Here is a 71,763-nt window from a genome sequence, read left to right as displayed (position 1 = left end):
AGTTATCTTATCGGATTGAGTCTTTAAGGATTTGAGAACACTTGATGTATGTCTTGCATGTGCTTATCTGTGGTGACAATGGGATATCACGTGATTCACTTGATGTATGTTTTAGTGATCAACTTGCGAGTTCTGCAACCTCGTGAACTTATGCATAGGGGTTGGCACACGTTTTCGTCTTGACTCTCCGGTAGAAACTTTGGGGCACTCTTTGAAGTACTTTGTGTTGGTTTGAATAGATGAATCTGAGATTGTGTGATGCACATCGTATAATCATACCCACGGATACTTGAGGTGACATTGGAGTATCTAGGTGACATTAGGGTTTTGGTTGATTTGTGTCTTACGGTGTTATTCTAGTACGAACTCTATGATAGATCGAACGGAAAGAATAGCTTCATGTTATTTTACTACGGACTCTTGAATAGATCGATCAGAAAGGATAACTTTGAGGTGGTTTCGTACCCTACCATAATCTCTTCGTTTGTTCTCCGCTATTAGTGACTTTGGAGTGACTCTTTGTTGCATGTTGAGGGATAGTTATATGATCCAATTATGTTATTATTGTTGAGAGAACTTGCACTAGTGAAAGTATGAACCCTAGGCCTTGTTTCCTAGCATTGCAATACCGTTTACGTTACCTTGCTGTTTTTATATTTTTAGATTACAAAAACCTATATCTACCATCCATATTGCACTTGTATCACCATCTCTTCGCCGAAATACTGCACCTATACAATTTACGATTGTATTGGGTGTGTTGGGGACACAAGAGACTCTTTGTTATTTGGTTGCAGGGTTGTTTGAGGGAGACCATCTTAAATCTACGCCTCCCACAGATTGATAAACCTTAGGTCATCCACTTGAGGGAAATTTGCTACTGTCCTACAAACCTCTGCACTTGGAGGCCCAACAAAGTCTACAAGAAGAAGGTTGCGTAGTAGACATCAAGCTCTTTTCTGGCGCCGTTGCCGGGGAGGTGAGTGCTTGAAGGTATATCTTTAGATCTTGCAATCGAATCTTTTTGTTTCTTGTTTTATCACTAGTTTAGTTTATAAAATAAAACTAAAAAAATGGAATTGAGGGTACCTCATATGCTTCATGTTTTTAATGTCTTTCATGAAAATAAGGATTCCGATAATTGTGCCCAAGTGCTAGAAGAAGAATGCATTAGAATGTTTGGCACTAAATATTTGAATGATGAGCATGATTGCAATGTTGTTAGTATGAATTCTTTGAATATCCAGGATGCTAATGATATGCAAAGCCACAAGCTTGGGGATGCTATGTTTGATGAAGATGATATGTTTAGTCCCCCAAGTTTTGATGAGAATATTTATTATGATGAAAGCATGCCTCCTATTTATGATGATTATATTGATGAAAGTGGGTTTGGAAGAGTGTCAAATTTAGGAAGTAATGATCCCACTATTTTGGAGGATGTTGAATCTTATTGTGATAATTATGAACGTGGATTTGGAGAGGTCATGACTTTATTTAGTGATGAATCCACTATTTCGGAAGAGGTTCCAATTGATTATGAAAATAAAGCTGCTATCTATGATGATTATTGTGATGGCATGTATGCTATAAAGAATAATTATAACCATGAAACTTGTCATCATGATGTTAGTTTTCAATTGGATTATGCCTCACATGATAATTATTCTGTCGAGTTTGCTCCCACTACTATTCATGAGAAGAATTTTGCTTATGTGGAGAGTAGTAAAATTTCTATGCTTGTAGATCATGAAAAGAATGCTTTAGGTGATGGTTAAATTGTTGAAATTATTGATGATGCTACTGAAAATTATTATGAGGGAGGAATATATGCTTGTAAGAATTGCAATAATATCAAGTTTCCTCTCTATGTGCTTAAAGTTTTAAAGTTATGCTTGTTTTGCCTTCCTATGCTAGTTGATTATTGTTCCCGTAAGTTTTTTGCTCACAAAATCCCTATGCATAGGAAGTGGGTTAGACTTAAATGTGCTAGTCATATTCTTCATGATGCTCTCTTTATGTTTCAGTTCTTATCTTTTACGTGAGCATCATTGAAATCATCATGCCTAGCTAGAGGTGTTAAACGTTAGCGCTTGTTGGGAGGCAACCCAATCTTATTTTTGTTCCTTGATTTTTGCTCATGTTTAGCAATAAATAATCTATCTAGACTCTTGTTAGATGTGGTTTTATGTTTTAATTAGTGTTTGTGCCAAGTAGAACCTTTAGGAAGACTTGGGTGAAGTCTTTATGATCATGCTGTAAAAAACAGAAACTTTAGCGCTCACGAGATGTGCTGCAATTTTTTACTGGAGAGTGATTTTAAGTTGATTCTTTTTGCAGATGATTAATAGACAAATTCCTCAGGTACACCAATTTATTTCAGAATTTTTGGAGTTCCATAAGTATACGTTTGATACAGATTTACAGACTGTTCTGTTTTTGACAGATTCTGTTTTCATTGTGTTGTTTGCTTATTTTGAGGAATCTATGAATAGTATCGGAGGGTATGAACCATAGATAAGTTGGAATACAGTAGATATTACACCAATATGAATTTAGAATGAGTTCACAACAGTACCTAAGTGGTGATTTATTTTCTTATACTAACGGAGCTTACGAGTTTTCTGTTGAGTTTTGTGTTGTGAAGTTTTCAAGTTTTGGGTAAAGATTCGATGGACTATGGAGGAGCCTAAGCTTGGGGATGCCCGAGGCACCCCAAGGTAATATTCAAGGACAACCAAGAGCCTAAGCTTGGGGATGCCCCGGATGGCATCCCCTCTTTCGTCTTCGTTCATCGGTAACTTTACTTGGAGCTATATTTTTATTCACCACATGATATGTGTTTTGCTTGGAGCGTCATTTTTTTTCTTTTGTTTTGCTTGCTGTTTGAATAAAATACCAAGATCTGAAATTCTTAAATGTTAGATAGTCTTCACATAATTATATAATTATTCGACTACTTATTGATCTTCACTTATATCTTTCGGAGTAGTTTGTCATTTGCTCTAGTGCTTTACTTATATCTTTTTAGAGCACGGTGGTTGTTTTATTTTGAAGAAATTGATGAACTATCATGCTTCACTTATATTATTTTGAGAGTCTTTAGAACAGCATGGTAATTTGCTTTGGTTATAAAATTAGTCCTAATATGATGGGCATCCAAGATGGGTATAATAAAAACTTCCATATAGAGTGCATTGAATACTATGAGAAGTTTGATACTTGATGATTGTTTTGAGATATGAAGATGGTAATATTAGAGTCATGCTAGTTGAGTAATTGTGAATTTGAGAAATACTTGTGTTGGAGTTTGCAAGTCCCGTAGCATGCACGTATGGTAAACGTTGGGTGACAAATTTGAAGCATGAGGTGTTTCTTTGATTGTCCTCCTTATGAGTGGCGGTCGGGGACGAGCGATGGTCTTTTCCTACCAATCTATCCCCCTAGGAGCATGCGCGTAATGCTTGGTTTTTGATGACTTGTAGATTTTTGCAATAAGTATGTGAGTTCTTTATGACTAATGTTGAGTCCATGGATTATACACACTCTCACCTTTCCATCATTGCTAGCCTCTTCGGTACCGTGCATTGCCCTTTCTCACCTCGAGAGTTGGTGCAAACTTCACCGGTGCATCCAAACCCCGTGATACGATACGCTCTATCACACATAAACCTCCTTATATCTTCCTCAAAACAGCCACCATACCTACCTATTATGGCATTTCCATAGTCATTCCGAGATATGTTGCCATGCAACTTTCCACCATTCCGTTTATTGACGCGCTTCATCATTGTCATATTGCCTTGCATGATCATGTAGTTCACATCGTATTTGTGGCAAAGCCACCATGCATATTATTTCATACATGTCACTCTTGATTCATTGCCCATCCCGGTACACCGCCGGAGGCATTCATACAGAGGCATACTTTGTTCTAGTATCGAGTTGTAAATATATAGAAGTGTGATGATCATCATTAATAGAGCATTGTCCCGAAAAAAAGAGAAATGCCAAAAAAAGAAAGGCCAATTAAAAAAGAAAGGCCAAAAAAAAAGAGAAATAAAAGGGACAATACTACTATCCTTTTTCCACACTTGTGCTTCAAAGTAGCACCATGATCTTCATGATAGAGAGTCTCTTATATTGTCACTTTCATATACTAGTGGGAATTTTTCATTATAGAACTTGGCTTGTATATTCCAACGATGGGCTTCCTCAAATGCCCTAGGTCTTCGTGAGCAAGCAAGTTGGATGCACACCCACTTAGTTTCTTTTGTTGATCTTTCATACATTTATAGCTCTAGTGCATCTGTTGCATGGCAATCCCTACTCCTCGCATTGACATCAATTGATGGGCATCTCCCTAGCCCGTTGATTAGCCGCGTCAATGTGAGACTTTCTCCTTTTTTGTCTTCTCCACACAACCCCCATCATTATACTCTATTCCACCCATAGTGCTATGTCCATGGCTCACGCTCATGTATTGCGTGAAAGTTGAAAAAGTTTGAGATTACTAAAGTATGAAACAATTGCTTGGCTTGTCATCGGGGTTGTGCATGATGAGAGCATTCTTGTGTGACGAAAATGGAGCATGACCAAACTATATGATTTTGTAGGGATGAACTTTCTTTGGCCATGTTATTTTGAGAAGACATGATTGCTTAGTTAGTATGCTTGAAGTATTATTATTTTTATGTCAATATTAAACTTTTATCTTGAATCTTTCGGATCTGAACATTCATGCCACAATAAAGAGAATTACTTAGAAAATTATGTTAGGTAGCATTCCACATCAAAAATTCTGTTTTTATCATTTACCTACTCGAGGACGAGCAGGAATTAAGCTTGGGGATGCTTGATACGTCTCCAACGTATCTATAATTTTGATTGTTCCATGCTATTATATTATCCATCTAGGATGTTTTATATGCATTTATATGCTATTTTATAAGATTTTTGGGACTAACCTATTAACCTAAAGCCCAGTGCCAGTTTCTGTTTTTTCCTTGTTTTTGAGTATCGCAGAAAAGAATACCAAACGGAGTCCAATTGACGTGCCAATTTTTGATGATTTTTTATGGACCAAAAGAAGCCCCCGGAGTAAAAGAGTTGGGCCAGAAGAGTCCCAGGCTGTCCACGAGGGTGGGGGGCGCGCCCTACCCCCCTGGGCGTGGGCCCCTATCTCGTGGACGACTCGGAGACCCCCCTGACGTGAGACCGACGCCAAAAATTCCTATAAATACAGAAACCTCCAGAACATAACCTAGATCGGGAGTTCTGCCGCCGCAAGCCTCTGTAGCCACCAAAAACCAATCGGAACCCAGTTCCGGCACCCTGCCGGAGGGGGGATCCCTCATCGGTGGCCATCTTCATCATCCCGGCGTTCTCCATGACGAGGAGGGAGTAGTTCACCCTCGGGGTTGAGGGTATGTACCCGTAGCTATGTGTTTGATCTCTCTCTCTCTCTCTCTCTCGTGTTCTTGATTTGGCACGATCTTGATGTATCACGAGCTTTGCTATTATAGTTGGATCTTATGATGTTTCTCCCCCTCTACTCTCTTGTAATGGATTGAGTTTTACCTTTGAAGTTATCTTATCGGATTGAGTCTTTAAGGATTTGAGAACACTTGATGTATGTCTTGCATGTGCTTATCTGTGGTGACAATGGGATATCACGTGATTCACTTGATGTATGTTTTGGTGATCAACTTGCGAGTTCCGTAACCTCGTGAACTTATGCATAGGGGTTGGCACACGTTTTCGTCTTGAATCTCTGGTAGAAACTTTGGGGCACTCTTTGAAGTACTTTGTGTTGGTTTGAATAGATGAATCTGAGATTGTGTGATGCACATCGTATAATCATACCCACGGATACTTGAGGTGACATTGGAGTATCTAGGTGACATTAGGGTTTTGGTTGATTTGTGTCTTAAGGTGTTATTCTAGTACGAACTCTATGATAGATCGAATGGAAAGAATAGCTTCGTGTTATTTTACTACGGACTCTTGAATAGATCGATCAGAAAGGATAACTTTGAGGTGGTTTCGTACCCTACCATAATCTCTTCGTTTGTTCTCCGCTATTAGTGACTTTGGAGTGACTCTTTGTTGCATGCTGAGGGATAGTTATATGATCCAATTATGTTATTATTGTTGAGAGAACTTGCACTAGTGAAAGTATGAACCCTAGGCCTTGTTTCCTAGCATTGCAATACCGTTTACGCTCACTTTTATCATTAGTTACCTTGCTGTTTTTATATTTTTAGATTACAAAAACCTATATCTACCATCCATATTGCACTTGTATCACCATATCTTCGCCAAACTACTGCACCTATACAATTTACCATTGTATTGGGTGTGTTGGGGACACAAGAGACTCTTTGTTATTTGGTTGCAGGGTTGTTTGAGAGAGACCATCTTCAACCTACGCCTCCCACGGATTGATAAACCTTAGGTCATCCACTTGAGGGAAATTTGCTACTGTCCTACAAACCTCTGCACTTGGAGGCCCAACAATGTCTACAAGAAGAAGGTTGCATAGTAGACATCAGTAGGTAAGAACGGTTCTTGCTCAGCCCGTAGCAGCCACGTAAAACTTGCAACAACAAAGTAGAGAACGTCTAACTTGTTTTTGCATGGCATGTTGTGATGTGATATGGTCAAGACATGATGCTAAATTTTATTGTATGAGATGATCATGTTTTTTAACGAAGTTATCGGCAACTGGCAGGAGCCATATGGTTGTCGCTTTATTGTATGAAATGCAATCGCCATGTAATTGCTTTACTTTATCACTAAGCGATAGCGATAGTCATAGAAGCAATAGTTGGCGAGACGACAACGATGCTACGATGGAGATCAAGGTGTCGCGCCGGTGACGATGGTGATCATGACAGTGCTTTGGAGATGGAGATCAATGGAACAAGATGATGATGGCCATATCATATCACTTATATTGATTGCATGTGATGTTTATCCTTTATGCATCTTGTTTTGCTTAGTTCGACGGTAGCATTATAAGATGATCTCTCACTAAATTTCAAGGTACAAGTGTTCTCCCTGAGTATGCACCGTTGTGAAAGTTCGTCGTGCCGAGACACCACGTGATGATCGGGTCTGATAAGCTCTACGTTCACATACAACGGGTGCAAGCCAGTTTTGCACACGCAGAATACTCGGGTTAAACTTGACGAGCCTAGCATATGCAGATATGGCCTCGGAACACTGAGACCGTGTTGGAAATATGCCCTAGAGGCAATAATAAATGGTTATTATTATATTTCTTTGTTCATGGTAATTGTCTATTGTTCATGCTATAACTGTGTTATCCGGAAATCGTAATACACGTGTGAATACATAGACCACAACGTGTCCCTAGTAAGCCTCTAGTTGACTAGCTCGTTGATCAACAGATAGTCATGGTTTCCTGACTATGGACATTGGATGTCATTGATAACGGGATCGCATCATTAGGAGAATGATGTGATGGACAAGACCCAATCATAAGCATAGCTCAAAGATCGTGTAGTTCGTTTGCTAGAGCTTTTCCAATGTCAAGTATCTTTTCCTTAGACCATGAGATCGTGCAACTCCCGGATACCGTAGGAGTACTTTGGGTGTGCCAAACGTCACAACATAACTGGGTGACTATAAAGGTACACTACGGGTATCTCCGAAAGTGTCTGTTGGGTTGGCACGGATCGAGACTGGGATTTGTCACTCCGTATGACGGAGAGGTATCTCTGGGCCCACTCGGTAATGCATCATCATAATGAGCTCAATGTGACTAAGGAGTTAGTCACGGGATCATGCATTGCGATACGAGTAAAGAGACTTGCCGGTAACGAGATTGAACAAGGTATTGGGATACCGACGATCGAATCTCGGGCAAGTAACATACCGCTTGACAAAGGGAATTGCATACGGGATTGATTGAATCCTCGACATCGTGGTTCATCCGATGAGATCATCGTGGAACATGTGGGAGCCAACATGGGTATCCAGATCCCGCTGTTGGTTATTGACCGGAGAGGCGTCTCGGTCATGTCTGCATGTCTCCCGAACCCGTAGGGTCTACACACTTAAGGTTCGGTGACGCTAGGGTTGTAGAGATATGAATATGCGGAAACCCGAAAGTTGTTCGGAGTCCCGGATGAGATCCCGGATGTCACAAGGAGTTCCGGAATGGTCCGGAGGTGAAGAATTATATATAGGAAGTCAAGTTTCGGCCACCGGGAAAGTTTCGGGGGTTATCGGTATTGTACCGGGACCACCGGAAGGGTCCCGGGGGTCCACCGGGTGGGGCCACCTATCCCGGAGGGCCCCATGGGCTGAAGTGGGAAGGGAACCAGCCCTTAGTGGGCTGGGGCGCCCCCCATGGGCCTCCCCCTGCGCCTAGGGTTGGAAACCCTAGGGTGGGGGGCGCCCCACTTGCCTTGGGGGGCAAGTCTCCCCCCTGGCCGCCGTCCCCCATGTAGATGGGTTCCTGGCCGGCGCCCCCCTCCCAGGGGGCCTATATAAAGGGGGGGAGGGAGGGCAGTAGTATTACAGCCTTGGGCGCCTCCCCTCTCCCCTGCTACACCTCTCCCTCTCGCAAAAGCTCGGCGAAGCCCTGCCGAGATCCCGCTACATCCACCACCACGCCGTCGTGCTGCTGGATCTCCATCAACCTCTCCTTCCCCCTTGCTGGATCAAGAAGGAGGAGACGTCGCTGCACCGTACGTGTGTTGAACGCGGAGGTGCCGTCCGTTGGGCACTCGGTCATCGGTGATTTGGATCACGGCGAGTACGACTCCATCAACCTCGTTCATTGGAACGCTTCCGCTCGCGATCTACAAGGGTATGTAGATGCACTCCTTTCCCTCGTTGCTAGTATACTCCATAGATGGATCTTGGTGATGCGTAGGAAATTTTAAAATTCTGCTACGATCCCCAACAGACCGAAAGGTCGAGCGTGAATCATATAGTAGATATGATCAACATAGTGATGTTCACCATTGAAAACTACTCCATCTCATGTGATGATCGGACATGGCTTAGTTGATATGGATCACGTGATCACTTAGATGATTAGAGGGATGTCTATCTAAGTGGGAGTTCTTTAGTAATATGATTAATTGAAATTTAATTTATCATGAACTTAGTACCTGATAGTATTTTGCATGTCTATGTTGTTGTAGATAGATGGCCCGTGTTGTTGTTCCGCTGAATTTTAATGCGTTCCTAGAGAAAGCTAAGTTGAAAGATGATGGTAGCAACTACACGGACTGGGTCCGTAACTTGAGGATTATCCTCATTGCTGCACAGAAGAATTACGTCCTGGAAGCACCGCTAGGTGCCAAACCCGCTGCAGGAGCAATGCCAGATGTTATGAACATTTGGCAGAGCAAAGCTGATGACTACTCGATAGTTCAGTGTGCCATGCTTTACGGCTTAGAACCGGGACTTCAACGACATTTTGAACGTCATGGAGCATATGAGATGTTCCAGGAGTTGAAGTTAATATTTCAAAAAAATGCCCGGATTGAGAGATATGAAGTCTCCAGTAAGTTCTATAGCTGCAAGATGGAGGAGAATAGTTCTGTCAGTGAGCATATACTCAAAATGTCTGGGTATAACAATCACTTGATTCAACTGGGAGTTAATCTTCCTGATGATAGTGTCATTGACAGAATTCTTCAATCACTTCCACCAAGCTACAAGAGCTTCATGATGAACTATAACATGCAAGGGATGGATAAGACAATTCTCGAGCTCTTCGCAATGCTAAAGGCTGCGGAGGTAGAAATCAAGAAGGAGCATCAAGTGTTGATGGTCAACAAGACCACCAGTTTCAAGAAAAAAGGGTAAAGGGAAGAAGAGGAACTTCAAGAAGAACGACAAGCAAGTTGCTGCTCAAGTGAAGAAGCCCAAGTCTGGACCTAAGCCTGAGACTTAGTGCTTCTACTGCAAAGGGACTCGTCACTGTAAGCGGAACTGCCCCAAGTATTTGGCGGATAAGAAGGATGGCAAGGTGAACAAAGGTATATGTGATATACATGTTATTGATGTGTACCCTACTAATGCTCGCAGTAGCACTTGGGTATTTGATACTGGTTCTGTTGCTAATATTTGCAACTCGAAACAGGGACTACAGATTAAGCGAAGATTGGCTAAGGACGAGGTGACGATGCGCGTTGGAAATGGTTCCAAAGTCGATGTGATCGCGGTCGGCATGCTACCTCTACATCTACCTTCGGAATTAGTTTTAGACCTGAATAATTGTTATCTGGTGCCAGCGTTAAGCATGAACATTATATCTGGATCTTGTTTGATGCGAGACGGTTATTCATTTAAATCAGAGAATAATGGTTGTACTCTTTATATGAGTAATATCTTTTATGGTCATGCACCCTTGAAGAGTGGTCTATTCTTGTTGAATCTCGATAGTAGTGACACACATATTCATAATATTGAAGCCAAAAGATGCAGAGTTGATAATGATAGTGCAACATATTTGTGGCACTGCCGTTTGGGTCATATTGGTGTAAAGCGCATGAAGAAACTCCATTCTGATGGACTTTTGCAATCACTTGATTATGAATCACTTGGTACTTGCAAACCATACCTCATGGGCAAGATGACTAAAACTCCGTTCTCCGGAACAATGGAGCGAGCAACAGATTTGTTGGAAATCATACATACTGATGTATGTGGTCCGATGAATGTTGAGGCTCGCGGCGGGTATCGTTATTTTCTCACCTTCACAGATGATTTGAACAGATATGGGTATATCTACTTGATGAAACATAAGTCTGAAACGTTTGAGAAGTTCAAAGAATTTCAGAGTGAAGTGGAAAATCATCGTAACAAGAAAATAAAGTTTCTACGATCTGATCGTGGAGGAGAATATTTGAGTTACGAGTTTGGTCTTCATTTGAAACAATGCGGAATAGTTTCGCAACTCACGCCACCCGAAACACCACAGCGTATTGGTGTGTCCGAACGTCGTAATCGTACTTTACTAGATATGGTGCGATCTATGATGTCTCTTACTGATTTACCGCTATTGTTTTGGGGTTATGCTTTAGAGACGGCTGCATTCACGTTAAATAGGGCACCATCTAAATCCGTTGAGACAACATCTTATGAACTGTGGTTTGGTAAGAAACCAAAGTTGTCGTTTCTTAAAGTTTGGGGATGCGATGCTTATGTGAAAAAGCTTCAACCTAATAAGCTCGAACCCAAATCGGAGAAATGTGTCTTCATAGGATACGCAAAGGAGACTGTTAGGTACACCTTCTATCACAGATACGAAGGCAAGACATTCGTTGCTAAGAATGGATCCTTTCTAGAGAAGGAGTTTCTCTCGAAAGAAGTGAGTGGGAGGAAAGTAGAACTTGATGAGGTAACTGTACCTACTCCCTTATTGGAAAGTAGTTCATCACAGAAATCAGTTCCTGTGACTCCTACACCAATTAGTGAGGAAGCTAATGATGATGATCATGTAACTTCAGATCAAGTTACTACCGAACCTCGTAGGTCAACCAGAGTAAGATCCACACCAGAGTGGTACGGTAATCCTGTTCTGGAGGTCATGTTACTTGACCATGACGAACCTACGAACTATGAGGAAGCGATGATGAGCCCAGATTCCACGAAATGGCTTGAGGCCATGAAATATGATATGGGATCCATGTATGAGAACAAAGTGTGGACTTTGCTTGACTTGCCCGATGATCGGCAAGCCATCGAGAATAAATGGATCTTCAAGAAGAAGACTGACGCTGACGGTAATGTTACTGTCTACAAAGCTCGACTTGTTGCGAAAGGTTTTCCACAAGTTCAAGGAGTTGACTACGATGAGACCTTCTCACCCATAGCGATGCTTAAGTCCGTCCGAATCATGTTAGCAATTGCTGCATTTTATGATTATGAAATTTGGCAAATGGATGTAAAGACTGCATTTCTGAATGGATTTCTGGAAGAAGAGTTGTATATGATGCAACCTGAAGGTTTTATGGATCCAAAGGATGCTAACAAAGTGTGCAAGCTCCAGCGATCCATTTATGGACTGGTGCAAGCATCTCGGAGTTGGAATAAACATTTTGATAATGTGATCAAAGCATATGGTTTTATACAGACTTTTGGAGAAGCCTGTATTTACAAGAAAGTGAGTGGGAGCTCTGTAGCATTTCTAATATTATATGTGGATGACATATTGTTGATTGGAAATGATATAGAATTTTTGGATAGCATAAAAGGATACTTGAACAAGAGTTTTTCAATGAAAGACCTTGGTGAAGCTGCTTATATATTGGGCATCAAGATCTATAGAGATAGATCAAGACGCTTAATTGGACTTTCACAAAGCACATACCTTGACAAAGTTTTGAAGAAGTTCAAAATGGATCAAGCAAAGAAAGGGTTCTTGCCTGTGTTACAAGGTGTGAAGTTGAGTCAGACTCAATGCCCGACCACTGCAAAAGATAGAGAGAAAATGAAAGGTGTTCCCTATGCTTCAGCCATAGGCTCTATCATGTATGCAATGCTGTGTACCAGACCTGATGTGTGCCTTGCTATTAGTTTAGCAGGGAGGTACCAAAGTAATCCAGGAGTGGATCACTGGACAACGGTCAAGAACATCCTGAAATACCTGAAAAGGACTAAGGATATGTTCCTCGTTTATGGAAGTGACAAAGAGCTCGTCGTAAATGGTTACGTCGATGCAAGCTTTGACACTGATCTGGATGACTCTAAGTCACAAACCGGATACGTGTTTATATTGAACGGTGGAGCTGTCAGTTGGTGCAGTTCTAAGCAAAGTGCCGTGGCAGGATCTACGTGTGAAGTGGAGTACATAGCTGCTTTGGAAGCAGCAAATGAAGGAATCTGGATGAAGGAGTTCATATCCTATCTAGGTGTCATACCTAGTGCATCGGGTCCAATGAAAATCTTTTGTGACAATACTGGTGCAATTGCCTTGGCAAAGGAATCCATATTTCACAAGAGAACCAAGCACATCAAGAGACGCTTCAATTCCATCCGCGATCAAGTCAAGGAGGGAGACATAGAGATTTCCAAGATACATACGGATCTGAATGTTGCAGACCCATTGACTAAGCCTCTCTCACGAGCAAAACATGATCAGCACCAAGACTCCATGGGTGTAAGAATCATTATTGTGTAATCTAGATTATTGACTCTAGTGCAAGTGGGAGACTGAAGGAAATATGCCCTAGAGGCAATAATAAAGTTGTTATTTATATTCCTTATATCATGATAAATGTTTATTATTCATGCTAGAATTGTATTAACCGGAAACTTAGTACATGTGTGAATACGTAGACAAACAGAGTGTCACTAGTATGCCTCTACTTGACTAGCTCATGGAATCAAAGATGGTTAAGTTTCCTAGCCATAGACATGAGTTGTCACTTGATTAACGGGATCACATCATTAGAGAATGATGCGATTGACTTGACCCATTCCGTTATCTTAGCACTTGATCGTTTAGTATATTGCTATTGCTTTCTTCATGACTTATACATGTTCCTATGACTATAAGATTATGCAACTCCCGAATACCGGAGGAACACTTTGTGTGCTACCAAACGCCACAACGTAACTGGGTGATTATAAAGGTGCTCTACAGGTGTCTCCGATGGTACTTGTTGAGTTGGCATAGATCGAGATTAGGATTTGTCACTCCGATTGTCGGAGAGGTATCTCTGGGCCCTCTCGGTAATGCACATCACTATAAGCCTTGCAAGCAATGTGACTAATGAGTTAGTTGCGGGATGATGCATTACGGAACGAGTAAAGAGACTTGCCGGTAACGAGATTGAACCAGATATTGAGATACCGACGATCGAATCTCGGGCAAATAACATACCGATGACAAAGGGAACAACGTATGTTGTTATGCGGTTTGACCGATAAAGATCTTCGTAGAATATGTAGGAGCCAATATGAACATCCAGGTTCCGCTATTGGTTATTGACCGGAGACGTGTCTCGGTCATGTCTACATAGTTCTCGAACCCGTAGGGTCCGCACGCTTAACGATCGGTGACGATCGGTATTATGAGTTTATGTGTTTTGATGTACCAAAGATAGTTTGGAGTCCCGGATGTGATCACGGACATGACGAGGAGTCTCAAAATGGTCGAGACATAAAGATTGATATATTGGATGACTATATTCGGACACTAGATGAGTTCCGGGGGTCACCGGATAATTATCGGAGTGCCGGGGGGTTATCGGAACCCCCGGGGGAACTAATGGGCCAACATGGGCCTTGTGGGAGAGAGAGGAGGGGGCCATGGGCTGGCCGCACACCCCCCCTTGAGGAGTCCGAATTGGACAAGGAGAGGGAGCGGCGCCCCTCTTCCCCTCCCTCTCTCTCCCTCTCTTTCCTTCCCCCTTCCCCCTCCTAGTTGGACTAGGAAAGGGGGAGTCCTACTCCTACTAGGAGGAGGACTCCTCCCCCTCCTTGGCGCGCCCCAAGGGCCGGCCGGCCTCCCCCTTGCTCCTTTATATACGGGGGCAGGGGGGCACCCTAGAACACACAAGTTGATCATTGATCTCTTAGCTGTGTGCGGTGACCCCCTCCACCATAATCCACCTCGGTCACATCATTGCAGTGCTTAGGCAAAGCCCTGCGCCGGTAGCTTCATCATCACCGTCATCACGTCGTCGTGCTGACGAAGCTCTCCCTCGACACTCTGCTGGATCGTGAGTTCGTGGGACGTCACCGAGCCGAACGTGTGCAGATCGCGGAGGTGTCGTACTTTCGGTACTAGGATCGGTCGATCGTGAAGACGTACGACTATATCATAACGCTTCCGCTTATGGTCTACGAGGGTACGTGGACAACACTCTCCCCTCTCATTGCTATGCATCACCATGATCTTGCGTGTGCATAGGATTTTTTTTGAAATTACTATGTTCCCCAACAAATACCCCAAGATGAAGTTTGTTCCTCAACAAGAGAAGTATGATCCTACTTCTTTCCAAGGGACACAAGCTAAAGATGATCTTCCACCAGAAGACCACAAGCAAAAAGGCAAGGACAAGCTTCAAGAGGAGATTGATGCATTTGAAGAAGCTCCTAAGGCCTTGGTCAAGTGGGTTCCCAAGACTACGTCAAATACGACTACAACTCCAAGGATTCCCATCAAGATGATGTGGATCCCGAAGAAGAAGAACTAGAGAGTTCTTGAGGGTGACTCCGCCAACATACTTCACTCATATCATTTTGGCAAGGACAAGTGCAAACAACTTCCACATCTTACACTAGTTCAAGGAGTCACAAACCCTCTTGTTGGTAAGACAAGGGACAAGGTAACCTAATGCTTTCATGGACATCATCTATGTGTACATCACTCTATGTCTATGGATATCCTTGTTTGTTCCTTGTGGGACTAACCCGTGTAGGTATTGAAAGTGCAACTCACTCCAATGGATTGCTCCAAATGATCTACATCAACATTGAGCATCCACATCTTCAACATCACATGAAGTCATCATCGACAAAACCCAAGGTTTGTTCATCCCTCTTAGGGGGGATATCACATCTAGGGGGAGCTTTACTCTAATCAATTGAGCTAAAGCAACTCTAATGATGTGAACACAACAATGCTTTATGTAAAAGTGGTGACCCCACTTGTGCTTAAACGATGAGTATGACCTATGATCAAATGTTCTCATTTGACTCTAAGTCAATATACTCATATATAGATGACCTAGTCATCGCCAATTTCTTGATAGATGCTAGAGTGCGTGTGCATGCTTTGTCACATATTTCATTTGCCATTTTATTGTGTGAGCATGTTGACTGCATATTTTACTCATTCGAGAACATCCACTTGTTGTTTTGATTGTTTGGCTTTTTCTCTTTTGCCAAGTGGATGGACAAGAATGCCTAAGAACTTCCTCTAGCTATCTATGCTTTTCTCGTCTCAAACTCTATTCATGCTACATCACAAAGTTTGATCAAGTCAGATTCAAACCACTCTGTGTGAGGAGCACTCGGAGTCCCCGATTCGTAATAGACTTAAACTTCCAAAACCTCTCTGTGCATTTCGGTATGACCGATTCATCCACTTCGGTCACACTGAGTTTACTGAGTTGATCTAGGGTTTCAATCTCGGTGCAACCGATTTGAACTCTTCGGTCACACCGAGTTGCAGTAACCGCTTGCGATTCTGCATCTCGGTGCCGCCGAGTTGTTCCACTCGGTCACACCGACAGGGTCGGGATATATATATACCCACGGGTGAGATTATGGAATTTTTTTTAAAACTCCTCAGCCCGCGCGTGTCCTGCTCTGCCGCCTCGGGTCTCCGGATCGTCTCCTCGTCGCCAGCGACCTCCTGCCGCTGGTATACATTGCCGTCAACGGGATTCTGCCCCGCCGTTGTCGCCGTAGAGAACTCACCACCGAGCTAGGGTATGAGTTCGATCATTTGTGCTATTTCCTTACTTTGATTCGTAGCACATTGCTTTGCCATGATCTTCACCAAGTATGAAATCAATCTATCAAGAGAAAACATCCTTTAGGTTAGGTTTGATTCGAAAATTTAGGGTTAGGTTTCCGCCGAACTCATCTCGGACCGACCGAGTTGTAGAAATCGGTCTCACTGATTTGGCTTAGGCCATTGCACATGCGCTTTTCGGTCTGACCGAAAATTGCAAATCGGTGCGACCGAGTTCAACTCTCAGTGAAACCCTAGCGATCTCGGAGCCACCGAACTATGACTCGGTCTGACCGAGTTCACTAGTTTAGACTCCAAAAGTTGCTTCGGTATCACCGAGTTTAACAAATCGGTAGCTCCGAAATGATTTCTATGGAGGACTAAAACTAAGTTTTTGACTCATTTGTTTTGCAAAAACTCTGCACTTTGTGATGCTCATCCATTCTACCTCATCTATATCTATTCACAGGGTTTGCTGTCGGTTTGCTTGCCAGAATGTCTGACCAGAGTGATAGCCAGAACAGATCAGAAGAGCAAGTGCAAATGAGTGAGGGCACAAGTCCCTCAAGCAGCTATGGTGAGGGCAGCAGGAACACTCCCAGCAATTTGTCCAAGGCAGCCACTAGAACAAGAAAGAATAGAACCTCAGATTCTGAGGATGAGGACTATGTGGCTACTAAGGAGGAAGTGAGCTCCAAGAAGAAAGTGCTGAAGAAAGAGTATGCTGCAGCTGCATCAACTAAACCAGGAATGAACAAAAAGGCACCTGCAAAGAGAGTGCCAATGTCAAAGCCAAGGAAAGTTCCAACAGGAGAAACCATGAAATTCACAATAGAATGTGATGATGGTGAGGCAGTTGGAGATGTGAAGAAGAGGAAGAAGGCCAGAACAACTTCTGCCAAAGTTCTTGGACATCCTTCTATGAGAAGAAGTGATGATGAAGCTGAAGAAGAAGAAGAAGAGGAAGCCCAAGTGCTGAGAAAACTCAAACCAAAGATTCCAGACCACAATGACACTCATCCAGTGGCAGAGGACATGAAACTCAGAAAGGATGCTGGTATGAGACTTTGGAGGCAGAATGATCCTTATGCTGTGAGAAGAAGAACTGCAGTGGACTACAGGTTTCACACTAGAGAACCACAAGATTTCTATGAGACAATCCTGCTTGACAAGAAACCTATAGTCTGTGATATGAAGTGGGTTGATTGGGAATACATTGATGAGAATGAAGATCACTTCCCAAGTGTACATGAGAGCTTCAAGGCTTGTGAAGTTGATAAGTTTGTGGGACAGAAATCGACAAAGTGGAACGATGAACTCATCATGCAATTCTACTCCACTGCTCATTTCTATCCAGATGGTAGAATTGTTTGGATGTCTGAAGGTACAAGGTACCAGTCAACTTTTGATGAGTGGGCCAAGTTGATCAATGCCCCAGAAGAACATGAGGATGATTTGGATGTGTATGCCAAGAAGAAGAAAGACCACAACTCAATGGCAAATATGTACAAAGAGATCCCGGACAAAGCTTTGGAGAGACACAAGTTTGGATCTGTACATTATTTGTTGTCTCGTCTGCCTACTATCAACACCATCTTAAGGCATACTCTGTTACCCAAATCTGGTGATCACAAGATGATTAGAGGACATTCAATCAACTTGCTGCAGATATTTGATGTGCCACAAAAATTCAAGGTCATGAGTCTGATTGTAGAGACAATCAAAAGGACAGCTGCTGATCAGAAGAGATCTTGTGGGTATGCTCCACACATTCAGGTGCTCATCAACTCCAAGATGGGCATAGGCACTTACTTGTTAGACAAGGAGCATTTACCTTTGCACCCAGAATTTGAAGATAACACAGTTGTGATGAATGAGGATGACCCTTCATCAGTGCAAGCACAAGAGAAGAGAGCAAAGGCAAAGGCAGAAAAAGTTGCAAGGATGCCAAGTGTTGAGGAGGCATCTGAAGTATTCTTGAAGAGCAAACAAGATCAACTAGCTTATCTGATTCAAGCAACTTTGAGTATTGAGAAGGCTTGGCCACCCTGACTCATAATCAGGAGAGCTTGGAGAGGATTATAGAAACAAAGTTCTATGATCTTGATCTGAAAGTCACTGAGATATAGACTACAGTTGAGCAGCTCTAGGAGGAATAAGAGGAGAAGAGAGGACAGGGTACTACAAATGCTTTTCAGCGAGTGCCTAGAGGCCAGAGGTCAGCTGAGTGCTAGTGCCAGATACAAGAGCTACTTCATCTGCACTAGCAGCAACAGCTTCAGTGCCACCTCCAGCAGCCACTCCACCAGCTCCAACTACATCAACTGATGCCTTCGTCCTTGGAGTTCTCTCTACACCAACTCTCGAAGACCAAGTCTGAGAGACGCATAACACTATGCATTTTCAAACTTTTTGGTAACTTGTTGCCAAAGGGGGAGAAATGTATAGATCATAGGCTTCGAGAGAGAGTGTTGCTTTCTTTGTCTCTCTTGCAATTTGGTTGATACTTTTGTGTGTGCTTGATACTTTATGTCTGTGTGTGAGATACTTATATGATCATGTGTTTGATCATATCTTACTTTAATGTTTGCTTGGATGATATTATCTCTTACATCCCATATATGATCATTCACTTTGCTTGGTGATGAGTGCATGTTTTGATTCCTATCATTTTGAGCGCTTCACCAAGATGTATGTGACATGGAAGAGTAACCCATGATCCTAATTGATTGTGCATTCGCATTCAAAAGCAAATATTAAATAATGCACAAATTTAGGGGGAGCTCTTGCTTATCACATACTTCTCAAAACGACGATGTATTTTAAATCTTATCATTTGTCGAAGCTTTGATCTATATGTTGTCATCAATTACCAAACAGGGGGAGATTGAAAGTGCAACTACCCTTGGGTGGTTTTGGTAATTACTAACAACATATAGCTCATTGAACTAATGCTATTTCAAGATGATCATTTCAAAAAGATCAATGATTGGCATGGCATGGATTAGGAATGTGGACCCCTCAAAATGCTAAGGACACATATTGGCTCAAGCTCAAGACTCTACATTTTCATTTTAGTGATCCAAGATCACATTGAGTCCATAGGAAAAGCCAATACTATTAAAAGGGGATGAGGTGTTGCTTAATGGCTTGCTTGCTCAAAATGCTTAGTGATATGCTCCAAAAACCCTCAACCACTTTCTCATATCCACATATGTCCCAAACCAAAAGTCAAACCCGGCCCCACCGATTTGATCTATCCGGCGCCACCGAGTTCATTTGACATAGCCACTGCCAGAAACCCTAGTCACTTCGGTCTCACCGATAGGGATCTCGGTCTCACCGAGATGGGATTGCAAACTCTCTGTTTCCCTTCATAACGTTTCAGTCTAACCGAGATGAGCGATCGGTCCCAACGAGTTCGCAATGCAAACTCTCTGCTTCCCCTTCGTAACATTTCGATCTCACCGAAATGAGTGAATCGGTCCCACCGAGTTTGCTTGACCAACTCTCTGGTTAGCTTATTACCAAAGTCGATCTCACCGAGTTTGTGTAATCGGTCTCACCAAGATTACGTTATGCCCTAACCCTAATGAAATCGGTCCCACCGAGTTCACATGTCGGTCCCACCGAAAAGCCTAACGTTCACATTTTGAACTGAATCGGTCTGACCGAGTTTTATGATTCGGTCTCACTGAGTTTGGTGAATTGTGTGTAACGGTTAGATTTTGTGTGGAGGCTATATATACCCCTCCACCCACTCTTCATTCATGAGGAGAGCCATCAGAACATGCCTACACTTCCAGGATACATTTTCTGAGAGAGAACCACCTACTCATGTGTTGAGGTCAAGATATTCCATTCCAACTACATAAATCTTGATCTCTAGCCTTCCCCAAGTTGCTTTCCACTCAAATCATCTTTCCACCAAATCCAAATCTGTGAGAGAGAGTTGAGTGTTGGGGAGACTATCATTTGAAGCAAAAGAGCAAGGAGTTCATCATCAATACACCATCTATTACCTTTTGGAGAGTGGTGTCTCCTAGATTGGTTAGGTGTCACTTGGGAGCCTCCGTCAAGATTGTGGAGTTGAACCAAGGAGTTTGTACGGCCAAGGAGATCGCCTACTTCGTGAAGATCTACCCTAGTGAGGCAATTCCTTCGTGGGCGATGGCCATGGTGGGATAGACAAGGTTGCTTCTTCGTGGACCCTTCGTGGGTGGAGCCCTCCGTGGACTCGCGCAACCGTTACCCTTCGTGGGTTGAAGTCTCCATCAACGTGGATGTACGATAGCACCACCTATCGGAACCACGCCAAAAATCTCCGTGTCTACATTGCGTTTGCTCCCTCCAAACTCCTCCCTTTACCTTCATGTGCAATATTTTACATTCTGCTGCTATACTCTTAGACTTGCATGTGTAGGTTGATTGCTTGACTAGTTCTAAGTTGCTAAAATCTGCCAAGACTTAAAATTGGGAGAAGGCTAGATTTTTATTTGGTCAAGTAGTCTAATCACCCCCCTCTAGACATACTTTCGATCCTACAGTATACTTCGTCCATGTCACCCACGTGTCATCATGATGGATTCAAAGTCCTAGAATCCACACTTAGAGCTCCATCTTCGCTCCCTGTATATCTGTTGTCATCTCCATGTTTGATCAATACCAGTATGTCTATCTCTGGTATGTGTTAGGTCATTCATTCATGAGTAATATAAATACATTTTATTTAGGTCCTATCATATTCTCATGAACGATAATGAAATTTTCTAGAAACGTAAGTACATGATAATTCAGTTGTCGTTTGTGAGCTCTAGTCATTGGTCCTTTCATCTCGAAACTTGAGCTGGTGTAGGAGTTGTAGATGTTGCATGGTGCTAGGACTATGAGAGGTGTTGTGTAGCATCCTTGCGATGCAACGACGAAGACTGTATTGACCGCAACCAATGACTACAAGGCGTGGATCGAAGTGATTTACAGAAGAAATCAGTTATAGTATTCGCCTAAGAAAAAGGTGATGCTAGCACGATCGTCGACACAGATCGAGGTGATCCTCTTGTCAATTCAGATTCCCCCCCCCCCCCCCCCCCCAAATCTCTTCGTGCGTGATGGGTGGCTACTTCAACGACATCAAGGAGGAATTTCCCTCTACAGGACTTTGTGACGACACAATTATAGCTATCCCGTCTTCGTTCTCTCCACCAGCGATGCTACGACGACTAAGCTAGCGACAGTGAAATTAGTTCAAATGGATTTTCATGAGGGCTTACATGTACCTCTAAGTTTTCCCAATGTCTCTTGTAAAAGCGAGGACAACTGTCCTAGACCTGGGTATTTATTTTGCATACTCGTTTTCATTATGTAATATAATTTAGATATTCCCTGCAGATATTAGACTCTCGCAAAAAAGGGGTTAAACTCCCCCTCAACTGGCTGATTTACAGCATGGTCATTGGCTGCCTCGGTACTATGCCACACATCCCCCATGGACCCCACCCCAACCACGTTGATTGTTTGAGAAAAATCTCCACTCGTTTGTCTCTCTTAATTGTCTCTCTATCACACCGCAAGCCGTTAATGCATTAGATGCCACAACCGAAAACAATGGAATGGCGCACGCTTGCCGCCGCAGCTCGCTAACCCTCTAACGCCGCAAGCCTATGCTTGATGCAACAAGTCCATGCGCGTTGGCGCCGACGCAAGGTTGGGGAAGGGTCACCGACTCAAGGGCTGCTGCTGAACCTAGCACAGCTGCGCGCGTGCACATGACGTCCAGGAGGAGCATGCGCCGTGACTATGATGACCACGCCGGCAACAACACATTCGATGTTGCGTGACAATGGCTTGCCACGCCAACAATGACATCAATGTTGCTAGAGGTGACAGTAACATGGTCCATGTCAACAATGGGTGACAAAAAGCTCACATCACGCAAGGCGTAGGTGACCGCAACATGGTTCATGTTGTGATGATTTAGACGATTGATGGGTTGCAAAACAAAGATAAAAACGGTTCGACGAGGAATGCAGCATGGCTCGTGTTGCGAAGCGCGGAGCCCAATATAAGTCTTGTTGCAAAGGGTGATGACGCGTCACCCAATGAAGCATGAAACTGGGGGTTACGGTGTCAACTGAACTGAAATGAAGCGTGATCTTGAAATATTTGTTTAAACTGATCTGAGCTTCCTGAGCACAGTCATTAAGTTAAGCTCCATCCATAAACAAATGCATTACAATGTCGCCTTCGGCCTTGCTCTTCCTGCTCGCCGCCCACCTCGCCGCCGGCGAGACCACCACCTCCACCACGACCCTCACCGCCACCCCGGCGACGCTGACCAAACCAGACCACCACGCAGTCACCCTGCAATGGTCCAACCTCCCCGACCCGGGCCCGCTCGACTACGTGGCCGTCTACTCCCCGCCGACCTCCGGCGACCTCGACTACCTCGGCTTCCTCCTCCTCAACTCCTCCGCCTCCTGGGCCACGGGCGCCGGCAGCCTCGCGCTCCCGCGCCTGCCCGACCTGCGCGCCCCCTACCAGTTCCGCCTCTTCCGGGGGCCGCCGGGCGTTGACCAGGACGGCGACCCGCTCCCGGACGCCAGCCACCGCACCGCCGTCTCGGGCGACGTGGCCCACGAGGGATCCGGCGCCCGGCCCGCCCAGCTGCACCTGGCGTTCACCGACGAGGCGGACGAGATGCGGGTGCTGTTCGTGTGCGGCGACGGCGGGAGGAGGTCCGTGAGGTACGGGCCCGCCGGCCGGCGCGAGGAGGAGGAGGAGTGGGAGGAGGTGCCGGCGGTGGCGAGCACGTACGAGCGGCGCCACATGTGCGGCCACCCGGCGAACCACAGCGTCGGGTGGCGCCACCCCGGGTTCGTCTTCGACGGCGTCATGAAGGCGCTGCAGCCTGGGACCAGGTACTCCTACAAGGTAGTGACATGGTGAACTGTGGCTGCTAACACTAATTCTGTGCTGGCATTTTGATCTGAGTTTGATTTCCAGACAGACATAGCTCATTGTCCGCAATCCTAGTTTAGGATGTGCAAAATTACACTTAATTTCAGATGGGGTCGTCTGAAAGTTGTGCAAAATTTAATTCTAGAACACTAGCTTCAGTTTGATATACAGTGTAGTTTGTGACACAATACATAATTTCCGTAGCACATAGTTTCAAAAGTTCCAACCATAAGGAGCATCAAACATCATCGGCATTTGGCATAAACGCTCACCTAATCTTTTGAAGTTTGGACTGTCATTTGATAGGTTGGCAATGATTCAGGAGGCTGGAGTGAGACACACAGCTTCATCTCACGCGACGCCGAGGCCAACGAGACCATCGCATTCCTCTTCGGCGACCTGGGCACCTACGTCCCTTACAACACCTACTTCCGAACGCCTCAAGAAAGTCTGTCGACCGTGAAATGGATCCTCCGCGATCTCCAAGCCCTCAACGACAAACCGGCAATCATTTCACACATCGGCGACATCAGCTACGCCAAAGGTTACGCATGGTTATGGGATCATTTCTTCGAGCAGATCGAGCCCATCGCTGCCAGCACACCATACCACGTCTGCATTGGAAACCACGAGTATGACTGGCCTTCCCAGCCCTGGAAACCCTCCTGGGCAGCAAAGGTGTACAACGGGAAGGACGGCGGCGGCGAATGCGGAGTGCCATACAGCATCAAGTTCAGAATGCCCGGAAACTCTTCCCTCCCCACCGGCACCAACGCCCCCGACACCCGGAACCTCTACTACTCCTTGGACGCAGGTGTTGTCCATTTCGTTTACATGTCCACCGAAACAGATTTTACCCGTGGCAGTGATCAGTACAACTACATAAAGGCCGACCTCGAGCGCGTCAACCGGAGCCGAACGCCGTTCGTCGTGTTCCAGGGCCACCGGCCGATGTACACCTCGAGCAACGAGGCCAAGGACGCGGCTCACAGGGAGCAGATGATCCAGCACCTGGAGCCCCTCTTTGTGGAGCACGGCGTGACGCTCGCCCTGTGGGGGCACATTCACAGGTACGAGAGGTTCTGCCCCATGAAGAGCTACCGGTGCCTCAACACGTCGTCGAGCTTCGTGTACCCCGGTGCTCCTGTGCATGTCGTGATCGGGATGGCCGGGCAGGACTTCCAGCCGATGTGCCCATATTCCCTCAGCCGCAACGGTCCATGTACCGTGGCAGCGAGTTCGGGTACGCGAAGCTTGTGGCCACGAGGGAGAAGTTGACACTGATGTACATTGGGAACCATGATGGGCAAGTCCATGATATGGTCGAAATACTGTCGCCGCAAGTCGGTGCCGCCTGGTAAGTTGGTCGGTGCGATGCCGGAGAAGATGAGGTACCTGGGACTTGCCGGCGGCGTGGTGCTTGCCATGCTGCTCGGTTTCATGGCTGGCTTTGCTGTTAGAAAGAAGAAGGCGGGCTCTGCAGGATGGAGTCCTGTACAAGATGAGGAGTCCTGATTGGTTCGCCCCTTTACTCGTTTGTGTTGGTAAAAATTGCTCTTCCTTTTCCACTGTAACATATCTAGACACCAATTGAATGTCTAGACACGACAGCAACTAAATACTTAGTCTTCAGATTCACCGTCATCAGTGTGTCTGAATGAAGTAATACGATCTTGACACGCAGCGCTTACTGACGTCTTAGGGATGTAGGCGCTGTTTGGTTCTAGACCTAGCATTGCCACACTTTGCCACACATTTTTGCCAAGCTTGCCTAAGGTTAGTTCATCAAAATGAGAGCCACAAGTTGGCAAGCCTAAGGGAATCTTGCCACATTTTTGTGTGTGTATGTCATGTGGGGCCCAAGTGTGGCTTGCCTAAAGTGTGGCTTGAAACAAACACTCTGGTCAAACTTGCCTAATTTTAGGTGTGGCAATCTTTGACAAAGTTAGTCACAAACCAAACAGCCCCGTACTACGATGATTGATGTATTGCTTATGAATGTATCCATGGAATTTGTTCATCTTGTTCATTGTGGTGTGTTGATTGTCAGTGTGATTCTTCTAGTCTAGTGCTCATGCGTCTTGAGCTGAATAAAAGCCAAGTAGGTTTCTGTACCTTTCTTGTTTTAGTAGTATGTTGCTGGTGCATACCATGCTTGTAAAAGAATATATATTTGGTGTGAGACGGTCATTTGAACATTCGATTACCATGTCGATATATTACTGCTGCCCAAAGCCGCAAAGGTTGGAGATTTTCTGCACACTCACAGAAATTTATGATAATTGGATCAATCTCATAATAAATCGGTAGTACTGTACTTTGTAGTCTCCAAAAAATAATAATAGCAACAAACTCACACCAAGAGCAGGAGTCGACAAAGTGGCTACGCCTGCTATACACCACACAACACGGTGAGCAATTTAACCAGATGCTTGTTCAGCTGTAGCAAGTATTCTGTGGCAATGTATGCACCGGTTGGGATTTGCACCAAACCTGTCCACTTGTGTTGTCGGCAGTCGCTTGTTTCCGGTATCTCTGCCGTGGTCGCGCAGCGGGCACAAGAGCGGCATATCATGCTACGACGGTCAGCTGCTCTGGTACTCAGACGCGCTCAGGTACTCGCCGTTCTCCTCAAAGTACTCAACCAAGCGTTTCAGGAATCTGTCGCTGCTTACGGTCTCGGCATCGCACACTACGCAGCACTGCCGCCTTGCTCGTGTTACGGCGACGTTCATCCGCCTATGGTCACTCAAGAACCCAACCTGATGAAGCAAATGAATATAGATTTCAGATTTACCAACTAGACAAGAGCTCAAGCATCGAAGCTGCCCATGTAGTGGGTATGAATCTTCAATCATAATTGACAACAAACCAATTTTTGTTCATTATACATACTAACTCAGGGCCGCAGATACCCAATATTTGCACATCACTCACGTCATATCTAAAATGCTCACTCTATTTTATTAGACTTTTAATCGTATGGAACTTCCCGTCGTCTCATGCCCGTGTACATCAGACATTAAAACAGAGGATAATTCCTAACCTAGGAAGATCACGCAAGGAATCATACCTCTTTCTTTGGGTTGGATCTGACCATCGAAATGATTATGGCCTCTTTCTCCCTACCCTGAAATCCATCAACTGTTGATATCTCCAAGTCCTTCAATTTAGCATCTTTATTTCTCAACATTTTCAGGCAGGTTACCTGTTACACCATCCAAGGACCCAAAAATCAATTTCTAACAAATATGTGAAGACTCAAGAGCAGAACAGCAAAAAGAACATGCAGCAACAAAGGCTTGCACGGTGGCCCCCAAAACAACTAGCAAGTGTAAACAACTAAACATGATGCTACTGAATACATGCGTATGAAGAACACATGGCTAATAATTATCTACTATCTATAAATTTTGATTAACACTGAGAGCATGTAATAAAAAACCTGCGCAGAATACGGCGTAATAATGCCAATATCAATTGCACGGACACCACTCTCAACAAGCAACTTGGCATGAGCAATGGATACTGCAGCCTCGCCCTCATTCATGGTGCTCTCCTCTTCATCTTTCACTTCTTCCATGTCACACCTGAAAAGTACTTCAGACATGTTAGGAGTACTTTACATATCATTTCAAAAACATTCATATTGTTCATCACTTTGAATATTTAAATGTTTTTCATATTAGCCAATGGATGGTCCACATTTGAGATAATGTTGAACCTGTCTAATTATTGTATTAGCATATGACATATCTCTCTTCAGTCAAGCCACTACCTAGTCCTACTTTTGCACAAGAGTATCTTGAAAACTACAACACGATGCAGAGAGTGAGAAAACACAAAAATAGCGAAGGCTTCACTGCATGCAAACAATTTGCCACGTACGAGTACTCCAACAAGCCACTGAGGGGGAAAGGCACCAGAGAATACAGACCCTGTAGTGTCAACGAGTATAATAGTTGGTTCTGTTGAAGAAGATTTATTCACTCCTTCAAGATCATAGAGCATATGCCCAGCAACACTAGAATGCGCTTTGATCTGAGAATACAAAGGGGAAAACAACATGAGGAAAGTCGTGGCGTAAAGAGAAAGAGGGATTGAAACCAAGTTCCTAACAAGTAGCACAATAAGGTAAGAGAAAGCACACCTTATTATCGTAAAGTTCTTTTGATGACCAGTTCATGATTAGCTCGTGCATCCTGTACTGGACAGTGAGCATGGATGTGATTTCCTCTCCATAACCTTCTGTAAGGCGTTCAAAGAGTGTCTTTCCCATACCCTTTTTCTCAGCCTCAACACTTTGGATCGTTGGAGGAAGTTGAAGATGGTCTCCAGCAAGCACGCACCTTGGCCCCTGAATACCAAAAGAATATCAAATAAATAAGTATATAAATGAGAAGCTCCATAACACAAATGCTAACTTAACAAGAACATAAGAGTAACCCTTTCATCCAAATCATTATACATGCCAATCATGTCAAACACAGAAACAACTGCATTGGTGATGGCATAGCCAGCTACCACCATTTGAGAATCCCAAAACTAATGAACCACCAGAAGCAGGATACCATGACTGTAAAGCCAAAACTATATTCCCTAGGATCTGTCTACTGGTCACACTTATGGAGATTACAGCAGATTAACATTGCATCATTACAGATTTTTATCTTATATCCATACCGACGTGCTACAATTTACACCAATATAAGAAACCTGCCTCAAACATACATAGACCGATGATTCCTCAATGAATATATAAGTACATAAACCTATTTAACCATTAACAATTTATTCTCTTTTGAAAGGCATGTATGTTGCTATCTCAACTTTCATTGTAACTGTATTAAGTTACGACTTACCTTCAGTAAGGCTATCCAACATGCCACCTCGAGTGCCTGAGCAGCCTCATCAATAATTACCAAATCAAATGTAATGCCAGCTAGCTTTTTGGTAGATGCACCTGTCAAAGTCGACAGTACAACATCTGCATTTTTTATGACATCAGCGACTGCAAGCTGCTGTCGTTTTCGCTCCTCTTTGGCAAGGGTTTTAAGCTCTTTCCTGATGTCCCTTTTCGTGTTTCTATCTTTAGCTTTCAGCAATTTGCTATTAAGCACCTGACAGAAAGAACAGAGCATATCAGTAATTATCAAACTACATCGAATGAAATTACAGCTATTGGTCCTATCTAAATAGGATAGCTTCCACGCTAGACTACTCCTTAACAGCTGAGGATACACATGCTATCCTAGAATTACAGAAAACTTAAGAATTTGGAAATGAACGGTTACCTTCATTTCCTTGCGAATGTCTCCGGCCAAGCTGCTATTATCTGCTCGCAGTACCTGGTCCCAGAAGATTAATAAGGTTAAAGGGACACATTAAGGCATCACTGATAATTCATCTGCTTAGCCCACCCATTTTAAATTCAGTAGGACAAATGAACTAACCAATCAAGCTGCTTAAGTTAATAACAACTTAAGTTAATAACAAAAACATAGTAGAATTTTTTGTGTTAGGAAAAAAGGCATAACCTGCAGCAAATAGGAAAAATGATCCAACCAAAGGCTATACTTGAATCAAAAGTTGCATGCATGGTAGAGCGAAATAAAACATAACATGAATTCCCATAAAATCTCATATAAAGGCAAAGGTGGGTACACTTAACCATGCACTGGATGAGTATTGAAGTTCAATGTGATCCAAAGCATAACTTCCGAAATAATAAAAAAAGGAATTATTTTCATATAGTTCCCTAGTACAAAAGCAAATTGAACAACTTAAACTTAAACATGGGTTTTACCTGTGCATCAAGAGCACTGTCCAACACTTGCGGTAGTAAACGGGCAGGATGCCCTAACCTCACCAATTTTGTTCTACAGAAAGAAATAAGGATATTTAAGTAACTTAGGGTTGAGATGATTAGGTCACTAGAATCCACTTCTTTTGTAAGGGCTACATAGATTGTAACATTTTTCCCAGAGAAACAATGGAAGCAAAAAATATATGTTACACTTCTTTTAGCAACCTATACTGTGAGAGTCGCTCAACAATGTTATCGACAGCAATGTTGGAAGCAGCACAAGCAAGAATTTTCGCCCCACGCTTGACCTCCTGCAATATTATCTCAATGATGGTTGTTGTCTTCCCAGTTCCAGGAGGTCCATGAAGCAAAAAAGCATCCCTTGATCTGAGGGCCTTCGAGATAGCATCTTTCTACACAAGAAATATGTTACATTTCTCAATAAAATCTGTGCTGGTCGAAAAGCATTTCATAGAACCATTGACTTTCATGTCTAGTTGCCTACAGTTGTAAATTTATAACAGTTGTTTCATTTTATAATGCTTCAATGATACATGAAGACAAGTGAAAGAATTCAAGGCATGTCATAAAATGTACTCCCTCCGTTCCTAAATATAAGTCTTTGTAGAGATTTCACTATGGACCACATACGGATGCATATAGACATATTTTAGAGTACAGATTCACTCATTTTGCTCCGTATGTAGTCCATAGTGGAATCTCTACAGAGACTTATATTTAGGAACGGAGGGAGTAAAAGACATCCATTGCAACATTTCTGATTTATTGTTAAACAAATATTGTAACTACATTAAAAAAATCATGTACTGGAACTAGATTGACCTGTGCACTGCTTCAGGAGCACATATAAACTATAAGGAAAACCTATCAAAATGAGTTATCCAGTTTGCCCGTCAGGAGGCATCAGTTACTTTATAAAGATAGCAACATATATGATAGCAACACTAACAAATTAGATGGTGAACCTAACTGCTCTAGACTTGTCGTGAACACCAGTAGGTCCTAATGGCATTTTTTTTTTTATGTACTCAAATTGGGTGGATCAGAATTGAAATGGAACATAGGCAGCAACATGCAAGAATGTAAAAAGCAAAAACAAAGTCTAACCTGTGAGTCATCCAAATTCTTGTTAAACGGACTGAACTTCACGGCATCCTTGGAACGCATAGGGGAGTTCTCTCCAAATAACACAGGAACAAGGTTTGCAGAAGGTCCGGCTTGGATGCCCTTGCTAAGTTGAATTAATGCATCCTTCATCCTGCGGTAAGTAACCTACAAGAGGGATTAATAAACGGTATGATAATGCTGGTGCGCAAGTAAAAGATAAAGGATCATGGATTAAAAAACAAAGAGGTGCTAGGCGAAAAATATGCTTAAGCTTGTGCAATTCTACAATGAAACCATGCGGATTTTTTTGGAGTACCTCATTCGCAAGCTTCTCAAGACGGAGAGGGCTATTTAATCCATCTTCAGGAATATCATCAAAAACGACGGTAATGGAAGAATCCTGTTTGTTCAAACACAACATTGCAATCAGTATGCCTAGTACAATGCAAAGACTTAAATAACCAACAACCCTTAGATGTGAGTAAGATACCTTCAAGCGATAAACTACACCTTGCCCAAGAGCAGGGGATCCAGCATCTGCTTTATTTGGCTTGAGGGCAACCACGTCGTGCGTACCAAACTAGAGCAGCCAAGGGGGGAGACAGACAAGCAAGATCAGTGCTGCTAGCAAAAGAAACAAAGTGCCTAATCCCAGAAAAGTCCTGGGGACGTGATTCATTAATGAACTTGACAAATGCAAGTATTTGATTACTACACAATCCCTTTCCAGCGATTAACATTACATAATCACACATACAAATTGATTACACTACTCAAGTGGCATAATAATGGGATATAAGAGACAATTTCCATAGCCCACCAACGAATGATAAGTCGACAAGTGATCCAGACCACATTTGCAAAAAATTCCTAACCAGAGACCAGAAGCGGCATCCTGCTATATGTCATATTGCCAAACTGAGAAGAGGGGAAAGGAAGCAGCAAACCTCACCTTGTGAGGCGGAAGCACGTCGCTCTTGTTGGGCTGGAACTCGAGGAGCGTCTTCCCCATCAGCCCCGTCTACTCTACCCACCAAAGGCAACACACAGCAAGCTATAGATTAGCACCAACCAAACCCGCGCACCAATCGAGTCAGCACCAATGCGCCGAACCAGCAGCCTACCTGTGCGTCGGTGCACTTGAGGTTGGGCATGACGGACCCCCTCCTCTCCTTCCTCTTGGAGCTGGCCTCCGACTCCGCCGATATCTCCGCCGCCTGCGCACCAAGCCGCCGCAGCAGCTCATCATCGCAGCCCATTCCAACATCAAACCCGGGGGGGATGGGAGGGGAAGGGAGCAAACCTTCTCCAGGTCGATGAGGGGCGCCATGGAGGAGACGAACTCGTTGAGCGACATCATCTTCCCCGCCGCCGGCCCCTTGCCGGAGCCCCGCCCCCCGCCGCCGCCTCCTCTCCGCTCCTCCATGGCCGCCGCTCCTCGGATGACTCCGCCCAGGCCTAGCCGCCTCCGGTCCCACAGCAAGAGGAAAAGAGAGAGAAGCGAAGGCGCGTGGGCTCGGCCCACCTAGACATAGCTCGGCCCATTCGAAATACTCACGCGCACCAGGCCCATGCGGGCCCACCGGAGCGGCGCACGAGCCAAGCAACAACCCTAGCTAAAACCCCCTCGCCCCCCTCCGCCGCGCCTCCGCTCTGCTTTGCTCTCCGAAATCCCATCCGTCTCTCCTGCCCCCTCGGCGAAACCCTAGAATCCATCCGGCGCGGCATGGCGGACGGCGAGGGCGGCGCGGACGGCCTGGCGGAGAGGCTCGCGGGGGCGGAGATCGCCGCGGACGGCGGCGGCGGCGCCGGCGGTGGCGAGGAGGAGCCGAAGCTCTCGAAGAAGTGCGCCTCCTTCCTCGCTTCTTATTACCATCCTCCGTTTCGCGCGCGTCGTCGCCGTCTGCTCTTGCTTGTTTTGTTATGCTCTGGCTCTTGATTGTTGGCTGTTGTTGGCTTGCAGCGCCCAGAAGAAAGAGGAGAAGAGGAGGAAGCAGGAGGAGCAGCGCCGGCTCAAGGAGGAGGAGAAGAAGAGCAAGGTGTGATGCTGACCCTTTCTTCTGTCGTGCTACTTTTCTGATGCAGATAATGTTGACGCAGTTCTGCGGCTGGGGTCTGAGAGAGAGCTCCCTTCTCTCTGTCTTGTTTGCTGGAACACTAACATCTCCGTGTGTGCCTTTTAATTGTTGTATGTAGGCAGCGGTGGCTGCGGTGGCGGCCGGTGGAGCGCCCCAGCAGGCGGCGGCCGACGATGAGGACATGGATCCTACTGTATGTCATATCGGCGCCGCTTTCTTGCTGATGTATTATTACTGGCTGAATTGCGTTCTAGTTCTAATCAATGTGTTTCTTGCTGCAGCAATATTATGAGAATAGGCTCAAGACCCTTGACGTTCTCAAGGCCGGGGGTGCTAATCCCTATCCGCATAAGTTTCTAGCTAGCATCTCTGTGCCTGGGTATATTGAGAAATACAAGGGCCTTAATGAGGGGGAGAAGCTTGCTGATGTTACAGAGTGTCTAGCAGGTATATATTGTTCCATTGCCCTGGGGAGTATTATATGAGATTAGACATGGGTTTGATCTGTGGCTTTGTTTTTCAAAGGGAGGATCATGAACAAGAGAACATCATCTTCTAAGCTCTTATTTTATGATCTTTATGGTGATGGCGTGAAGGTTCAAGTAATGGCTGATGCCAGGTAAACTTTGAAGACTAATATGGTGTCTGTTTGGATGGCTTCGTCACTTTTTAGCTTGTCTATTACTATCAGTACCGACCTATGAAATGTATGGACTTCCATTCTCACATTTTTACCCGTTAATAGGACCTCGGAGTTGGAAGATACTGAATTCTCTAGTTTCCATTCTGGTGTGAAGCGAGGTGATATTGTTGGTATATGTGGAATTCCAGGTATGTTAGCTTTGCTTGCAACTTAATTGATTATTATCGCATCCACATCCAAATTCTATCTTTGAAAGAACCATACCAGTTCTTGGCTTCTGAGTTTTCACGGTTGCTACTTAATCAGCTACTTAAACACGTTGCTGCATCGCCAGTTCAGTCAATTGTGTTTGCATTCTGGTTTTATACTGGGTTGGACAAACCTTGTTTTAACAGAGTGGTTTTAATTTATTTTTCTTTATAAAATATAGTAAATAAGTGTTTATATTTTTCACGATTGATTTTGGGCCTGCTATTATAAGTACTTTTTTTTGTAAATTGTATATATAGCTTATATCTATAGTTGGTTGTACCATTGTTTAACTTTTTTTAACAAAAGTACAAAAGTATACATGTAGGTTGTTTCTTTTTGCTGTTGAACTGTGTCTGATGACTTGGAATTCTCACTTGTTAATCATCAGGAAAAAGCAATAGAGGGGAGCTCAGTGTATTCCCACGGAAATTTGTTGTGCTCTCCCCTTGTCTTCATATGATGCCCCGGCAGGTGCGAAGCAGAATCTGTTTGAAAGTTGGTTCTTGAAAGAACTGTTTTTCCGTCCATGCATTACTTACTTTTTCAGTCTGCAGTCTTTCCTCTGGTTTCTTAAGTCTTAGTTGGGTTTTTAGCTTAATTGAACTATTTACATTAGTATATATTTTACAGAAGAGTGAAGGAAGTGCGGTGCCTACGCAATGGGCCCCAGGAATGTGTAGGAATATCGAGAAGTATGTATTGAGGGACCAGGTTTGTTCTCATTCTAACTGTTACTTTTCTCGCACTAAATTCTTTCTGCGATGTGGAGTAGCTGTCAAACAAGTAGTAACTGTTAGGGATATTCCATAGGGTGTTATATGCATATGTTCCTTCTTATTTACATGTAGGGAAATTGGCCTTTTGGCCCATGGAAAAGATTAAGGTCCATTTCTAACTTGGTGTCATAAGCTTAGGCTTTCGTCTCCCAACTTGAGAGACCCTGGGAAGCCCAACATCGATCAGCCATCACCATAGATTAAGGCCCATTCCTAATAGTAACATTATTTTTTGTAGCATAGAATTTTGTATATTTAATCTTCCTTGTTGGTTTATCTCCTTCTGTGCGTGGTCTGTAATCAGTTTTAGCACATTTTGCACTTTACTTTCACATACAACATAATCTTAGGCAGTAAAATGCTTGCCATTGAGGACATAATTATATAACAAATCACTAGGCAGGTCTTTGAAGGCTTTACGAGCACCCTTAGGCATGTGATATGCTAAGGAATAGATCTTATGTCCACTTCCTCTTTGCTAAATCTCACCTGTTTGTTCACATTGTTATGGGTGTGGATGGGTAGTACAATGCCAGTTTCTCTACCAACTTAATTTGCTGAGTTGCTCCTGGTATTTCTAATTTGCATGACCAAGTCGTACTGTTGATGGATGTGACTTTCAGTTATCTCTTTGTCTCAACGGGCTGTCAATTCTGAATAATCCAGCATGCCACCTTTGGCCACATGTTCAAATGTTAATCATTTCCATTGGTGGTGCTTTGATTCTTGAACTGCTTGTTTTGTGATACCAGGAAACTCGTTATCGTCAACGATACCTTGATCTTATGGTAAACCATGAAGTGAGACATATCTTCAAGACCCGATCCAAAATTGTCTCGTTTATTCGAAGGTTTCTTGATGGGCTTGATTTTTTGGAGGTAGGATTCTTGAAATATGTTTTCTTGTACTTCTGATGATGCTCGGATGTTTGAACTATCTACATGTCTCTAGGTGGAGACTCCAATGATGAACATGATTGCCGGTGGAGCCGCTGCAAGGCCTTTTGTCACACACCATAATGATCTAAACATGAAGCTTTATATGCGTATTGCACCTGAGCTTTATCTTAAGGAGTTGGTTGTTGGTGGATTGGACCGTGTCTATGAAATTGGGAAGCAGTTCAGGAATGAAGGGATTGATTTAACACACAATCCTGAATTCACAACAGTTGAGTTTTATATGGCGTACGCAGATTACAATGACTTGATGGAGCTTACTGAAGCCATGATATCTGGTGAGAATCTATTTCATCGATATTTTCCTTCTTCCTTCGTACCTTTCTTCTTTTTCTGTAAATAATTTTTTATTTTGATGTTGACAGGTATGGTTAAGGAGCTGACTGGTGGGTATAAGATAAAATATCATGCCAATGGAGTTGATAATCCACCGATAGAGATTGATTTCACGCCTCCCTTTAGGTAATAGTAGGCATAATTAAGATGTACTCCCTCTGTCCCAAAAAGCTTGTCTTAGACTTGTCTAGATACAGATGTATCTAGACACATTTTAGTGTTAGATACATCCCTATCTAGATAAATCTAAGACAAGCCTTTTCGGACGGAGGTAATATTTGGTTAGTAGCATTTAAATTGCTTTTTGTGCTTTTTAACTGATCACCCAATTTATTGCCTTATTGCAGAAGGATAGACATGATTGAAGGATTGGAGGCTATGGCCAAACTGGAGATACCAAAAGATATATCGAGTGATGAAACAAACAAGTATCTGATAGATGCATGTGCCAAGTATGATGTTAAATGTCCACCTCCCCAGACAACAACACGGCTGCTTGACAAGGTTTTACTTTTAACTTGTGGGGACTCCATCCGATGCTGTGTCTTCATTATTTTTTGTTGGGTAGTTTTGGCCATACTTTTTGGCTTATATGACAAGTGTTTGGTGAAGAAAGTTGCATTCCCGTAGAACCCCTTATTTGGCATCATATTTTGCAACTTGCATTGTATTATGAAAACTAAACTCACAATCTCAGTGGTATTATTTGTTGTCATGGTCTAAATTACCGTTGGGTTTGTGCCTTTGTCCTTAAGTTTCTTGATGATTTGTTAGCTAATTTTACAAGCCATGGTCTTTTAACAGCTAGTGGGCCATTTCTTGGAGGAAACATGTGTGAACCCAACATTTATTATCAACCACCCAGAGATAATGAGTCCATTGGCAAAGTGGCATAGGTCCCGACCTGGGTTGACAGAAAGGTTTGAGCTCTTTGTTAACAAACACGAGGTATGTCCTATTCTTCATATAGGTCCTTTGATACCTGGTCTCGTTTATGCTGGCTTACACTGTGATCTGCAAATGTCTTCTAGGTGTGCAATGCCTACACTGAGTTGAACGATCCTGTTGTGCAAAGGCAACGGTTTGAGGAACAACTAAAGGTACCTGTTTGAATTTGCCTGAGAACTTAATATAACCTTGTGAATTGTAATTCTTGCTGTAACCACCCCACACTGTATGCTTTGAACTTGGCAAACGCCTAAGTAACCTTATTATATTTATTTTTCATGTTGATAATTAGACTGTATGCTGGGAAACTTGAATGTTGTGCATATATTTTGTGTGCACTTATAAGAACAGCGAAGCTATGGAAGGGGGTACACTAATGGAGCCTGCATTGCTCTACTTTCATGAGTTGCTTGTTGAGAAGTTAAATAATTTTCTGGTCTTATTAAAATATTCCAGGATCGTCAATCTGGTGATGATGAAGCTATGGCTTTGGACGAAACATTCTGCACTGCCCTCGAGTATGGACTGCCTCCGACAGGTGGTTGGGGTTTGGGAATTGATCGCCTTACAATGATGCTGACAGATTCCCAGAACATCAAGGTTAGGCTATTTCCATCATTTGTGTTTCACGCAGTGCAACACTTTTTGACTTGCATTGTGGAACTCATCTTTCTGATGCATTTTCAGGAAGTTCTCCTGTTCCCGGCCATGAAGCCCCAAGAGTAGCTGTTTGCAAACCCATCAACAGGTATGTGAACACACTACTTTATCTAGTACTCCGTAACTCTTTGTGTGCAACATAAAAATGCAAACCCGCTGGGTTTATGAAAGATGGGAAGTTGGCTTATCTCCATCTTAGTTACTTGTCTAATCTTGCATAACTGAGTCTTGCGGATCATGAAATGTTTCGGGTGTTAACAAAACTAAAGAGAAATAGTGCTCAGATTTCTTGTTGCACCTAAAAAATGCAGTATTTTGACCTGTTATACCATGGAACAGTTTGTCGATCTGACTTGGTGCGTCTATGCTGTTTCTGTAGAAGTAATTTTGTTTGCTGCGCTGAGGCTGGAGGATTATGACATGACAATACAAGGAGTTTTAACTGTGCTGGACAAAACATGTGTAGCAGCACTGGAGGTATAAGCTACTTTTGCGTGGAAGGGTTGTTGAAAATTTGAACTCCTGTTAGGGAGGAGCAGTGAGGCATATGAAGCAAGAATTAGAAGGAGCCAAAGTGTGCTACATGTTTGCTTGTTTTCTTTTTGAAAATTTAAAATTTAGTGCTTGGTATTGCTATACACTTTCTTGGATCTCCGTGTAACACTTGCCTTGCGTCTTATTTGTATGGACCACTAGAGGTAGAGGTGCCTCTTCCTCTTATGCTTGTAGCCAGGGTATTTGTTTTGAAAGATGGGTAGGATGAAAGGTCCCAGAAGCTGGCATTCGAATCAAAAATTTACAATACAACTGGAGGAACTTAAAGAGAGCTAAAATCAACTAAATACAAGCTGCCGTGGCCGCAATCTTCATATCTGGGTGGCAGTGGAGATATTTGAAGTTCTAGTTCGTTCTAATACAGACTTGTGTAAATTTGGCCAAGTTCATATAAATACCTAACATCTATACGGCACTAAATTAGCCTTGTTAGATTATATTTTCATACCATTTATTTGATGTTATAGATGTTAGCAATATATTTTCCGGAAATTGCCTTTGGTGACGGAGCTCACTGGAGGCCTCCAGATTCAAAATTAAAATTTCATCGAAATTCATATTTTTACATTTCAAAAAATTCTGAAAAAAAGTACAGATATACATGAAGGCATAATACACATGTGTGTAAATTTTCAGGGCAAAATACGTTGAAATGAGGGCTGTGCAAAAAAGACAAATCTGAGGCTCATGATACTATTCATCTTTCCAGTCCATGAATTTGTCTCTTTTGTACAGGTTGCATTTCAACGTATTTCATCATGAAATTTTACACACATGTGGGTTACATCCTTAGATACACGCATATTCTTTTTCAGAATTTTTTGAAACATAAAAGTTTGAATTTGAAATTTTCAAAAATAAAGGCCTCCATGGAGCTCGGCCTCCAAAACGCCATTCTCTATTTTTTCTATAAAGTTTGTCGTATTTAAAAGGTTTGACCCAGGAGAAATGTGAACTTCAAGAGTATATGTAAGACGTCGAGTATTAGTATTGCAACAGCAACAAATTAAACATGGTCGATTTTCTGGATCATTGGAACGGCCGAGCTTGTTCCAGCACCTCAATTGCGTCGTCCCCGTACTAGACGCTGCCACAGTGTCCCCAGCTCTGGGTGGGTAGCTAGCTCTCGTCCCTGGCCCAAGACGGCGACGCTGCAGTGAGCACGCCACGGTTCTTGACGGAATTCGGCCGACGCTTTTGAAATCTTCAAGCACCCGAGAATTATCACAAGCGCTCGCGATCGAGGATGCGCTCCCCAGTCCCCGCCTACGTGGCTACGTGTGGGACCCAAACATTAGGCGCCGGAAACGGACGTCTTCTCCACCGTCGCCAGAGGATTCCCCTAGCGACCGCTCAGCCACCAGGAGCCTCGCTCCCCGGCGCCGCCTGCCAGATGGATGCCCTCTCTCTACCCGCGGCTGCCTTTGGCGTGGACCCTCTGGATGCTGTCAGCCTCCTCCGCCATCCGCGTCGCCGTGTCGAAGAAGGCGGCCAGGGCCAGATCTGGGTTTTCATCTTCCTCCCTCTCTCTCTCTCTCTCTCTCTCTCTCTCTCTCTCTTTTTCTTCCTACTTCTTTGCGCCCTTCTTGTTCGTATGCTACCAAAGTTGAAATTTGGTAATTCTGGAGTCGGAAGTAGACCGGTTAAAACTTAAAAAAAGTAAATCAGTTCTAAGTTTCTTAGATCAATCAAATAGTTCAGCTGAAAGCTGCCTTCTTGGTCGATTTTTCATCCGAATCTGGTTAATACTCCAGTTAAGAAGCATTCATGTCCTTGGAGTAGCAACTTCCTGCTTTAAAAGTGATGTGACACCATGCGTCCGACGCAGGTCGCCGATATTGACCACCTTGTGTGTCCACTGCCGTGTGCAGACCGCAGAGTCGACATCACCAGGGACTTGTGCCTCTGCGAATGCATCTCCAAATTCCAATCACTTGAATCACATAGCTCTGTCTACCACTCCAACCAAACGGCTGCTCCGTTTACAGTAGAGAGAGAGAGGATGAAGATGAAATGGCCTGTCAAGAAGACTGATAAAAACACCCAGTTCAATCATATCCACAAAGTCGCCGCAACCGCGATGATCTTGCTCCTGATCGCCTCTGGAACACCATCGGCCACCTCCGCCGATGCAAAGGGCCGATCAACCTCGGGTTGCGTTGCAAGGGAACGGGAGGCGCTCCTTTCCTTCAAGGAAAGCTTCCTGGACCCCACCGGCCGTCTCTCCTCGTGGCGAGGCCGAGACTGCTGCCGGTGGCAGGGTGTCCGGTGCGACAACAGCACTGGACACGTCGTCAGAATCAACCTCCGCAACACCGCCCAAGATCCCTGGAGTGCTGACTTGATGCTATCGAGTGGCGAGCTGAGCTCCTCCATCACCGGGTTGCGATATCTGAGGTACCTTGATCTGAGCTACAATGACTTCAACCGGACAAGCATACCGATGTTCTTCGGTGCCCTCAACAACTTACGGTACCTCAACCTCTCATGTGCAAATTTTGAAGGCAGGATACCTCCACACATCGGTAATCTCTCCAAGTTGCGGTATCTGGATGTTAGTGATGATACTGGTAGTCTTTCAGTATCCCATTTTTCATGGTTGCGTAGGCTCTCCGTTTTGATTCATCTCGATGTGAGCCGAGTATTTGTCAGATCAGCTAGGAATTGGATCAGCCAAGTGAATATGCTGCCTAATCTTAAGGTCCTTCGATTGTCCGACTGCGGGCTTAACACTACCGTCTCTACTCTGTCCCCGTCCAACCTCACACATCTGGAGGTGCTTGATCTGTCAGGCAATTCATTTGACACTTCACTCCAACACAACTGGTTCTGGGATCTCACTAGCCTCAGGGAGCTTCGGCTCGCAGGGTGTGACTGGCCAGCAGGGCCTATTCCCGATGCTCTGGGCAACATGTCCTCCCTTGAGGTCATTGATTTAAGTGGCAACCATCAACTATTCGGGTACATCCCGGCAAACCTGGAAAAGCTATGCAATCTGCAGGTGCTGAATTTGGACTGGGTGAATATCAACGGGGACCTGACAACACTCATGGAAAGATTACCAAGGTGTTCGTGGAATGCGTTGCGTGAAGTGTACTTGTTACGAGCGAATTTGTCCGGGGAACTGCCAGATTGGATAGGAAATCTGACCAGTCTGAGCCAGCTTGACCTCTACCAGAACATGCTTGTTGGCCCGGTACCTGCCGGGATTGGAGCACTTGGCAATCTGGCTTACCTGGACTTCGGCTTGAGCAATCTCAATGGTGTGCTGTCGACGGAACATTTTGCAAACCTAGTGAGCTTAAAATATCTCGACCTTTCACACAACTCTCTGAAATTGGATCTAAATGGCAACTGGGTTCCACCATTCAGATTAGATAGAGGGTACTTCAGCTCATGTAACTTGGGTCCTCAATTCCCGACGTGGCTGAGATGGCAAGCTGGCATAACTCAGCTTGATATTTCCAACGCAAGCATAAGTGATGTCTTGCCTGACTGGTTCTGGACTGTTTCTTCTCATGCTTCAGTGTTGTACTTGTCAAGGAATCAACTGAGTGGGGCCTTTCCAGCACAGTTGGATCTACCGTCGGTTGATGTAATGGATCTCTCAAAAAATTCCCTGTCAGGGAAGCTCCCAGCAAATCTCACAGCTCCGCTACTCAGTCAGTTGCATCTTTCGAGCAATGATATCGAAGGTACCATCCCATCATATGTGTGTCAATTGAATGGTTTGTTGGAACTGGATCTGTCCAGCAATCAACTCACAGGAGATCTTCCAAGATGCCGAGAAAATATTACATGGAGATCCATTGGTCCCGATGTCACATATTGTGTTCAATTCGGTTGTTCCTTGTCGATTCTAGACTTGAAGAATAACAAGTTGTCAGGCAAATTCCCAGACTTCCTCCAAAATGCCTCATGGTTAACTTTTCTTGACCTTTCGCGCAATGTATTCGCTGGTAGTTTGCCAACATGGATAGATGAGAAAATGCCAAGCCTAGAAGTGCTGGTTCTACGATCAAACATGTTCTCTGGTCACCTTCCTAGGCAGTTTACAAATCTGTCCAGTCTTCATTACTTGGATGTGGCGCATAACAACATATCAGGGAAGATACCTTCCTCTCTTGGGAGACTGAAAGCTATGACAGGTGAATCCGAAGGAAGCAAAAAATAATTACAGCGACGACAGCATAATGACTGTCACGAAAGACCAGGAGCGTCAATACACCCTTGATTTCACAAACCCCATTGTGCTGATTGACCTGTCATGTAACATTATAACTGGACATATTCCGGAGGAACTATCTTTGCTTGGGCGACTTCAGACGCTGAATCTCTCTGGCAACCAGCTAGATGGAACAATCGTGGACGGTATCGGTGCCTTAAGGAAATTAGAATCTCTTGACCTATCCTACAACAGTTTGGCTGGTGAAATCCCGTCAGGTTTATCTGACCTCACATTTCTGAGCTGGCTAAACTTGTCCTACAATGGTCTATCAGGAAGAATCCCCTCGGGGAGGCAGCTACAGACACTCAATGATCCATATATATACGTTGGTAACCATGGGCTTTGTGGGCTTCCTCTCCCCAACAATTGTTCAAATGGAGCAAACCCAAGTGCCCATGAAGAACATGAAGGTGCACCTAAGGATACAACATATTTGTTCCTTGGCATAAGCATGGGGTATGTAGTGGGCCTGTGGACAGTGTTTTGCATCCTTCTGTTCAGCAGAACTTGGAGGGCTGCGTGGTTTCGGCTTTTCAATCAGTTGTGTGACAAGAGCTATGTGCAAGTGGCCGTTGCTAAGGCCGCCATGGCAAGGTGCTTCAGAGACGAGGCATTGTGAAGGTTTTCTTGCACCGCACAACCCTTGGATATATGGTCTTACAACCGGGTTGGATGGCGGTCCAATAATAGGATAGGTGTCTAGTCATCTTACCCTATTTTCGTCGGTTGTGGCAAGTTTCTTTTAAGCATGTCGTCGGATTGTTTGAGACCTTGTTTTGAACCTGAAACTTTATGCAATCAAATGGCTGTGTGCATCATGTGATGCAGAGGCCAGGGGTCTTCCTCCTTTTCGAAGAAAAAGTGTTATGTTGTGTGTAGTAATAATATGGTACAGAGAGAACATGTTTAATGCGTCTGTATCTTCAGTGTGGCTTATTTGATGGTCAATTACTGTTAGGATAATTGTTAAAAGCTCAAGTTGTGTAGCTGGAAGGAGTGTTTCATGTAACCAAGTCTAAACATTTGCTATGTCTTAGGAACTACGTCTAGTTTTGTGTGTGGTGTTTTTCTGGTACCAAGGAACTGCCACAACACTCTGCTGGTTTTCAACAGTGGTTGAGTGTATGAAGAAGTAAGCGACTTTTAAGTAGTGTGTGGTTTCTGTTAGTTTTGCCTGTCTGGATCTGTTTTTTCTCGTGTCCGATTTCTGTGCAAAACAAATGATCATTCACCAGCTTTTTGCACATGTGATGCGAAATCGTTCCAAGATGCATGTACAATGGTGGCATATGGATACATATGCCCCATGACAAAAAATAATTTAAGGCACCTACATTTATTTATTCTCCCCAATGCAAGCTACCACTAGTGGGCCTTATTAAGAAATAGAAAATAAAGACTCTAGTACACATGCATATCTACTTTTCACTCCAACCTTTTCAGCTTTTGTCACCGGACCACACTTTTTCTCTTCAAGCACCCGCTTCCCTATCCGAACCTACTTTACGTCATATCCGATCCTACATGACATGCGAGGCATCCCCTTGAGGCTATGCATTGTACATGCCCTAACTTGAATATCCATTGATCTTTATTCTGTCTGATAAATCCGGTTGTTTCTTGTCGATTCTAGACTTAAAGGTCTGGTAAATCCCGCACGGTTCAGTTTTCTTGACCTTTCCCGCAACATACTCTGGTAGTTTGCCAACATGGCTGGGTGAGAAAATGCCAAGCTTAGAAGTTTTGATTGTCCAGACTGAAAGAATACCTTCCTCTCGTTTCTGGCGAGGCCGAAAGCTATGACAGGTGAATCCGCCTGGAGCAAAAGTAATTTCAGCGACGACAGGATAATAACCGTCATGAAAGACCAGGAGCGTCAGTGCAACCTCGGTTTCACAAATCCAATCATGTTGATTGACCTGTCATGTTAGAGCTTAATATGTCGAAGTAAGCTTTTTCCTGTTAAAAAAATGCTGTAACATCTTAATTGGACAGTTCCGGAGGAACTATCTTTGCTTGACGGACTTCAGATAGCCGTTCAAACGGATCAAGATGAAGACGCATCTCCCAACGATACGATATCTTTGTTCCTTGGCATAAGCATTGGGTATATATGTGCATGCTGGGCCTGTGGAGAGTGTTCCGCATCCTTCTGTTCAGGGGAGCTTTTTGATGAGTTGTGTGACAAGAGCTATGTGCAAATAAATGGCTGGCTGCCATTAAGGCCGCCATGGTGAGAAACTTGAGAAGCCAGGCATTGTGAAGGTTTTCTTGCGCTGCGCAAACCCTGGATACATGGTCTTGTGTTCCTTAAGTGTCCTCTTGTGCGCACTAATATGATCAAGACAGAAGCTGCTTTCAACATGGTTTATTTTACAGTCAATTACTTGAGCATTCCGTGGCTGCATTCACCAGCTGTATATAATCTCATACAGAGCAGAGCAGAGCACTGGTAGGGGTGGTTCTTCTGCCAGTATAACTCTTACAGAAAAGAGGATGCCTCCAACCGCAAAAAAAGAAAAAAAAAGAAAAGAAAAGAGGATGCCTCAAATTCTGTTGTGGCCGCCTGGTATCGCTTATCCTGCCCGATCCAGCAGGTAGCATAGTCTAGACCGAACCGTTTGCCTGGACAGCTATGGTGCTCCATCTCATGATGACAAGAAAAGCCATGGCTGCACCAAAGTCGAAAACCTACAAATTAAGGATGAACCTACCGCCGTGGCCCCATCACGCCACACACTCACACCCGGGGCTCCAGCCACAGTTTCTCATCGCCTGTTGTCGCCAAGCTCTAGCAAGAGGATTTGAGGCCTGGCCTACAGCCGATCACGGACGCATGATGCAGCGCCGGCAGACGATCGACCGAGCGATAACTGTGCCCAAGCGTGTACTGTTAGTATGTAATTATGCGCTCGCCACGGAGCTCTCTCAGGGGGGTTCGTTGGCCGACACGGGAGCACACGCACATGCGCTCCAAGCCAGGAGGAGCTAGGGCGCTGGCGCGGACGACCGAGCGGTAATTGCGGGGGGCCGGACGCCGGCGGCGCTGGTGGCGCGACGACGACGGAGGCGGAGCCCATCGGCCATGTGCTCGCGCCATGCGCGCGCGCCACGCCATGTGCTAGGGCGAGCGAGGCCAGGCACGCGGCGCTGGCACAGACCGGGAGATAATTCGGGGGGTCCGGACGGCGGCGGCGCCGGTGGGCGACGTCGACGTGCGCCCGTGCCCGTGGCCGCGAGGCACGCACGCGCGACCGCGGGCCGGCAGGCCAGTAAAGTAAGACGTACGTGGGCATGCACGTACACGCCCCAACTAGCCAGAGCTATACTTGCGATCGACGTGAATGGCTGGCCACCTGCGTAGTATAGTGCATACGTATGTAGCTGTACAACCACGTATGTACGCGCGGACTCGTATGTATGTAACTGGAGAAGTTGAATGTGGTCCCAAAAGTACGAGTTTTCCGGTGGCATAATCCCTGAAAAATCGTCACATTAGACAAAGAGCGCTGGCTAGTTGGGACTATAATTTTGGGAACAGGCACAATTACAAAATCCCTTTGGTCTTCCTTCAAAAGAAAAAAAATCCCTTTGGTCTTTGCAAAATCTGTCAAGCTACAAATGAAGATTTCGAGCACGAACTATTACTATGCTCCCATGCTAAGCGGTTCTGGGAACAGGCACAATTTATCATCTCTGTCACGCGGTCAATTTGGCATTCTCGGAACTGAATCACGCATGACGAGGAGTGCGTGGATCCGGCGCATTCGGTCCGTCTAACCCGGGAAGCACTTAGAGCATCTACAGCTACATATGACAAATATGGCCCCGCAAACGCGTCCGGGCAGTGACCAGCCACGTCTCAAATTTTACTTGTTGCATCCGGACATTTCATACTCGATTCTTATATCCATACAAAGACATGTAAAAGAGTAGAACCTACATACTACGTCAATTCTAGCTACTCCTCGTCGGAGACCACAACGATCCCTGTGCCCGGCTCCGGCAGCATGGGCGGCAGCAGCAGCTCCGGCTCCTCCGGCTGCTCCGCTCCGGCCTCCTCCGCCTCTATTTCCGCGTCGAGTTCGGCGAAGAGCGCGTCGGACCCGGTTGGCCTCCACATAGGCCTCATCCTGGATGGACTCCTAGATGGACTCCGGGATGGCCTGCTGCTCGGCCATCTCGTCGGACTGGGCGACGGCGAACTCCGCATCTGCCTGCTCCATGTTGAAGGCCGGCACCTGCTGGTCCGGCTCCTTCCGCTCTTCCACCTTCACTGGAGCCATCTCCTCCTCCTCCTCTTCCTCGGCTGCTCCTCCTCCTCCTCCGGCTCCAGCGAGTCCAGAGGCAGCTCGACAGTGATGCGGGTGGCGCGCGCGGCTTGTCTTGCCCGGATCTCCTGCTGGATCTCGTAGCGGCGCCCCGGCGTCAGCATATGGCGTAGTAGGTGATCTTGCTCCGGACCATGCGGAGTGCCGGAGCGTGGGCGGAGCGTCCGACCGTGGGCAGAGCGCCGGAGCAGGAGAGGGAGGAGGTGGATGGGCTCGGATTGGCGGCGCGAAGAGGGAGGGAGGGCGATGGGTTAGGGTTGCGGGAAGCCGACCGGCTTAAATAGCCGGATTTGGTCTTGGGTGGCGAGCCGGAGCGCTGCCACGTGGCATTCACACCGCGGCGACGGACGTGGCGTCCGTCGGACCGTCGGGTTTCCGGGCGTTTCCGCGTGGGACCCCGCTGTCAGACCGACGTGGCGGGCGTGCCCGAGCGCCCCCTTATCCGCCCCAATTTTGGGCTGGATATGGGGGTGCCGGTCAGCCCGGGCGTTTGAGGGCCATTTGAGGGGCCCGTCTGGGTAAAAAAATCTTTACCAGACAGTGACGAAGCGGCCTGCCCGGGCGTATGAGGCGGGTTTGAGAGGTCCAGCTATAGATGCTCTTACCCTACTGGATATTCCTCTTCATCAGGCCAAGGTGCTGCCAGGTTATGGGTGGCGCCCCCCAAACCTTAGGTTTATTACTATCAACATAGCTGCAGCAACACGATGTGATGGAGGTAGAGGAGGAGTTGGTGGTGTAATCAGATCCTCATCTTCTTTTTTGGGGGCTTGGAGCAAGCCTCTTCTTCGAGTCACGGACCCTTTGATAGCAGAGGCTATGGCGGTTAGAGAGGGATAGTCTTGAAAACGGACTGCATGGAGGTGGTGAACCTCTGGAACACTCGTCACGATTCCCGTTCAGTTGTTACACCCATTTTGTTGTAAATTGGAGAGCTCTGTAATAATTTAGATATTTTTGTACTTGACATGTAACGAGGTCAGCTAATGGTCCTACACATTTGTGTGCTCAGCATGGGGATGTGGCCGAAAACTGGTATGATGGGCCTCTTGGTTTTCTCATCAGCAGCCTCTCGGCAACCTCTTTTGTTGAATAATGCTCTCATAATTCTCGGCAAAAAAAGGACCACTCAGTACGGACGTGTACGTGAGCTTGATGGCCATGGAATTAGTCGCGGCGGATGCACGACACGCACTCTGCGGCTACATACATCACCATCGTAGTGGTACATGGAGAATATTTGTGGTGTGCCGTCCGTACGACGCAGGAATTGACATGTTTGTGCCTCGGCACAAGTGTGTGTGAGGATGCTGTTTAGACAATAGAGTTTGATGTTTCACTCACAGCTTAGTGAGCAATGACTACAACCAAATAATTCGGTTGTTGCATTCATCGAGACCTTATCTCCTCCTTCACCGCCCTTCGTCAACCTTCGTTGCATCCCTTATCTTTGCTCGCATCGGATCGGAAGTCAATGAAGCATCCGCGATGCCGGGGAGCCCCATGGCTCGAGCTCCCCGGCAGTGGTTTGACGCATACGGGGACAAATCGAGGCCGGGAATGCCGGGTCAGAGTTACGGTTGTGGCTCGTGGTGTTGTGCTCACGGGAGGGGAGGGGAGGGCTAAAACTTCTTGGCTCAAAGAAAAGAAATGATAGAGGGGTCTCTATATTTCGCCCTTCCTCTTCCCTAAAAAAAGGCAAGTGGATGTTTTTAGACTGACCTTTACAAATTTTAGGATAGAGGGCCAATTAGGAAATTTGCTAGAGTGGGTAAAAACTTTAAGCCGGGATGAAGGGGTTTTAAGGAATCTGTTAAAATTGGTCTTACTTGTTCTATTACCATCAGTCTTGTTTAGATCCATGATAAAGACATATGGACGTCAAGGGCGTAGGTGGTTGCGAATTTCAGAAGTTCAGTTTATTTGCCCTACAGATGCTCCACCAATAAATTGTGGTTAATAAGTGAGTCTCGCACACTTGGTCAAGGGACTGGATGCACAAACTAGCCTCCCAAATTCAAAAAAGTGGTTGAAACTTCATCTATGTGGCTGAAACTTCAAAATGTGTTTGAAATTTCACGTATAGTAATCGAAACACAACTAAATGGAGAAAAACAAACTGAACCTTCAAAAAATAGGTGTGTGTGTTTTAGTAATTCAGATATACAAACACATGACTGACTACGTGGGGGGATCTTTCCGCTCTCGCAAGGCGACTAGGGCAAAACTTTCCTCCCTGGATCTCCTCTGAAGAGACGGTAGATTTGCCTCACCTCTGCCAGCCGCTCCGCTGACAGGTTGCGGTAAGGTGAATCCTTGTGCCTCGGCTCCGACTAGTAGATAGGTTAGGATTTTATTCCTTGCATGGGCGCCGTTCTAACGGATGGTGGCGCTTCATCTTCAAGTCAGACCTCCGCACTCCGATCTTCCTCAAGTTTGTTCATCAGGACGGATTAGACAAAACTCCGGCGTAGATTCCTAACAACTCCTCCAGGCGACCAAGGTTAGGGTTTTCTCATCGTTTGTACACAACGACGAATCTTGGTGTCATTTTCTTTATATCGACTCAAGTGTTTATTGCCGACGACTGCGGCTCCGGGGCACTGGTCCTTGGGGACCTTTGCACGAAGACTTCTTGGTTGTCATCGACAAGGTCAGCCTGACTACGATATGGGAGCGATGATAGTAGCACGTGGGCGACTCGTTCCGGCGCGTCAGTGGTCGTTCTATGGTACAAGGACTTCGATGTAACTTTTATTATGTTTGGATTGCTTTTGTACTTCTGATGAACCTTTTATAATAGTTCTGAGCCTTATTAAAAAGAATATACAAATGCCCGATTACAAGAATCGGCTTAAAACTTGTCACATTGTCTCGACCAACGCATCACACACAACCGCCGCTTCCTACCTCAAAAAAGAGATTAGGGTTCCTCTGCCTCCCGTCGGCATCGTCGCTGGTCCGTCTCGTCTCCAGTGACCTTGGGGCCATGGGGCGCGGTGGATCCCGACCCTTACTGGCGGGATGACTTCGTTTTTAGAGATTTTTTCAAGTTTTGTTGGGGTTTATGTCCTCAGGAAGACGAGACGACGGCGACTCTCTGAAGATGGAATAAGATTCTCTCCATCTAGCCCTTGTCCTATTGGTGCGTCTAGTTTCGTCAGTGGGCATGCGTATGTGTATCTCCGGTGGATCTGTCTTTGGTGGATCTGCTCGGATCTGTCGTCGTTCGTTGATGTTCGCATGTCTTCAGATTGGATCCTTCCGATCTACGCTACTCTTCATCGACGACGGTTGCTACTATAGTGCTCGTCTTATGGGGCCTTAGCCTGAAGATTTCTTAACTGTCTACTACACTAAGTTTTGCCCGGCTCCGGCGAGGTAGGGGCGATGACAGTGACGCACCTTTGACTCGCTTCAGTGCTTGTAGTCGTCGCTGGGTGGTCTACAGATCTAGATGCAATGTTTATTATTGGAATCCAATAACTCCCGAACGTTCGGATTTTGAGCACTTCGTCCCGAACGTTTTTACATGGAAACTTTAGTTCATAGGGGATGGCAACTTTAGTTGATATGGGATTACAACTTTCTCCTTTTTCGTTTTTTTGTCAGAAAATTGCCATGTTTCCCTAATCTCACGAAACCAAACTTGCCACCTAAAACGTTCGGGTTGCCATGCTTAAATCCCGAACGTTCGGGAGTTATCATTACCGTTATTATTTCTGATATTTGTTGTACTGCCATGATTGAAGATGAATAGATAAAAAATGAAAATAAAAACTTGTCACATTGCCCAAAGAAAAGATTTTTTTGAGTAACCCAAAGAAAAGAATTAAACTTGCGCCAAGTGGTCTCGCGGCCTGGCCTACCCGCGCGCGTCGCGACACAGGAGCACACGCACATGTCTTCGCGCCGCGTGCGCGCCCCACGCCAGGAGCCAGAGCGCGCGCTGCACTGCCAGCGCGGCCATGCTCTCGGCGCTGGCGCAGACGAGAAGACCGAGCGATAACTGCGAGGGCCCCGACGGCGGCGCCGCTGGTGGCGCGCGCCTATCTTTCCTCGGTGGACGTGAGACGCTGAATCTCTCCTGCAACCAGCTAGATGGAACAATCATGGACGGTATCGGCGCCTTAAGGAAATTGGAATCTCTGGACAGTTTGGCCGGCGAAATCCCGTCAAGTTTATCTGACCTCACATTTCTGAGCTGGCTGAACTTGTCCTACAATGGTCTATCAGGAAGAATCCCCTCGGTGAGGCAGCTACAGGCTACAGACACTCAACGATCCATATATATACGTCGGCAACCATGGGCTCTGTGGGCCTCCTCTCCCCAACAATTGTTCAAACGGAACAAATCCAAGTGCCCATGAAGAATACAAATACGCATCATTCAGTGATGCAACGTCTTTGCTCCTTGGCATAAGCGCGGGGTATGTGATGGGCCTGTGGACTGTGTTCTGCATCCTTCTGTTCAGCAAAACATGGAGGGTTGCGTGGTCTCGGCTTTTTGATCGGTTGTATGACAAGACCTATGTGCAAGTGGCCGTTGTTAAGGCCGCCATGGTAAGGAGCTTCAGGGGCGAGGCATTGTGAAGGTTTTCTGGCACTTCACAGAGCCCTTGGATATATGGTATATGTATTATGGCTTCTTAAGTGTTATATTGTGTGTAGTACTCCATGGAGTAATAATATGATACAGAGAGAACATGTTTAATGCGTCTGTATCTTCAGTTTGGCTTATTTTACGGTCAATTACTTAAGCATTCCATGGCTGCATTCACTAGGTACTCTCGCTTGCAGAGCAGAGCACTGCTTTGCTGTTAGTAATTGTTAAATGCTCAAGTTCTGCAGCTGGAAGGAGGAGAGTTTTATGTAAAGAAAAGTCTAAACTTATGTCAGTAAGAACTACGTCTGGTATTATGTGCCGTGTTTTGCTGGAATCGAGGCAAGGCCGCAACAGTTGATGCTTTTTGAAGGCGTCGTCCGGTCGGGCAACACGGGTAGCGATCGAGATCCGTTTTTTCTGCGCCCCTCTCCGATGTCTCTTTCCTCGCCGCCGCTGGGCAAAGCCCAAGCAGCCGACGGTAGTGGCGGGCCGCGGGTGGTTCGGTCTCAGCGATTCAAGCAAGCAGCGGAGGCAACTCGAAGCGAGCGGCGGCAGGTAGCACGACGGCCCCGTGACGATCTATGAGCGGCGGTGACAACGCGTGCTGCTCAGCAGCGGCCGTACCGGCAGACGTGCGGACTACCCGGCAACGGCTGTAGCTGCAGTACTCATACCAACGGCCACAACATGGCACATCGGTGGCAGCGACGCTCTCTGTCCAGCAGCAGTACACAATGCGCAGCAGCGATGGCGGTGATGCGTGCTCTAGAGGCAGAACGTTCCCGCAGTTTTGAGAGCTTCGTCTGCGGCCTAGTGGCGGCAACCACCTTGGCCTGGATCCTTTGGTCATGCAGAAGGCATGGCTATCGGTAGTTGTTCAGTTCTGGTTGTAGTGGCACCGGCCGGCCATTTGAGTTGCAGATTGCAGTGGTCACCGAAGGATTTTTGTGAGATTCATCTCTTCAGATCTGGTGGCTGCGGCCGGCGGCTCATACCGGCAAGGTTGTGGGATGCACCTGAAAGGCTTCTTTATAAGTTTTGGCGGCTCTCACTACTGTTAGTTTACCTTCACTAGTGCTATGGATGATGGCTTGACGCAGAGGGTATGGTTGTGCAGCGGCACGGTGGGATTTCTAGCCCAGCGCATGTTGCTGCTAGGATCGCGGAAAAGTGGCGGCGACGATACATGACTTCGATTTGATGGTGCTTTTCAAGTACCCGGTCTCGAGCTCCGGGGTGAAAACCCTAGGCCAGGCCCCATTGGTTATACCTAGCAATGGCGATGTTTTTGCGTCGTTACCTTGTTGAAGGCATTGCTCGGATATGCTCGGACTTGTTTTTCAGGGTGAAAACCTATAATCTCATCTTTGATGGTTGGATTCGGTGACGGCGGCGCTTGAGCGTCGTTCCCCTTCATGAAGGCGTTGCTATTGAAGAATTTCCTCGCTATCCTTGTGGCGTCAAGAGATGGTTGGTGCGGATATGGTTGTTGTCATAGTTTGTCGATCACTGTTTTGATTGCTTCGGTTTTTCTTTTTTTCTCGCGCGGGCATAGCTTAGGTCTAATATGACTTTGTTATTTGCTGGCGTGATTATTTGAGTGTGTGTGTCGGTGTTGGCTGTGTGCATCTTAGTTATGCAGAGGCCGGATGTGTACTCATTATGTTTGTATCCTCTTGATGCTTTATTTTGAGTCAATAAAATCCACTCTTTATTGAAAAAAGTACTTCCGGTGTAATTTCTATGCCTAAATGAATCTGTTTTTTCATGTCCCTTTTTTGCTTAAAACAAATTAAGGAACAATCATTCACCAACTTTTCCCACATCTACAGTGAACTTGTTGTTTCTCTATATTTTTTCTAGTTTTTTTTAGGGGAACAGTGGATTTCTTTTTTCATGCCCATGTTCTGAATGGTTTATTGGAATTGGACCTGTACAACAATAAGCTGACAGGAGATTTTCCAAGATGCCTAGAGGACAGTACATGGCTATCGATATCACATAGGGTCCCCATCACATATTGTGTTCAATTTGGTTGTTCTTGTCGATTCTACTATCTCGAAGAATAACAAGTCGTCAGGTAAATTCCCAGATTTCCTCCAAAATGTTGCATCGTTTAAGTTTTCTTGACCTTTCTGGCAATATACTCTGGTAGTTTGCCAACATGGATAGATGAGAAGAGTCGGTTCTGCGACCAAACATGTTTTGATCACCTTGGCAAGCAGTCACAACTCTGTCCAGACTCCATTACTTGGATGTGGCACATAACACCATATCAGGAGGCATCCTTCCTCTCTGGCAAGACTGAAAGCTATGACAGGCGAATCTGTCGGGAGCAAAAATAATTTCAGCATAATAACCGCCAGGAGATACCAATGCCATTGATTTTCACAAATCCAATTGTGTTGATTGACATATTCCGGAGGAGGTATTTTTGCTCGACGGATTTCAAACAGCTGTTCAAATGGATCAAATCCAAGTGCCCATGAGGAAGATGAAGATGCATCTCCCAGTGATACGATATCTTTGTTCCTTGGCATAAGCAAGGGGTATTTGATGGGCCTGTTGGACAGTGTCGTGCGTCCTTTTGTTCAGCATAGCTTAGAGGTCTGCAGTCTGCGTGGTTTCTGCTATTTGATCAGCTGTGTGACAAAGAGTCATATGCAAATGGCTGTTATTAAGGCCACCATGGTGAGAAACTTGAGAGGCCCCGCATTGTGAATATTTTCTTGCACTGCACAACCTTAACCTCATGGGGTTACTGAAGTGTTCTATTCTGTGTAACAATATGGTAATCTCTTTAGAGAGCAGAGCAGTGGTAGGCGGTGGGTGCTGGCAGTTAGTAGTACCAACTGTTAAAAAGGACTCAAATTCTGTTGACGCGGCCTGTTGTCGCCTGTCGTGTCCCGGCTCAGCAGTCAGCATAAACCGGACCATTTGTGTAACACCCACGATGCGGCTATATCTCCCACGTGTCGAGGCACGACTTAGAGGCATAACTGCATTGTGGTTTTGTCATAAGAAGGGTCATCTTCACACAATCCCATTCATGTTCACACGACAACGGATGCAAGTTTTTTTTTTCCAGTTATGCGAATTTGTATAATTTTAAGAGAAAAACAGTTTTGCAGAAAACCCCTTGTTATTCATGCATATAATAACTTCACAACCTTGCATCATAATTGAACAAACTAAATATGTAAAATGCTTAGAATTTTGTCTAGTTTCATAATACGCAACTTTTATCCATGTTAAAAAGGTTTAAAATGCTGTTTGCTTTTAATTTGCTAAATGTCATGTTAAAATGATTTATTTCATAACTAAATAACCGTAACTTCGAATTAAATAAATTTTATATGTAAATGGGGAGGAATAATGCATAGATTAACTTGGTGCACTTACTTTCCATGCTTAACAACAATAAAATATGGTTTAGGGCAGAACGGTAGCAAATTCAAAATATGCACATGGAGATTTTCCGGAATTATTGTTTGTTGTTCCGGCCTCATTTAAACTTGCCTAGATAGGTAGTTTTCATATGCTTCACCTCTTGCCATGTTTAATAACATTTAATATTGTTGGGTACATAAACGAGAGAGAACTAAAGAATTGATGTGGTGTTTCGTCAATATGCAACTCGTTGCATATTGAGCTCCACTTAATTTGTAGTATTGTTTGTGCACTTTGCCATGCATATTTAAACCGGACATGCATCATACTTGATTTTGCATCATGCCATGCTTATGTGATGGTTGTTTAACATGTTGTTTGCTTCTTTCCGGTTGTGCTTCTCCTTCTTAGTTCCGGTTACGTTGCGATTGTGAGGATCCGTTCGACTACGTTGGTTCGTCTACTTCATGGACTTGTTCTTCTTCCTTGCGGGATCTCAGGCAAGATGACCATTACCCTCGATATCACTTCTATCTTTGCTTGCTAGTTGTTCGTTCTATCGCTATGTTGCGGTACCTACCACTTGTTAATCATGCCTTCCATATTGCCATGTCAAGCCTCTAACCCACCTTCCTAGCAAATCGTTGTTTGGCTATGTTACCGCTTTTGCTCAGCCCCTCTTATAGCGTTGTCAGTTGCAGGTGAAGTTGAAGATTGCTGCATGTTATTTTGGGATATCACAATATCTATTATTTAATTAATGCATCTATATACTTGGTAAAGGTAAAGGGTGGAAGGCTCGGCCTTATGCCTGGTGTTTTGTTCCACTCTTGCCGCCTTAGTTTCCGTCATACCGGTGTTATGTTCCTTGATTTTGCGTTCCTTACGCGGTTGGGGTTATGGGACCCCCTTGACAATTCGCTTTGAATAAAACTCCTCCAGCAAGGCCCAACCTTGGTTTTACATTTGCCTAACAACCTATAACTTTCCCTTGGGTTCTGCAGGCCCGAGGGTCATCTTTATTTTAACCCCCCGGGCCAGTGCTCCTCTGAGTGTTGGTCCGAACCGAGCAGACTACGGGGCCACCTCGGGGAAACTTGAGGGCTGGTTTTACTCGTAGGATGTCTCATCCGGTGTGCCCTGAGAACGAGATATGTGCAGCTCCTATCGGGATTTGTCGGCACATTTGGGCGGTCTTACTGGTCTTGTTTTACCATTGTCGAAATGTCTTGTAACCGGGATTCCGAGTCTGATCGGGTTGTTCCGGAGAAGGAATATCCTTCGTTGATCGTGAGAGCTTGTGATGGGCTAAGTTAGGACACCCCTGCAGGGTATAAACTTTCGAGAGCCGTGCCCGCGGTTATGTGGCAGATGGGAATTTGTTAATATCCGGCTGTAGAGAACTTGACACTTGACTTAATTAAAATGCATCAACCGCGTGTGTAATCGTGATGGTCTCTTTTCGGCGGAGTCCGGGAAGTGAACACGGTTTGGGTTTTGTTTAAACGTAAGTTCAGGATCACTTCTTGATCACTTCTAGCTTCACGACCGTTGCGTAGCTTCTCATCTTACTCTTATTTTTTTCGTATGTTAGCCATCATATTTGCTTAGCGCTTGCTGCAACTCCACCTCATTACCATCCTACCCATAAGCTTAAATAGTCTTGATCTCGCGAGTTTTGAAATTGCTGAGTCCTCGTGACTCACAGATACTATCAAAACAGTTGCAGGTGCTGATGATACCAGTGCAGGTGATGCTACCGAACCCAAGTGGGAGTTCGACGAGGACCTTGGCCGTTACAATGTTTCGTTTCCTGTTGATCAGTAGTGGAGCTCAGTTGGGACGATCGGGGATCTAGCATATGTGGTTGTCTTCTTTTATTTGGGTTCCGTAGTCGGACCTTGATTGTACTCTGGATGATGTATGTTTAACTTGTTATTTGCGTGAAGTGATGATTGTAAGCCAACTCTTTATCCCTTTCTTATTCAGTACATGGGATTGTGTGAAGATAAACCCTCTTGCGACAAAACCATCATGCGGTTATGACTCTAAGTCGTGCCTCGACACGTTGGAGATATAGCCGCATCGTGGGCATTACAATTTGCTTGGATATATAGCTATGGTGCTTAATTAATACAGTAAATTCCATGACAAGAAAAGTTGAAAACCTGCAAACCAAGGAGAAACTGAGAGTAAACCTACCACCGTCGCTCCATCTCCATCACGCACGCACTCGCTCACACCCAGCCACGTACGTGCAGGCTCTTACCGCCTTGTCGCCAAGCTTTGGCAAGAGGGTTTATGGCCTGGCCTAGACGCGCATGCGCGCGCGCTCCACGCCAGGTGCTAGAGCGCGCCAGCGCAGCCGATCGAGCACGGACGCAGCGCCGGCAGACGATCGACCGAGCGATAACTGTGCCCAGGCGTGTACTGTTACTAATGTAATTATGTGCTCGCCGCCGAGCTGTGCCAAGGGGATTCGTGGCCGACACAGGAGCACACGCACATGCGCGCGCGCTCCACGCCAGGTGCTAGGGCACGCGGCGCTGGCGCGGACGACCGGGAGATAATTCCGGGGGGCCGGACCGCGGCGGCGCTGGTGGCGCGACGACGACGGAGGCGGAGCCCATCGGCCATGTGCTCGCACCATGCGCGCGCGCGCCACGCCATGTGCTAGGGCGAGCGAGGCCAGGCACGCGGCGCTGGCACATACCGGGAGATAATTCGGGGGTCCGGACGGCGGCGGGCGACGTCGACGTGCGCCCGTGCCCGTGGCCGCGAGGCACGCACGCGCGCTCGGACGTGGTCGCCGTACGTGCGTCTGCGAGGTCGATCGATGTCGTGCGTGGGCTCCGCTCAGGGCGCCGGCAGCGTCGCGGCCGCGCATTGACGCGCGCGTGTGGGCGTGTTGATTCGGCGAGCGACCGCGGGCCGGCAGGGCAGTAAAGACGTACGTGGACCAACTAGCCAGAGCTGTACGCCCGTGCGATCGACGTGAATGTCTGGCCACCTGCGTAGAACGTACGCATGAGACTGTAAGCACGTACGTATGTACGTGCGTGCCTGGCGGGAGGACCACTCAACGTACGTGTACGTGTACGTGGGCTTTCATGCCCATGCCCATGGAATTCGTCGCCATCGACGCACAGCACGGCGCGCACTGCGGCTGGCCGTATACATCACCATCGTGGTACACGGAGAATAGTTCTGGTGTGTCGTCCGCACGACATGTTTCTGCCTCGGCCACAAGTGTGGGTGGATGCTGTTTGTTTTGCTGCCACGCTTTCTTAGACCACTGCTGGTCTCCACTTGCGACCAATTTCTTCGCCACGTTTTTTTAGCTTGTCACCACTCGCTACAACTCAAGATAGTGACCATCAACTAACCACTGTATGCTAACTTCTGGATAACACATTTCGCAAACAAAAAAAAACTTCTATATAACATGGGCGCACAATTCAACTTTTGAATGCCTCCTTGCTCACAACTTTGTCCCTCATATAAAATTCCAATAATGATTACTGATCTAGTTATCGATTGCCTAGGATGGCGTCGAAGGCAGGCCAGGCAAGGTCGATGCGTCAGTTCCTGTTCTGGGGATGGACCGGTGAAATATGGAGGCGGCAGACTCTGAAAGTGTGCCAGACCAGTATTGGACCCAGTCCCGGTGTGTGGCTGGGCTGGGGCATCCGGCTATAGATGTTAGGGTTTGGTGCGATGTCCGTTTGGTATTTGACCCGGATATTCGACACACCTTCATCAAGGGTATAGGAGTAGCAACAGATGTTGCCTAGATGGTGGCTTCAGGCTGACTGTTGTATTACTTTGTATCGTCTTTGTGAATAATTAATAAAATGATTGCATGCATCGTCCAGATGCAGAGGGGGTTTATCCTTCTTTTCCAAAAAAAATCGATTGCCTAGGACAAATAACTTTCTTGTGCGACAAAAACATTTCTACTAAACAACTAACTTTTATTATCTTGCAAATTACTCATGGTTTTATTTCCTCTAAGTACCTCTAATTTTATTCTTGCAAACCTATCCCTACACCTACAAAATAGTTTCATACTTGTTCTAAGTGAAACAAATGTTAGGTGTGCGTAGAGTTGTATAGATGGTCGATAAAACTTGAAGGGAATATTAATTATACCTTTAGCTCCTTATTGGATTTGACACTCTTACTTATCGAGAAAGGCTAGAATTGACCCCCTATACTTGTGGGTTATCATGATCGGGCAGCAAAAAAAAACATCCACTGCATCTATCAACATCAAACTTCAATCTTCATATCTTAAATCCATACTAGTCATGCAAACTAAAAAAATCTATGTACTATGTACATATCTATACTACTCATCGTCGGATATGTCGACGATCTCCGTCCCGAACGGTGGGTAGATGGGAAACTGCGGCAGCTCTGCCGCATGTGAAGGCTCCGCCTCGCCATTGTCTAAAGCAGAGGCGAAGAGCTCGTTCATCTCCGCCCTTTGGTGCCAGATGAAGCACCAGTTGACCTCCACATATGCTTCATCCTGGATGGACTCAAGGATGACAGACTGCTCCGCCATCTCCTCCGCCTGCGTGACCTCGTACTCCACCGCACGCCCTCCATGGCGAAGCCCGCAGTCGGCTTCGCTACCTGCGACTCCATGGGCTTCGGCTCCTCCTCCTGCTCCTTCGCTTGAGCGAATCCGGAGGAAGATCCACAATGAAACTAGCAGCATGCCTCACCAGGATCTCCTCCGACAGTTGCAACCTCCCCTCCTGAGTGAGCATGGCGTAGGTGGTGATCCGATGCCTTAGCATGGCAAACGGCGGATGGAAGTGGAAGTGCCGACGGTGGAGAGGAGAAAGAGGAAGAAAAAGGGCGGGCTAGGATTGGGCTGCCGCCATCCGGCTTAAATATTTGGCTTCCTCCCTTGAGCGGAATGCTAGAGCGGCACCACACGGCGAGGAGCGGAAGGCTCTAACCGTCAGTCTGACGTGACGGGCATGTCTGAGCGCGTCCTACCCATGATGCATGCACACAACCCAGCTGAGCTAACACAACCACATCAGTGACAGTCTCCAAAAGTAGTCGCCAACTTGAGAAGAGCAAAGGAGATACTGCAGAATACAAGTTTAGTTGTAGAATTTGCATTGTTGGAAAACTGAACCTGGACTCAGTTTGGAACAATATTAAAAGCTTTTTAACTTTTATTTCTTTGGCCTCTTAATTAGCCAAGAATATAATTTCTGAAAGAGTGGATTTACATTTAGTGACATCATGACGTTCACTGAACTGAATACTGTGCAAACTGTCAGTTCAACTTGTTCATTAAGAATTTTTTGAATAAAACTGAGAAGCAACATACGGGTATGACTAAAAAAAATTCATTTTCACATGATTAATAAAACTGAGAACCAACATAGAGTCGTAGAGAATGTAAATAAGGCTAATTTTCAGTTCTTACTTCTTGAACTGCATCACTTTTCATATGGCACTAACTTGGCACTCATCTACCTTTTTCAGGCCATGCCATCATAGCCATCAAGACAGCGGCGCATGTCGTGGCTGCACTGAATCTCCTTATTACCACAGTCACAGTCAGAGTTACTGAGCTTATCACTGTGACGGTGGAAACTACACAACGCCCAACAAGTACTAGCAAAACCTCGAAGAACTGCCCGCTGATGTGACATATCCTTCGGGAATTTGTGTTGGGCCGGGGGGGGGGGCAATAGCCCCCTCTACTTCCTACTGTTCTATCCGTAAGTAAAACTCAGTTCTGCCTAGCCCTTGCCTTAGTCAAATCTTCCCCATGCTCCATTCTTTTGCCAACGATGATACTGTCTCTGTGAAGCAGGCCACTGAGCACAATGAGCTTCTGGATATGTTTCACCTCCCTCTTTCAGAACAGGCTTTAGATTCAGGACCCTCCTTCAGAATCTTCATCTTACTCAAGAAATTCATGACCATTGAAGCTACTCCTGGGGAAATGATTGCTTCTCTTCCAAGAAAATTTACGCCTTATCTTTTGCTCTTCAACTCTCAGATGGATATGGTCATCAAAATGCTCTCAGAGCTGAAGGATTCGGCCTGGCTACTTTCGAAGGACAGACCTAATACTAAGACATTCTTCTCAGAAAGAACTTTCATGTTGAGAAGATGCACATCGCTATCCTATGTGCTAATGGGCCTTTAGATCACCTCTTCCTGTCTTGCCCTTTTCACAGTTCCTGTTGGCATAGGATATGCATCGGTTCTTCTACTAACTCCAATGTCACCCCAGCCATCATTGCTGCCAAAGCTGCTTTTTCCAAGCCATTCTTCATGGAGGTAGTCATCTTGGTTGCCTGGTGCATTTAGAAGCGGAAGGAATAGAAAGATTTTTGAGAATACTAACCTTGGTTTCTCCTCTTTAAAAAAGAATGTACACCTATATCTTTTAGGCTCTCCTCTGAGCTTGTTGCTCCTGTTGGCTGCTGCCTCAACTCCGTGGCCTTGAACAATCCCCTATCTTTTCTTTCTCTTTGTATGTACTTTTTTGCAAGAAACTTCCAATCTATTAATCTTCAATCATGGCAGTACAAATAACAACAGAGCTAATAAAAATTAAAACCATGTCTGTGGACCACCTAGCGACGACTACAAGCACTGGAGCGAGCCAAAAACGCGCCGCCGTCATCGCCCCTTCCTCACCGGAGCCGGGGAAACCTTGTTGTAGTAGACAGTCGGGAAGTCGTCGTGCTAAGGCACCATAGGACCAGCGCACCAGAGTAGCAACCATCACTGATGAAGAAAGTCGTAGATCAGAAGGATCAAACCTGTAAACACCCAGACGAAGACGAACGAAGATAGGATCAAAACACATCCACCGAAGACCAGCACCGACCGGATCCCGCGAGATCCGACGAAGACAAACCTCACGCCTCCAACGATAGAACATGGGAGACATTATTTCTACTAAGGGACATCGCCGCCGCCACACATCTCCAACCAAGACATTGAATCTAACAAGAACGAGAACGGGGCCCCTCCCGCCGGCGGGGGACGAGATCCTCTGCACCTCCATGGCCTAGAGGTCATCGGAGATGGGGCGGACCGGCGGCGGTGCCAACGCTGACGGGAGGAGAAGAGCTTTTCTTGTGGAGAAGGAAAGAGTTTTTTCTTTGTATATACTTGTACTAAGTGGCCCAAGATCTTCACTTCAAATGTTTTCCCCAATTTCTCCTTGAGGTATTTAATTTCTTCAACATCAGTTATCGTTATATCATCAACATACACCACCAGGATAGCGGGGGGGGGGGGTATCAGGTGGAAACAGACTATCTTCTGAGAATCTGCAAATTTTCGTTATGGTCAATTTGATGTCATCTCAGCCCCTTCCCAGTCATTTTGTAGAAAACTACCTACAAACCACATGTTGTAGTTTGCATAGAAACCCTTCTTAAATGTCTGTCCTCCAAATTCAACCCGCTTTGTGGACGCATGGTTTTGGACCTTCTCGGGCCAGTGCCATTTAGGCATGTTGAGATTTTCATCAAAAGTAGCACTAGTGTTGTTGGCTGACAGTCAACAAGTTTTCTATTAGAGGACAACTATATTTAACTATCCAATTCTTTTTGAGAAATGCATTTGGCAATCTGTATTTTACAACTACAACCCATTCATTTTAAAAACTGCAACACCGATTATGCTGGCACATATATCTATATTTATAAAAATAAACCTAAATTTTGAGTATGGATATCTTTTTAAGTTGAGATGAACTTGTGTTTCAAACAATTACAAAAAAATGCAGTTACACAGGTTCTCGAAGACATCTACTGGAAGGAAATGTTGCGTGAGAAGCGACGTATTCCAAGAGCCATCAACATTCAGGAGGTCTGCCACCCATTCTAGTCTGCATCGACGTTTTTGTGTGATCGGCCTAAAGGAGGGCTCCCTTGGGATCCAAGGATCCCGCCATATGCGTATATTTTCTCCAGTACCAACACGCCAGATGCACCCCTGCTTAACTAGATCTAACCCATATTCAATGGCCGCCCATGTCGACGAACAATTCCTTGTGAAGACTGTGTCAATAATGGGTCCAGACGGATAGTACTTGGCTCATAGGACCTGTGCACATAGGCTCTCCGGAAACTGAATTACACGCCACGCTTGACGTGCAAGCAAGGCCTGATTGAACAACCTCACATTTTGGCACAAGCTCCTACAAATTTTGCATCCAGCTCATGTATGTACTCGCTAAGTCTTTTTTACTCACCGTATAAGATTTGTCTTATGTCAAACTCTGTAAGTTTGACCATATTTGTATGAAAAAATATCAACATCTATAATACTAAAGTTATACATTATGAAAATTAAATTCATGACGCATCTAATTATATGGTTTCGCATTATGAATGTTGTTATTTTTTCAATAAAGTTGGTCAAACTTTACTAAAATTGACTTTACACAAAAATTATATACGGAGTAAAATGGACTGGAGGGAGTATATATACTCCAATAAATTTCCCTTAATTAACCAAAATTAATTACTAATTTGGTGGATTTAACCTATTACAACTCGCAGATCCTAGCACTAAAAATAAGGATTTGAGGAAAGCATTAAAATTACATTCAAGACACGAATATTTGAGGCAATATTAATGCCATGCAATAAACTAAATTAATTATAGATTAAATGTGTGCCTTTTTGCGTAAACAATAAATGGAAATTTTATTGCATTATAATCCACGAAATAGGGTTTCCCCCCGCTTTAGATTATAAAGCAACCACCACAACAACATGCGGCAACCGCGGCCAACATAAAGGTCCAGCCAAGGAAAACGAAAATAAGTTACCACAAGTGCATTACAGAAGTGCAACACAGAACGGAGCGCTGGGGGCACAGCCAAACAACCCCAAAATATGTATCAAAGTCTAACTAATCCAGCTCAGGTGGTGGAGGCGGGAGCGGTGGCGCCAATGCTCCGGCGGTGGTGCGTAGAGCCGAAATGATACTGTCGATGAAGTCCCGATCACCTCGCTTGCTGAGCGGTCTCCATAGCTGTAAGAAGCCACATAGTTTGTAGATAGAATCAGTCGTACGAGTTGGAATCACATGCTCAATCACGAGCTTATTGCGAGCCGTCCACAAGGTCCACGCCATCGTCCCCAATATTACCCACAGACTAGGGCGCGTCCTGGCCTCTCGGCTTAGGACCGCCTGGAACAGATCGGGGAGGTTATCATGGACCCAATCACCACCAATCACCTCCCTGATGCAGCTCCAGAGGAAGACTGCCATCGGGCATCGAAAGAAAATATGGTTGGAATCTTCAGGTACGTTACATAGGGGGCATAGACCATCCCCGGGTCCATTCCTCTTTCTAACTTCCGTACCCGAGGGTAAACGGCCTCGCACCCATTGCCATAGAAAGATGCGAATCTTTAACGGTAGCTTAATTTCCCAAAGAAGGGTCATTTCAGTTGGAACCGGGGTAGCTAGCAAAGTGTGGTATAGGGATTTGGTAGAAAACCTCCCACTTGGTTCGAGGGACCAAGATATCGAATCTTCCTCCATGGAGGGGGAGTGTAGAGCAGTACATTGGAGCATCTCGTCCCATCGGTCCCGTTCTAACGGGCCAAAAGTTCGGTGGAAACCCACAACCCCCAAGTCAGTGAGGGCCGCATGCACGGAGACATGCGGTCGGACACAAATGGTAAATAGCGCATTGAAACGTTGGGCGAATGGTCTATCACCCGACCAACGGTCAAGCCAGAACAGGGTGTTGGTGCCCGTCCCTACCGAGATGGACGATCCAATCCGTAGGACCGGCATTAGCTGGATGACCGATTGCCAAAACTGGGAGCCACCCATCCGGGAGGCGAAGGCAAGGGGTTGTCCACGCAAGTACTTTGCGCGGATGATCTGGAGCCATAGGCCCCCATCCCCTGCCTCAATGCGCCATAGCCATTTGGAGAGCAAGGCTATGTTCATCCGCTTGGACGAGATGACTCCCAAACCGCCTTGGTCCTTTGGCTTGCAAACCTCAGACCACTTCACCATGTGATATTTTTGTCTATTGTCTGGTCCCGCCCAGAAGAACCGAGACAAATATTTGGCGACTTCCTGGTGAAGGGATTCATGCAAACTATAGAATCCCATCAAGTACATAAGCAGGCTAACTAAGGAGGAGTTCATCAACATGACCCGGGCCGCCTTGGATAGCCACCGCCCTTGCCATGGATCGACCCTGTGCTGAAGCTTGGACACCGTGGGGCGAAGATCCTTCGCCTGGAGGCGGGAATCGCTAATCGGGAGGCCAAGGTAGGAGGTCGGAAACGATCCTAGACGGTAGTTCAGCATATTGGCTAAGCGCCGGGATTCCTCCCTTGAGTAGCCTAGCACCATTACTTCGCTTTTGGCAAAGTTTATTCTCAGACCCGACATCTCTTGAAAACACAAGAGTAAGAACTTCAGATTTTGGATGTCAGTGTCCGAGCCTTCAACCATGAGGATGGTGTCATCTGCATATTGGAGATGAGTAATGCCCCCGTCACCGACTAGGTGCGGGCAGATCCCCGTGATATGGCCAGCCCTCCGTGCTTTGTCCAAGATTGTAGCAAGCGCATCCACAATCAGGTTAAACAGGAAGGGGGACAGGGGGTCGCCTTGGCGCACCCCCTGGGCAGTGCAGAAGTAAGAGCCAACTTCCCCGTTGATGTTCACTGCTGTGCGGCCAGACATAACCAACTGCATCACCCTAGCTATCAAATATGGGTCAAACCCACGCTTCTCCATGACCTCATAGAGAAAGAACCAATGGACCATATCATAGGCCTTATGGAAGTCAATCTTGAAGAAAACAGCACGGAGGTGCTTTCTCTTGACCTCATTGAGGATCTCGTGAAGCACTAGAACCCCGTCGAGTATGAATCGTCCCTTCGTGAACGCCGATTGGTTCAGGTGATGGATCCTTGGAGCCAAGAGAGCCGCCCTAGTGGCGTACCCCTTGGCTAGAATCCTAAAGATCATGTTAATGGCCGTGATCGGGCGGAACTGTCGAATATCCGATGCCCCTGGACTTTGGGGATCAGAGATATGATCCCATAGTTAAGGCGGGATACATCAAGGGCCCCCCTCAAAAATTCCCGGGATAACGACATAATCTGCCCTTGACGGTGGGCCAGAAAACTTGAAAAAACCAGACCGGGAGGCCGTCCGAACCTGGGGCAGAGGCCGGGTTCATGGACTTGACGATGGCCTCCACCTCCGATTCTTCAAAGGGGTTAAGAAGAGATTGGTTCTCTTCAGGAGAGACGCGGAGATGCTCGTCCCAAAAGTTCTCAGCTAGAGCAAGGCCCGCTCGAGGACGAGCGGAAAACAGGGTTATATAGAACCCATCAACATGAGCCCGGATCTCGTCCGGGTCCTGTAACAACCGCTCCCCATCCCAAAGGATGGGGATGGTGCATCGTCGCTTCCGGCCATTGGCAATGGCCTGAAAATAAGCCGTGTTGGCATCGCCAAAGAGGATCCAATTAAAAGAGCCGCGCTGGCGCCAGTATTCTTCTTCTTTGGCATAGATGTTAGTAAGGGTATCTTCCAGGCTATACCGAAGAGACCATTCCTCAGAAGACAGACTTGGGCCGTCAGCGCGTATGTCAAGTGCCCGGATCTCCATGAGTAGAGTCTGCTACTGGACCCGCAGGTCCCGCCCAATATTTGCGCCCTAGCCCTTCATAAATTGCCTGGAGCGTTTGTTCAAGTGGTGCCAATCGTCCATGACTGACATGGTCCGGTGAGGTTCAGCACGGGCCGCAATCCAATGGTCTCGAACGGCCGCAATGAATCTCGGATGGCGAAGCCAGAACGCCTCAAACCAAAAGCGGGGAGGAGGTCCGGGCCGCTCATCCATGGATGAAAGTAAGAGGGGTACATGGTCAGATCCAATCTGCGTGATGGCCTGGAGAGTATCTAAGGGGAACCGAAGTTCCCATTCAGGGGATATAAATACCCGGTCCAGGACACTCTGGGTCGGGTTCACCTGTTTATTAGTCCAGGTGAATCGGGCTCCGACCCTATCTAATTCCCGGAGCTCGAGGTTGGCAATCCAGTCATTAAAGCATTGCATGCCTGACTGGTCAACCCGACCATTATTCTTGTCAGCTACGGAATGGAGAAGGTTGAAGTCACCCCCAATGATCACTGGGAGAGTAGCCGCCCTAATCTTGGCGTGCAATTCAGCGAGGAACGCGGTGGAGCGACTGTGGTCAGCCGGGCCATAGACGACAATCACTTCCCATTTGAAGTTAACTGCCCTTCCCCACACTTCCATACTCATGAAGAAATCTCCGCGGTCCATGGAGCCAACCTCAAAGGTGGCATCCTTCACCCCAAGAAGGATGCCACCGGAGTGTCCCGGCACTCCACTAGATGGCAACCAGTGCCATGCAAACAAGTGTCGGCTCAATCGATCGAGTTCAGAGAGAGAGAACTCAGTCCTCATCGTTTCTTAGATCGCCACTATATCAATATTCTCCTCGCGCATGTAATCCACTAATTGGCGTCGACGGCCATGATGGCCGAAGCCGCGAAGGTTCCAGAATAGTGCACGCATACTACTCCTCTAGGGGATCCACGCTGGACCCCACTGCAATGGACGCACTAAGAGCCCGACGAAGCTGAGCCGTGCAAGAGCGTGTACGGCCCCGAACCTCTACCGGGGCAGCTGCCGACCTGTCACCCCTCCCCACGGGCTGTGTGTTGGGTGTCACGGCGGCCTCGGTAGCGGCAGCCTCGCGAGCCCTAGCGACTGCAAGGTGGCCATCAAGGATCTCCTTAGCCTTGATGGCCGCGATCTGTTCGAGAGCGGGGCCCTTCTCACCACGAAAGACAATCGCAGAGTCATTGGCAAGAAGGGCCAGTTGGCCTAAGGGAACGGCAGCTAGAGCTGAGAAGGAGTCCATCGGCTCCTCCTCAGCCGGAATCCCCCCATCAGTTGCTTCATCTATAAGCAAGCAATCAACAGCCGAAAGAACAGGGGGGTGGGTTGGGACGGACCTGAGTCCAGGTTGCGAGCCGCAGCCCGGCGAGCGGCCTTCTCGACTGCGTTGGGGGACGCACCAGTCGCCCGTGCAGCCAAGTCGATCCGCGCGCTCTTCTGAGTGATCGTCGCCGGAGAAGAGGCCGAACGCGGCCGGCCCTTGCCCTTCGGAGGACGTGGAGGCACCGGGGGGCGGACCTACCCAGTCCCGGTCACAGGAGAGGCCTCCCCCGCCCCAGCCCGCGGCGAAGTCAGTGGTGATGGAGCCTGGGCAAGAGCAGGTGAGGCCAGACGCGGGGAGGAGGGGGAGAGACCTCCAGGCTGACGTCGCTCGCACCGCTGACCGTCTCCGACTCCGAAGCGGCCACCGGGTGCCAAGGAGCAAAGGGAGGGCCACGCTGGGACGAAGCGGTGAATCAGCCTCGAGCATGGCGTTGAGAGCACGAGCATCCGCATCATCCGCCGGGTCTTGGGCAGTAGCATCATGGTCCAGAGAGAGCTCTTCGGTCGTCGCCTTGCCCGCCGGCTGAGGCGGCATATGTGGCTCAGGAGAGTCATCATCATCCCCGTTGGAGTTTGGGGAGTGGCTGTGCCAGCGTGGTGACCGGCCACCACCAGGGGAGCACGAGCCACCATCCAAGTCGCCATCGGGCCCGGGAGCCGCATCATCCGTCGCTGGTTCGGAGGAACCAGGAACGCCCCCTTCCACCGAGATTTTGAGGTCATATCCAGCATCACCGAAGAACATACGGATTGTTGTCTCCAGCTTAGTCAGGTCGGGGGTCTTGATCTTGACACGAACAGCCGGTCCGCGGATGAGAGAAGGGCCATCGACCTCCACGATCTTGCCAAGGAGTATGGACATGTTCCGAATGGCGCGCTCCTTCTTGGCAATCGGCGGTAGCCCACGTATTTGAATCCACACCGTCGAGAGAAAGGCCACCGCCATAGGGTCCACCAACGACATAGAGATGCTGACGGTGAGCTTGTTGAGAGCTAAAGTGAGCTGATCACTGCGGGTGCCGTAGCGCAAGCTGATAGGATTTGGAAACACCGCGGTAAACTCGTGATCGGAGATCGGAGTGACCTCACAATCCCAGTCAGCACGAAAGAGGTGACGGAGCTCCTCCGTGATGATAGCCGGGGAAGCCGACCGGCCTTCCAAGACCGAGATGAGAGCGGTCAGGGAAGGCACGGCCGCGTCCGCGGGCAGATCCATCTGGAAGAATCCAAGATCGTTTTGAGCATGGCCACATAGCATCAGCTCCCCCTCCTCCGGCTGAAGCGGGCAAAGAATTGCGGGGTGGTCCGTGCCCTTGCACTTGAAACAAGCCGGGGGATCCTTGCAATCGACCTAGCAGTGACCCTCTTTGCCACAATTGAAGCAGGATATGGTGCCGGAAGTGGACTTCGACGGAGGGGCCGGGGGGGCCGGCGTCGGGTTGGTGACGGAGGATGCTTGCCCAGCCCCACCGCCAAAACGCTGACCGGCCTTCTTCTTCTTCTTCGCGAAAGCACCCCAGGGGTTGGGAGCACCGAGACTCGGGGGAGGGAACTGCAGCTGACGCTGTGGCAGGTTGTACCGGTGAGGCGGGGACTGCTCCGCGCTGTTGGATGTGGGGTTCCGGCAAACCCTTAAGGTTCGAACACTGGGGTGCGCGCGAAGTCTCTCCCTCCTACCGATCTACGCTCTAGCTCGCTAAGATCTTGCGGATGAACTCGACGAACATGCAACACAGAAAGACATGCGGTTTATACTGGTTCGGGCCACCGTTGTGGTGTAATACCCTACTCCAGTGTGGTGGTGGTGGATTGCCTTTTGGGCTAATGATGAACAGTACAAGGGAAGAACAGGCTCCTGAGGTTGAGGTGTTCTTGTGCTTGTGTGGTTGAGGATGATCTGAACTAGTTCGGGATCAGTTGCCTCCTACTGTGGGGGCTAGTCCTATTAATAGAGGCCCTGGTCCTCTTCCCAAATATAGAGCGGGAAGGGAGCCAACAACGGCGGGCAAATTTGCAGGGGGGACAGCTAGTACAACCTATCCTGACAAAAGCGGTCTTCGCCTGCGAAAAGCTCTGGGGTGACGCCGTCTTGGGCTCCACGATGACCTCCGCCTTGCCGTCCTCCTGGTCTTGGTCTCGTTGCACCAATATGGCAACCTTTTCCTGATGCCTTGGTACTCTTCGCCTGCGCTGGCCTCCTTAGCACCAAAGAGGAAATAGAGACGCTGCACGCACTGGCACCCGCCTGGTGCCGTTCGTCATGGCTCATGTCACGAGAGCCTCGTGAGGTTTGCCTCGCCTTGATATCTCCGCTCCTCGTGAGCCTGCCTGGCTAGGCCACTCCAGAGGAGGTCTTGCGTCGTCCGCCTCGCGAGGCTTGGACCCTCGCAAGGGTCTTGGGTGCCTTGTTGCCGAAGATGGGCTGTACGGCCTGCTGCTTAGCCACGCTGTGGGCCGCAGGCAGGCAAGTCTGGAGACCCCCGTTTCCAGAACGCCGACACTAGCCCCCGGGCCCAAGGTGCGCTCGGGCTTGGCTTCGCGGCGAAGCCAAGGGTCAAGTTCGGAGCACCGTGGGCCCCAAAAGCATGTGGCCTCGGTCGACGCGTGGCGGTTGATTGGACGTGGGCGTCTCCGCTTCCCCACGCTGCCTCAGCAACTGCACGACTTGACAAGTCCCTGCGACATGCAAGGAAAATCATCATTACCTGCGATCGTGGGAGACGCCGGTTGGCCTTCTCTTGCTATAAATGGGGAGGGGGCGGAGCCCCCGTTGCCCATCTCTTCCTTGCTTGCTTGCTTCTTAGCTCCATTGCTTGTAGCCATCGATGGCGCCACGAAAGAAGTTCTCTGCTGCCGAGAAAGGAAAGGCCCCTCGCGAGGGCCCCGGTTCCCTGGCGCCCAAGCGCGGTCGCGGCCGTCCGCGCAAGCACGCCGCGACCCCCGCCGTGGCCCACCGTCGAGGTGGCGCCGCGGCACGCGGAGGGGATCGTCCCATCCATGGTGGTTCAGCCGATGAGGGGAGGCGCGCGATGGTGGCGCGGCCTCCCCGCCCGCGCTTCCATTCGGCTGAGGTGTCGCCGGAGTTCGTTGTTTGGTCGGAGAGCCCGGCCAGCAACTGGCTCCAACATCCGCGCTTCTTCGCCGGCGAACTGCCGGCCTCTGGTCCGGGCGGGCTTTGGCTGCAGGCGGACGGCTGCTGCAGCAGGGCCTCCTGGGTTACGGTCGAGACTTCCGCCGCGGGCAACATAGCCCTGGCCCGCGGCTTGCAGACGTTCGCCCGCGCGCGCGGCCTGGGCAGGCGGTGCACCCTCCACTTCAGGTACGATGGTGAATCGACCCTCTATGTGAGGGTGTTCGGGGAAGATGGTCGCCGCACTGGGTGCTGCCCCGAGACGAACGACGGTGAGGAGGTGCTCGGCCTTGGTGATGGTCGCGATGAGGATGAGGGCGAGCCTGCCCTCGGCGGCGACCGCGTCTCCTCCAGCTACGGCGGCTCTTCCTCCGGTGACAGCTCCAGCAGCGGTGGCTACGACCAGCCACCGCGTCGCCGCGCCCGCTTCAAAGGTGGCAGCGGGTCGTCTCGTCATCGCACCTCCGTGAAGCGAGAGGAGGGGTCTGGCTAGGCTCGGGGCGTCGCCAAGTGCCTGCCTCTGCGGATTGCTGCAACGCTGCTTTGCTTAGCTTTTTCTTTCTTTCCTGCATCGGAAAACGAAACCAGTATGGGCCCAGAGGGGCGTGTATCGAACTGTGGTTCTTTGGTTAATGCATTATGCGTGTCGTTCCCATGCGGTGCTATTATTTTGCGCAAAGTTAACTTAACCTGGTGTGTTTGGGACGCCCTTTCCCTCACGTGGTGTCCGCGTTGCTCGGAAACTGCAAAAAATTCGTTAGGGGGTGCACTAAAGGATTTGCCGTTCACCCAAGCCTTGACTTGGCGCCTTGTATCGCGGTACCCGTGGGGCACGGATTTAGGAGAGATGTGCCAGCTTCCAGGCTCGAACGAGGGTGGCTCGCGAGAAGGCAAAGAGAAGAGAAATGCTCGCGAGGTCACCTGCCTAGCCCCCTCGCGAGGTATGCGAGAGAGAGAACATGAGCAAACTAGAGCCGAAAAAAGCGGTAAAAGGCTGGGGAACCAAATCAGCAATGAACACCAAGAGCAACTCTGATTAAGGAAAAGCGAACCAACTATGGAAAGCAAAGGAAAAGCCGCGTCCGGCACCTAATCTAGTCTTCAAGTCTTCTCACCAGCACGGAGCTAAGTGCTGTCCACTAGGCGTGGGAGGGAGCCCCAGGGCCTGAGGTCGGCGCTCCTGAGACTCCGGGGCGTGTACAGCCCCAACTCATTATTACGTGAGAGTGTCACGGGCGGCGATTATTCACAGGCACCCGGCCTTCTTCACAGGCTCTGGGCCTTTCTTCTCAGGCTCTGGGCCTTTCTTCTCCGGCTCTGGGCCTTGCTTCTCAGGCTCTGGGCCTTGCTTCTCAGGCTCTGGGCCTTGCTTCTCAGGCTTTGGGCCTTGCTTCATGGATGGAACTTCCGGAGGTGCTGGATGTTCCAGGCATTCTGGATGGGTGTCCCATCCTGCATCTCCAGGCGCGCTACACCCGGCCTGGAGACATGAACGAC

The 71,763-nt window shown here is 46.7% G+C and overlaps 3 protein-coding genes and 1 pseudogene across 3 annotated transcripts; 3 read left to right on the top strand and 1 right to left on the bottom strand.

Moving 5' to 3' along the window:
- The first annotated feature begins 22,620 nt into the window (after nt 1-22,620).
- Nucleotides 22,621-25,060, top strand: LOC109760573 (probable inactive purple acid phosphatase 2; annotated as a pseudogene).
- Nucleotides 25,061-25,688: 628 nt separating this feature from the next.
- On the bottom strand, nt 25,689-31,857 carry LOC109760571 (uncharacterized). Its single transcript, XM_020319380.4, has 15 exons — nt 31,654-31,857; nt 31,475-31,567; nt 31,303-31,371; nt 30,841-30,930; nt 30,667-30,750; nt 30,351-30,515; nt 29,448-29,635; nt 29,223-29,295; nt 28,711-28,764; nt 28,279-28,536; nt 27,567-27,773; nt 27,354-27,457; nt 26,862-27,006; nt 26,490-26,624; nt 25,689-26,178 (listed from the first exon to the last, which is right to left on the bottom strand). Exons 1-15 carry the CDS (start codon nt 31,774-31,776, stop codon nt 26,002-26,004), a joined length of 1,965 nt encoding a protein of 654 aa, XP_020174969.1. The 5' UTR covers nt 31,777-31,857; the 3' UTR covers nt 25,689-26,001.
- Nucleotides 31,858-31,988: 131 nt separating this feature from the next.
- Nucleotides 31,989-37,774, top strand: LOC109760570 (lysine--tRNA ligase). Its single transcript, XM_020319379.4, has 17 exons — nt 31,989-32,195; nt 32,314-32,389; nt 32,547-32,621; nt 32,710-32,875; nt 32,954-33,047; nt 33,174-33,259; nt 33,712-33,794; nt 33,954-34,034; nt 34,852-34,977; nt 35,051-35,333; nt 35,421-35,517; nt 35,739-35,895; nt 36,196-36,339; nt 36,423-36,491; nt 36,796-36,939; nt 37,027-37,087; nt 37,379-37,774. The coding sequence occupies exons 1-16, from the start codon at nt 32,077-32,079 to the stop codon at nt 37,063-37,065; spliced, it is 1,839 nt and encodes a 612-aa protein (XP_020174968.1). The 5' UTR covers nt 31,989-32,076; the 3' UTR covers nt 37,066-37,087; nt 37,379-37,774.
- Nucleotides 37,775-39,227: 1,453 nt separating this feature from the next.
- LOC109760569 (receptor-like protein EIX2) lies at nt 39,228-42,643 on the top strand. Its single transcript, XM_040391030.3, is given in 2 exon segments — nt 39,228-41,698; nt 41,700-42,643. Coding segments are annotated over 2 exon segments (3,033 nt in total). The 5' UTR covers nt 39,228-39,367; the 3' UTR covers nt 42,402-42,643.
- The last annotated feature ends 29,120 nt before the right edge of the window (nt 42,644-71,763 follow it).

The sequence above is a fragment of the Aegilops tauschii genome, chromosome 5, assembly GCF_002575655.3.
Source record: "Aegilops tauschii subsp. strangulata cultivar AL8/78 chromosome 5, Aet v6.0, whole genome shotgun sequence".
Taxonomy (NCBI): Eukaryota; Viridiplantae; Streptophyta; class Magnoliopsida; order Poales; family Poaceae; genus Aegilops; species Aegilops tauschii.
The sequence above is the reverse complement of the archived record's forward strand: the minus strand, read 5'-3'. Positions and strand labels throughout refer to the sequence as shown.

Excerpts from the sequence above, each read along its gene's own strand:
- LOC109760571 (XM_020319380.4), bottom strand. The coding sequence starts at position 31,776 with ATGGAGGAGCGGAGAGGAGGCGGCGGCGGGGGGCGGGGCTCCGGCAAG. Across the intron at positions 27,774-28,278 it reads GTTGGATAGCCTTACTGAAG|GGGCCAAGGTGCGTGCTTGC; the intron begins GTAAGTCGTAAC and ends TTTGGTATTCAG. Across the intron at positions 27,458-27,566 it reads AAGAACTTTACGATAATAAG|ATCAAAGCGCATTCTAGTGT; the intron begins GTGTGCTTTCTC and ends TTGTATTCTCAG.
- LOC109760570 (XM_020319379.4), top strand. The coding sequence starts at position 32,077 with ATGGCGGACGGCGAGGGCGGCGCGGACGGCCTGGCGGAGAGGCTCGCG. Across the intron at positions 33,260-33,711 it reads TGGTATATGTGGAATTCCAG|GAAAAAGCAATAGAGGGGAG; the intron begins GTATGTTAGCTT and ends GTTAATCATCAG. Across the intron at positions 35,896-36,195 it reads CAACACGGCTGCTTGACAAG|CTAGTGGGCCATTTCTTGGA; the intron begins GTTTTACTTTTA and ends GTCTTTTAACAG.